Source organism: Rhipicephalus sanguineus, chromosome 3 (assembly GCF_013339695.2).
Source record: "Rhipicephalus sanguineus isolate Rsan-2018 chromosome 3, BIME_Rsan_1.4, whole genome shotgun sequence".
NCBI classification, from domain to species: domain Eukaryota; kingdom Metazoa; phylum Arthropoda; class Arachnida; order Ixodida; family Ixodidae; genus Rhipicephalus; species Rhipicephalus sanguineus.
This window is the reverse complement of record NC_051178.1, coordinates 23,026,577-23,098,665: the sequence shown is the minus strand read 5'-3', so window position 1 is coordinate 23,098,665 and position 72,089 is coordinate 23,026,577. Positions and strand designations below refer to the sequence as shown.

The 72,089-nt window shown below is 47.2% G+C and overlaps 1 protein-coding gene and 1 long non-coding RNA gene across 2 annotated transcripts in view; both read right to left on the bottom strand.

Annotated features, from left to right (window-relative positions):
- The window catches only part of LOC119386490 (uncharacterized), a 13,957-nt gene extending 11,553 nt beyond the window's left edge, over positions 1-2,404 (bottom strand). Inside the window, exons 1-2 of the long non-coding RNA XR_007415575.1 lie at positions 2,300-2,404; positions 250-319 (exon numbers count right to left, since the gene is read on the bottom strand). This is a non-coding gene — a long non-coding RNA (uncharacterized LOC119386490). The remainder of the gene's footprint in view (positions 1-249; positions 320-2,299) is intronic.
- A 37,670-nt stretch (positions 2,405-40,074) lies between these two features.
- Positions 40,075-67,017, bottom strand: LOC119385321 (serpin A3-7-like). Its single transcript, XM_049414336.1, has 3 exons — positions 66,571-67,017; positions 54,629-54,922; positions 40,075-40,307 (listed from the first exon to the last, which is right to left on the bottom strand). Exons 1-3 carry the CDS (start codon positions 67,015-67,017, stop codon positions 40,155-40,157), a joined length of 894 nt encoding a protein of 297 aa, XP_049270293.1. The 3' UTR covers positions 40,075-40,154.
- Positions 67,018-72,089: the final 5,072 nt, after the last annotated feature.

The following is a 72,089-nucleotide window of genomic DNA, read 5'->3' as shown; positions in this document are numbered from 1 at the left end:
GATACACTTTAGTATTGAGCAGCTTCAGATCTAAATGCATTTTAAATTTGATGTTGATGTGTGGCACATATGTCCTATGTATTATAGAAGATTCCTACTCCACATTAGCACTCCTACATGTTCCTATGTTCGTGCATAGCAGATGAAACTTACTAAACCTCACCACATGTGAGTAGTCACACATAAATCGCAAGTTTGATCTGTGACAACAATAATGTCAAAATTGTTTACAACAGAGCTGTGGCCTACCTGCATTTGTTCATCACTCGGGTTCACATCAGCATTGGCTGCATATGGTCATCACCAGCAGGGGAGGCGGCTGCAACAATTTCTTTGTTAAAGCATTGCCGAGAATTTGGTCTGGTTTGTTCCCAAAGAAATCTGGTAGGACAGGCTTTGAGAGAAAGTTGTGTAATAAGGCTGTTACCAGTCAACTCAGAGGTTATGCCAAGCAGGCATGGTCTCACGCAAACCATACACTGAATAATAAATGGGACTGACAAATACAGGGATATTTTTAACTTCGTTCATCATGGAACTAACACATTATGCACTGATTAGCTTATGTGTTAGACAGAAAATAACATGAGGGAGGTCAATATATTTCACTAATAACCCACATCCTTGTCAGCCACATGCTATAATGGGCATTCGACAATTACTCTTCTAAGAAAATGTGAATAAATGTTATTTGAAATTTTCAAAGCCTCATCGTACATGTGATTATTGCTCAATACACTTTCCCATGGATTCTACTGAATGAATGTCGACAGCATGTGCTTTGCTGCCTTCAACATAATTTATAAGAAATACACTTTGTGCTTGACGAAAATTGCAGAGTTTTTGCAGAATTTCTGTGGTCTACACGTCTTTTTACATCCAACAAAGCTCCGCATGCCAGTGTTGCACAGAATTTCTGTGGTCTACATGTCTTTTTACATCCAACAAAGCTCCGCATGCCAGTGTTTCACTGTGCCATGTCAGTGGATTAACACGGGAAGTTGGGCGAGTTGGTGCGTTATCATATTCAGCTGAACGTGTAGCCCGGCATAGGTGAGGGAAGAATTGGATGACACGGCGCTTCATTCCTGGTCTATGCCACGTTCCCCGTGAAACGATACAAGCCATGTGAGTGCCATATTATCTACCTTAGATGCAGGGTGGCTTGTTTGTACCCTTAGCAACATACACAATGTGCAACCACATTTATAGCATACTTTATGCAATTTAGCATACTTTAGCAAAAAAAATTTATGGTGCCGTAACAGAGCCTGAGCTCTAGTTCGTGGGTACGATTACAGCGCTGTTTAAGTGGTGCTTTATGATACTTGCCAGCGTCATGGAAAACTGCAGTCCACCTATCGCTCCACCAGTAGAGCGCGAATAGCGTATGAGTGGTTTTACGTAAACGCACTAGCACATAAACACAGTGGTGAGTGCTTACCACAAGCTATACAGCTGCAGAAGTTAGGAAACAAGTAATACCAATCCAATAAAGGCAGAAGTTGAGGGCAAGATGGGAGCTTGAAGAGGTGAAAAATTCGTGAACACGAGGTGCCAGCAACACCCCGTGCTCACGAATTTTGCACGTAATACCACTGTCACAGGTAACTGCGATGCACGAACGCACATACAGTGCCGAAAGAAATAGCAAATTCAGATGGGAGTACGCCTTGCCAAATTAGGTCAACACGCATAAAAATGGGTCAAACTGACTAAACTAAATACAGTGTCATGCTGCAAAAATTGCATTTTTAGCAAATCTACCTTAGCTATTGCTTAAAAGACGACAAACAATGTCCAAGAGTGCTAACCTAAACGGTTTTGACGGTCACGTTACTTAAGGACGCACAAAATGCACGCCTAAAGAAAATATCCCTACTTACACTTTATTTCTCCCACTGTACTGATTCACGGCTCATGGCTCAACACGGTGGCTGGAGATCATTCCTTTAGAGCTCGTTCAAAAGAAAAAAATAAATCAAGCTTTGATTTCATTGCTTTACCCCAGGTAAGTTGACAATTGTAAACTGCACGCATAAAACACATGACCATGGTGTGTCTGAGAAAAATGTCTCCTTTCAGCAAATTTAAACATAGCGCAGTGCGTGCGTATGAGCTAATTACCAAAACTTTATATAACTACTGATTACGCTCTTGGACAAACGTCGTGCGCAAGCACCATGCACACAACAACGATATGTGGTACCAACAAGTTATGCGATTTCCTTCAGCGACAACGCATATTACAATAAGAACGACTGACAACGTGCGAAGCGTAACATTCAAAATCACTTACCTCTGGCAAGAAAGCACGCTGGCAGCGTACACTGCAGGATGACCGCCGGTTTTCAAGCGATGCGCAGAGCAAGGAACGGCCAAGCTACCCGCGTCCGGCTGTCCGAAGTGCTCGAACGTCAAGGCATTTTCTAGGCCCACAGAGCGTGCCGTCGAGTAAAGATTGTGGTGCTGCTACTCACTGATGTGTGGAAACGTTTGAAGAGGGCACGGTGTAAAGAGGGTCTCCAAAGCTTTGAATCACGTCCCTCGATCGCACCGAACAAAGGAGTCGCATAGAACGGAGTCGCACGGCCGGCATCTGGTGACTATTTGCACGGTGCCGCGGATCATACTCAGTGAAGAACTTGCGCTTACGTCAGTAACGGCAACACACAACACACAATGCGAAGTAACGCAGTAAAGGTCGACCGCATGAACAAAACTCGACACTACGACGCACACACGAAATGCAGGACGCCGCCATGTCTGGGAAGAAAAAAAAAAAAAAAGCGACAGGGCGATGTTGGCGACACTAGCGCCACCACCACCTCAGTTTCAGTTTCGGTATCGACATATGAACAGAAAAATCGTGTGTGCGTTGCTACAAATAGCTCAAACACGAGTGCTAACGCTGCAAGAAGGAAATGCGCTATCTTATATATTTGTCTCATCAATCTGTCATTGAAATTTACAGCAAGTTATGCAGATGTAGCGGAATAGTTAGCGAAGTTGTTCAGGGGAGGTCGGTCTTTGACTGCGATGTGAAAATGCACATCATGCATTCACGAACATTTTGTCATGTAATTACATCCGCAGCTTAATGAATGTTTACCTTCAGCCTTAACTTCATTTATTAATACAAAAGCGAGTCTGCTCTGAACCATGTGGTTCATTGCTTCTCGCAGTAGTACGGAAAGGCGAGCTAGTTGGTACGAATTCATAGTGCAAAAGCGCAACAAACACAGGGACACAGGCAAGAGAGACGATACAGGCGCTAACTTTCAACTGACGTTTATTTTTTCGGAAACGCTCATATATATATATAATACAAACAAACAATTGGTCATGCGCAGTGACTTCGTCCGACAGCAAAAAAAAAAAAATTCTCACTTTCCCAGTCACAGCCCTGAGACCAGCAAATCTATTTCTTTATCCGACAGGCATAAAATTAAGATGGGTTGCTTATGCACTTATCTTTGAACCGTGCAATGAAAAACGCTTCGGCTACCTCTCTAGCTATTTGATCGCCGTTCTGAAATAATATGGTTGTGTCATCAAAACACGGGATACATTTGCACTCTGCGCAGTGAAGGGACAGGTGGCTACTTGGCCTGCATTTCAACGAAGAATGGTGTTCACGAAGGCGAACGTTTACGCAACGTCTAGATTGCCCGACATACGTGCGACCACATGACATTGGTAATCGATTACCAATGTATTTTTGTGCCGTTTCTTAATGCACGAAATCACACCGTTCGTGCGACATTCATTAGGAAATTATGACACAGCTGCCAGAATTAAGTTACGAAGAATTGTGTGCGCTGTAAATGCATGGGTAAAACAGCATATGTCTGCCGCTTCGCGTTGTGCCTTGGGCGCTCTCACTGTTTCACCAGTGCCGTCACGTGCCCGTCGCGCGAAGGGCACACGTTACTCCAACATAACTTTTTGATGACATCGGATCCGTGGGAAATCCTAATATTGGAATAATGTGAACGCACTGAGCGAAATTGTTGCCTTATTTCGAACTGTTTGCTTAGACTTCATAGTCGTCAATCGCGAGCTGCTAGTGGTTATACTTGCAGCTCCCACTCGCAGGGGCGTAGCCAAGGGGGGGGGGGTTCAACCCCCCCCCCCGAAATTTTTCAGTTTTGCTTGCGTATATATACACGCACACATACAAACACACGCACGAAGGTGCATAAAGTATGGTTGAACCCCCCCCCCGAAAAAAATTTCTGGCTACGCCCCTGCCCACTCGTAATCACAAGCGTTTCTTTCCTTACGCGTAAAGGCGGCCTTTCGTAAGGAGAACTTCAGGTAAAGTGAAAGGAAAGGTAAAGCGACCTTTCAAAGACCCACCTTAGGACATTTTAAGGGCACCTAACGAAAGACAGCCCTTATCCGTATGAGTAACTGTTATGGGAGCGAAGCACGTTTTTACGCTTGAAATCATCCATTCATCCGCGTATAACTTAATCCTACAACAAAAGGTTAAATCAAGTGTGCATTTAAGCTACTGAAAGCAAATACCGCTAGTGTTAGACGGGCATTTAGCTAATTTAGCGCGTTGCTAGCGTTGCTGACTCGCTGACTCTTGTTGGCTAAACTTTCTTTTCGGCTAAACACTAGCCGTCACAATAACGTGTTTGCTAAATTTCCCGTCGTTTCATTTGTGTACGTTCAATGCACGTGTTTGTGCTGGTGGTTGCACGGTACGTTTGCATTCGTAAGCTCTAACAAAGTGAAGGGCGTTGTGTGCGGTCCCCTCGTTGAGCCCGGGCTCCCGCCTGTTTCCCTCCATTCGGCGTGCGTCCTCAAGGGAAAGGGGGACGTCTCAAGGCTGAATTCCCGTAATGTCCCCGTGTTGTTGTTTGTGGTTATGTGGAGGAAGAGACGTGTTGCGTGGCCGTGTTCTGGCCGTCATCGCGGCCGTCAGTGACAGCGGCAGAGAAACGGACGGTCTGTGCGAACCGAAGTGAATGCGCGTGAACGGTGTGCCTGTGTGGTGAATATTACCTCCTTCTGAATGTGTTCTAATTCAGCTTCATTCTAATAAATGGGTAAGGTTTTCTCATTTCCTTACTTGTGTTTATTTACTTCGGTCGGTGTTAGCACTTTTGCCGTTAGATTTACGCACCGAGGACTACCAGCGGACTAGTTGGGATTATTCCAAAGAAATCGAAAGGCTGACCGCACGGAAGGTGCGTTTACGACAGGTGAGCTCCGTTTTCGCATCTTGCTACTTTCGAGGAGCGAAGACAGCAGCATTTTGCCGATACTGAGGCTCCTGATGTTTGTTCAAATTGTGGCTCAATCGTGCCAGCTTCATCGCCTTTCCACGCGTGATAGTATCCTCGATGAAATACGACACGTGTGATTGCTCGCACATTGCTTCGAAGCTTTTTTTTTCTTTTTATTCTTGCGGATGTCGTGCTTTGTACGCAAATACACACATATCGCCATGCTGGATAGCATAAGCCCTAGGTACTTCGAAAGCTACCTTACGGAGGCTTCCTTTTCGTAAAGTTGTCTAAAGGGGGCTGCTGAGGATAAAGTGTGTTCTTGAAACACGGTAAGGAGCCGAGCAAGTAATAAAGATGTACTCGTGCAAGTGCACCGCCGAGTTAAAAATACGAACCAATACGCTAGCGGTCGATCGAGTTGCTTGTAACCGTCGCGTACAACAATCTTTGACAACGGACATCGTGTCTATGCGAAATTAGGCCAAGCATGTAGGCGACGCAAAATGTAATTTTAGAAGTGTTGCACTTTGTCGCTTATGCTTTCTCCAATTAGTTAGGGCTTTCATCAGTTAATTGTCATGTGCAGCGCTTGCCTCTCGCTCGTTGGTTCAGAAGTGAACTCTTCTCACTTCCATTTTCAATGCAAGGAAACAGGGGCGTAGCCAGAAATTTTTTTCGGGGGAGGGGGGGGGGTTCAACCATACTTTATATATGTTCGTGCGTGCGTTTGTATGTGTGCGTGTATGTATACACATGCAAAATTGAAAAATTTCGCCGGGGGGGGGGTTGAATACCCCCCCCCCTTGGCTACGCCCCTGCAAGAAAACACCTATAGATGCGCGTTGACAGTTGATGCACAATGCCCTAGAGTACAAAGTTGTATCACAACAATTCGGCGGTTTTCTCGGATGAGTACTTCTATGCATCATAAATGCAGCTGATCACGAAGCATCCATAATCAGCAACGTACGTGTCCATCGACACAGGCTCCTCATGTTTCTATTATCACATCTATTGCACCCAGCATCTACCCGGCACATCTCCACGTATGCCACCACCCACTCACTTTGCCCACCGGGTCTCCCACCAAACACGAAGCATCCCTGCATCCACCCAGCACACCCACCAATTGTTCCACCACCCACCAATTTTGTGTCTCCACCACCCACCCATTATGCCCACCGATTGTCCACCAAACCACCAACTTTCCCAGCACGCCCACCAAGGGTCCCACGAAGTCCACCATTACTCCCACCATGTACACCATGTTGTCCATCATACCCACCAGAATTTCCACCATTTCCATCATAAATTTTATGATGGGCAATGCTGGGATTTTCAATAGGGTATTGCAAAAACCAGCGCCGTTCCAGTATCCCCAGCGTCATAGCAGTACGTTTTTTTGGTACTGGATCGCACTAGGAACACTGGTATACGCTCGGATTCACTAGGACTCCAGTGAACGCACTGGGAAAGAGCTGGGTCTTACTGGTAGGGGCACGAGCTTTGCCACTGTGACGCTGGCGCTCACTGGGAAGCGCTGGAGACGCTGGCATTTTCACTGGCGTGCGCTGGCACATACTGGAGCCTGTAGTGTTTCTGCCAGTGCCACGCGCTGCTTTCAGTATTTTGCGCCGCGAAATGCTTCCGTATCGTTGAATATCGAATGTTTCATTCGATGGTACCGATAGATGCTATCCTAACAGGTCCTAAACATGTGTCAGAAATTATAGCTTGGCAGAGATAGACGATGAGATGCGCACAATGTCCATCATATATGTACGTGCATAGGCGTGCGCAGGGATCCCCATTAGGGGGGGTGGGGGTGGGGCAAAGGTTCGTCGCAGCGCCCCCCCCACTCTACTAAGTCAATGTATGGGGCAGATTTCGCGCCCCCCCCCACTCTTGGTGATTAGGGGGGGCGGTCCCCCCACCCCTGTGCGGACGCCTATGTGTACGTGATATGTGAAGTCACGGTCACTTTTATTGTTTCCTTGTCGAATGTGGAGAAAAATATGTTAATAACCCAAAGCAGCGAACACTTATCATTTTGCTTTCTAGCACGCTTTTTTTTTTATTCATGCAGTGCGAATAACGCCGTTAATTTTTGCGAAGCACGTATAGCAGCAATGAATACACACTTTGTGCATGCCCCGCAAATATATCAGTTTTACATCCGTGATGCGCTGCGGTAATGACTCCATATTGTAATGTTTATTAGTCTGGAGGCGTCGGTCTGAACACGCAGAGTAAATTGCTACATCGCCGTGCACCTGGCAAGAAGTAAATGAGCTCTGGCTTCGCGACCCTTCCCTACGGAGGCCAGAAAACAGCCATCGTTCGACATCGCCACACCGGAAAGCCGTCTCGGGCAATTCTTGCACTTCCACTTACCTCAGCTATACGTTAGGTAACAGTTGAAAAATTGGGGGACACTTAAGATTCGCCTTTAAAAGTTCAACGCGATTGTGATATCCTGCCCCTAGTGCGCACTTCGAACACTACGAGTGTATAACAGATTGCGCGCACTAAGGTGTCTGCCTTATGTAATGGGTAGCATGCTTTAAACCAGGAGCAATTATGCGCGAGAAATTTTTCAAAGTTGCGATGCACCAACTACGTGGTCTTAAGGGAATACGGGCAGTATTGTGTGTGCCTTTTGTAATGGGTGGCTGTCTTTAAACCATCAAGTCGTTATGATATTGACATGGTGTGACGCCCGATGGCAATGTACGCTTGTACCACGCGATATTACTGCGATATTACATCTCGTGCTGTGGCACCTGTATACAGGACGCGTATGTTTGTGAAGCGTCAAAGTTACTTTCAGTGCATTTGCAAACAGAGGCGTGGCTGTGTGGTAGAACACTTGCTTGCCACGCGGACGGCCTGGATTCCATTCTCACTAAGACCCAACATTTTTATTATTTTATTTGCAGCTTTTCCGATTTTTCGGTCACGGAAAAGATGATTTTTCGCTCACAACCAACGGCGCCGACGCCGACGGCGGAATTTCTGCGATACGAGCTCTTTAACGCTATCGCGTTAAAAGGTTCCGAGGCCGAAATGCGGAAACTTCAACCATCGCAACTCATCTCCGCTGAGATATATGTCCTACCCAGTGCGACTCCCAGCGAGCGTTAGGCCTAGCGTATCGGCCGAGTCCGTCTACATGCCACCGGCGCTTCTTGGTTTAAAAACACGCAGTTCCAACGTGTACTAATGGCTGTAAAATACAGTCTGGACATCCGTTAACCCAAATTAACCATTTTTTCTTGTGTAAGGTCCGCACAAGGAGCGATGACCATCGATGCGACGCGCTTTCAGCAACGGACGCAGGCTCACCGAAAACAGCCGGCCGCACTCGCCGGTACTTCTCTTACTCATACGTCAGAACACATACCTGTCAGCTGGTACGCGTTAGTGAACTAACACACCTGCATATTTTTTCAACGAATTGTATTTGGTTTTGCTGTTTCATAGTTGTAGGTATCGATAGAATTGCAAATCTGTATACAGGCATGCCCGCCCCGCGGTAATATTGTCGCTCGCGCGAGAAAATTAGTATGAATTCATCTACGCGCGTGTTTATCGAACGAGTCATAATAAAGCTTCTGTATACGTCGATCATTAGCAAGGGCGAGAAACGGATAAATCGGCAGTAACAGCCGTCAACTGTACCCTGCTAGTCGAGCCATTTTATATTTTTCGGAGTTAAGGCGATAATTCTTAAAGAAATTTAGCGCTTCTCCCGTTTTGGGCACTTAATTCGTTGCCAGCAACCCTGTGTTTGTGTTTTAATAAAGAAGCAAGCTTAATTTGGAAAGGAAGATCGCGTCTTCCATGAGTATGGGACATCAAAATATTAAACGAAACGCTGTTACTCTATTGACTTGCCCTTTTACAGCGAAGTCCACACGTTTCAGCGTGGCGCCCTGTTAGAGTACTCGGCTGAGGATCGAGAGGTCTCGAGTTCGAGTCCCCGTGGTGGTGCAGTTTTTTTTTTCATACGGCTTTCTTTTATTGCACTGATGCTTTCTCTATCACTTTCTTTACTGATATATTTATGTAGGGCAGGTAGGCACCGCAGTTTTAACGCTGTAGAGCGGTTTTGTGCTCGAGTACCCAGCGCCTCCCAGTAAAAACGGCGCTCCAGCGGCCCAGTATCCAGCAGGACACTGGGCCCATAATCCGGCATGGCACTGGACGCTGGTACCCAGTGGGTGGGTGGGTGAGTGGGCGGGCGGGCGGGCGGGCAGACGGACGGACGGACGAACGGACGGATGGATGGATGGATGAATACGGTCAGTGTGCCTTTGGATCGCGAAGAGATGCTTCGCATTGAATTCAGGCCGCTGAAATAGTAAATGTAGAAACATGTGCTGGCGTATCGTCAATCACCCCCGTTGATTGACATCTATATTACTTAAATAAGTGTAACTTCCCGGCCTCAAATCACGCAGAACGTAACTGTTGCATGATTAGATGACAGTATCTGTGTTTGCAATTTCACTTCGAAAAGCGTTGGTAAGTACGGTCTCGGTGATTAAAAATTCAATCAAATTTCAGCGCTGGCTGTGTGCACTTGTAGCCTTGAAGTGTATGCATAGCCTCATGCCACGTTTGTCGTCTCTCTTCATCGTGCTCTCCTTTCGTCCAGTTCAGGCAGCGCATTTGATGTGCCAAGCAATGCCAACTTCGCGAGGCGTCGAACTTGTTTAGGCAATATTGCAATAGCATATTGGTCTCGGTAGCTTCCTACACTCCTGACATTCAGGGAAAAGAGAGGACGTTAGTCCATTTACTAGGGTAAAACCTGTTTCAGTGTGCTCTACGCAAACATGCTTAGGTGGTTCACGTAGATCCGTTTTAGCAGCGGTATGGCTCAAACTTTAGTTAACTGCCACATAGTTGGCATTTTCGAAAACTTGGGTGTTTTTCATTCCATAGTATAAGTCCTCTACAATGGAATCTCGTTGATACGTTTTTCACGGGAAACGGAAAATAAAACGTACTATGCAAAAATTGTATTGACCAAAAAGGTTAAAGGAAAGAGGGCAATATGCATACTCCTTCAGCAACTCAGTTTTATTGAGCAATTGAAGTAGCTGGTCAATCTGCGCTGTACTTCTTTTTGCGCTGAAAAGATCGCCTGGCAGCGATGTTTTCGCCGCATAACCGACGCTACTGCGGCCTCAGCGGCTCTGCAACGTGCAGATCGTGGCTTGTTGGAACGCAGTTTAGGCAAGTATACTAAAGAATAACCTTAGGATTTCTATATTAATGAGAATGGGCATTTCTATATATGTCAGTCAAGATCCACTTTCGTGGTCGTATTATCCAATTTTGGGCAAAAACGTGATTGTACCAAACGCATGAAAATGCATTATTTCCAATGGACGTTTTCATTATTTCAAATGAAAAAGTATTAGGCCGTAAAATGTATTATGCAGAATCCTATCATGAATATTCCACTGTATATTGTTGACCGGAAACCTGTAAATAAATCAGCCTTGTTTCATTGGGATTGCTGGAAATAACAGAAAAAAATTTGCGGCGATAAAATTTCAATACTCTTTGTAGAGCCTGTAACGGCGTCTTCATCCAAGAGACAAGAGTGCAATGAAAACGAACTGTTTTCTTAGACAGAAATTGCTTACATTTATAACACGTGTGTACGTAAAATGAGAGCTATACGTTCTTTTTATACACACTGATACAAAAAAGTTTACAGGGTTCGCGTGCCCAGTTGGTCCGCATATTGGTGCTTGCGAAAAGCTTTGCACGGCGTATCGATGAAGGCATGACACTCTTCTGTCAGAAAGCAGCAACAAAACCCTCTTCATGACCTGCGTCGGTATGCCGTCGGCGGTTCCAGTGTGCCCTGGCACGGTATGCGAGCAGGCGATTGTGTTCTGCAGAAAACAGCCAAGGAAACCAGAGTGTTGCTGGACGGAGCAGTTCTGTTCAACTTCAGACGCTAGAAGCTTTCAACTCAACGGGAACAAAACTTAATTACCCCTTCCTTACACGAACGCATGTCAAAAAAGAAGAAATTCACAAGGACGACGAAAAGGACATATTACCAACACTTGTCTTAGTACTCGAGAAAGATACACATTTCTGGTCCGATAGAAACAAATTAATAAAAATTCGAGATGCTTATTCCGTGTACAATGCATGCAACTTGTAATTAAGTTGAATGTAACACAGCATGACGCACCGCATGTGTCAAATAATATATAAGTGAATTGACAGACATACACCCAATGCGGCAGGGATGCTTGCACCTGCATTTCGCATACCTAACAGACATTCCGAGCTGGGGTGCTCGTACCGCTTGCACAACATTTTCGCCGCCGCCTGCTGTATAGATTTCATGAGTGCACTGTATGTCTCTCGATTTATGTTCACAGCTGAACAATTAACTTCTTAGCTAAATACGTTTTTTCTGGAGAACAGACAAATGTCATTGACTAATTTATATTTTATGCGTTTGAACAATTTTAAGATGACTAATTTTGCGGGTTTTCCCTATACCAAGCGCAACAGTGGAATAGTGCTGTATAACAGTATTTCTGCTTGGCGTCAAACTACGAATTTAAATGCGAAAATTCGTGTAGGCCACGTTGGGTACGCCGCAATGGTGCGTGAAACGTACAACGCCTACTGCTACGGGTGCATGGGCGCAGTATATCATTAATGAGGTTAACAACTACATAACTCACATTGAACCGCTTTTGAAACGACATAAAGTCAAGCTACAGTCTAAGAAAAAAGAAATTGTGTTAGCTGTTGCGGTGAGTCCTGCCTTTCCACATTCTATATAACTATTTTTAAACACACAAGTTAACTTCCTTTTGAAGACGATTCACTCTCACTTGAGAGCCGTATGACGCGCGTCTCTCAAACGAGAATTAACTTGTAGGTTAAAGATAACGAAAAAAGGGGAACTTAGGGGCTCGTTTTCTTTGTTGGTCACAACATTAATGACAACCAACAGGTAATGAAGCCGAGGAAAGTATAAGCGACGTTATTTGTACTAATTATGATATAAAAGTGTGGAAATTAAACTGGACGGAAAAACAACTTGACGCCGGCAGGGGCCGAACCTGCAACCTTCCAATAACGCGTCCCATGCGCTGCCATCTCGTAAAAAGGTCACGTGATAATAACAATAATAATAATAATAATAATAATAATAATAATAATAATAATAATAATAATAATAATAATAATAATAATAATAATAATAATAATAATAGTAATAAAAAGACGCCAGGCCTGCGCTGAAACCGCAGCACAGTCACAGCGAAAGCTGGAAGAGCGGCGTTTCTAGAGCCCGATGTAAGCTCTCTTGGGGCTACAACACAAGTACACTAGAAAGGTACCCACTACGCCATAAATCACAATTTTTGTGAAGTTGGGAAGCACCTACTAAGCCATTATTTGTCATTCGGCGGAGAACCGAGGCACCCGCTACACGTCTGTAGGCATTATGTGCACTTTGTTGACGCGACGACTGATGACGATGAAGAATTATGGCTCATCCCTTTGTAATGGGTTGGAAGCTTTAAACGGCCCACCAGTTATGTAATTTGCATTGGGTGACGCCCGGTCGCTATTTCCCTCTCCCGTCATACTGTATAACATACGTTGACGTGGGAGAGAGACGGGGGGGGGGGGGGCGAAGAACTTTACTGAGACCCCGAGGAAATGGATCATGCGCTTATGGGCTTCCTTGGCAACCAATACAAGTGCACTTGCGAGGAACCCACTACGCTATAAATCATTGTAATTTTACTGAGACCCCGAAGAAATGGATCATGCGCTTATGGGCTCCCTTGGCAACCAATACAAGTGCACTTGCGAGGAACCCACTACGCTCTAAATCATTGTAATTTTACTGAGACCCCGAGGAAATGGATCATGCGCTTATGGGCTTCCTTGGCAACCAATACAAGTGCACTTGCGAGGAACCCACTACGCTATAAATTATTGTAATTTTACTGAGACCCCGAAGAAATGGATCATGCGCTTATGGGCTCCCTTGGTAACCAATACAAGTGCACTTGCGAGGAACCCACTACGCTCTAAATCATTGTAATTTTACTGAGACCCCGAAGAAATGGATCATGCGCTTATGGGCTCCCTTGGCAACCAATACAAGTGCACTTGCGAGGAACCCACTACGCTCTAAATCATTGTAATTTTACTGAGACCCCGAGGAAATGGATCATGCGCTTATGGGCTTCCTTGGCAACCAATACAAGTGCACTTGCGAGGAACCTACTACGCTATAAATCATTGTAATTTTACTGAGACCCCGAGGAAATGGATCATGCGCTTATGGGCTCCCTTGGCAACCAATACAAGTGCACTTGCGAGGAACCCACTACGCTCTAAATCATTGTAATTTTACTGAGACCCCGAGGAAATGGATCATGCGCTTATGGGCTTCCTTGGCAACCAATACAAGTGCACTTGCGAGGAACCCACTACGCTATAAATTATTGTAATTTTTGAGAAGTAGGGCAGCAGGCACTGTGCCATTTTTCGTCATTCTACGGAGAGCCGCGGTACCTGCTAAACGCATGTAAGGCATTATGCGCACTTTGTCGATGCTGTGCCTGATGACGACGAAGAATTATGGCAGAGCCCTGTAATGGGTTGGAAGCAAGGAGGTTTAAACCTCCTTGGTTGGAAGCATTCAACAACCTACTCGTTGCGCAATTCGCATTGTGTGACGCCTGGTTACAGAATTCGCGTTGTGCGACGCTTGGTGCTTATTTTACTCTTCTACCACGCTATATTGCATATGCTAATGTGGTTCCTTCCCGACATGAAGCCTGTATAGGACCTTTTTGCAAAGCAGTTTCAAGCACCGGCATGGCTCAGAGGTTGAATACTGGGCTCCCACGCAGAGGGCCCAGGTTCGAACCACGTTCCATCCTGGAATTTTTTTCTTATCTCGTTTTTTTTTCTTATTTCGAGCGATACTGGTTACGGACACCGGCGGCGGCGGCGGCGGCGGACGACTACGGCGCCAAAAACGGCCGGTGAAATATCTGGGGTTCGCTGTAATATCTGGGGTTCAACGTCCCAAAACGCGTGCTACGTGATGCCAGCAGGCAAAAGAAGAGTGTTCCAAACTCGACGTCATGGCAACGAGCGGCGCTGACTAACACTCGCAGGTTTAAATGCATAGATGTACCCGATTAAAAGTACGGGAGGCTGACAACCACCGTAGCTCAGTTGGTATAGAGCATCGGACGCATTCTTCGAAGGTTGCCGGTTCGGTCCCTGCCGGCGGCAACTTGTCTTTTCGTCCACTTTAATTAGCTCACATTTATATCTTAATCACTACAAATAACAAACCCTACACTTTCTTTGGCTTGTCTGTCTGTTGGTTTTCATCAAGCTTTAAAGAGAGTTATGTATGTGAAAAGTCAAAAGTCACCAAAAGAATAACAGGTAATCATTGTCTTTTTTCCCCTTAGAGTGTACTTGACAGAGATTCATCCTACAAAGAAAAGTGTACGAACACGGACACAGGAGACCGTGAAAACGCTGACTATCAAATGATGTGGCGCGCTGCGATGAAAAAGAAAATAGACACGCAAGCTTATACGCGCATGCACAGGTATCGTACTGTCCTGTCAGTCAGGCATACGCGTGGGTCTGCGAAAGATAGCTGTTCAGTCACATTATTTCTTCCCTATGCAAGAAAATGGTAAGCTCCCTCACGCATATGCTTCCACTACTATTAATATGCCAGGCCTCAACTATTAGACGCGTTTCTTCGTTTTTTTTGCACATACAAAACTCTGCATCAATAAAATTTTAGCGTGCATTTACACTGTCGTTAATGCAAAGAAATGTAGAGAGCCTGCGCTTAACAACCTTCTATGCTTCATTATTTTCTGAATAACACAACGGCCCGCCTGCCATGCATAAAAGCGGCCGCCGCTGTACGACATTCTGTAAGTTTGTCAGTGGACTTTATGAAATATTTGTCCGCCTTCTGCCTTTTAGCTGCTTGTTCTTTTTCTACATGAGGGCCCAAATCCTACCCAGCTTATTAGCAGCCGTACAAACAACGTTAACAGCGTATCTACTTCCCTCTTTCTTTAGCTTGACAGACAACGAATGGATGTATGGAATACCCACAACTTACTTCTTTATATTTCTTTCTGCAGGCATGTTCAGACTTCAGGACATGATCGCCTTTTATTTAAAGCTTTCAGCGGCAAACGTGAGGATAACCTAACCCTAACAAACGCGCAACCTGCGCGTTAAAGCTGGCGCTCCATTTGTACACCTGCGGTTTAGTCAGAGAGGGCTTAAAGGGACGGACAACTGCTCAGAGCACGAATTGAGATAAATCCACTAACGACATTATTGTCTATCCCATTGGGTAAAGTGAGGACTGTTTTATTTTTTCCCTAAAGTCGCGCAGAATGACTTTTCGCGCCCCACGCGGCACGAAAGCGATAATGCATAAGAGGCCGATCACGTGGCCTTTACTGGTGTACGCGCCTAGTAGTGTCTATATTATTATTGAAATGCAATACACTTTTTCCTTATAATCTTTATTACTTCAATATGTGCAGAGAAGCCTTCGCTTATAGTGAGTAGGACAGTGGCGCCGCGTTGGCTTGACGTATAATCCGACGCTGATGAGCGGCAGAACAAAGGTTGTTAGCTAAGGGTCTAGTTGCACGTGCCGAAGAGATGGATAAGTACTAGGAGCGCCTCACTCGCGAGTCGGTAAAGTTACTTCACGTGAGGACGAGCGTTCGAAAAACTTAGTCTGCCTGCTTTTTGTATTAAAAGAGTCACAGTTTCGCCACAAGGCCGAAGCAATGAATGCGATAGCAAGAAACTAATGCTATATGAAGTGAGGCTCGCCAATGGATACTCTCAGTTTGAACAGCGCTCCTGTTGCAAAGGCGGCCGAAGCAGCGAAGGAAACTAGTGTGCTTCAAGTGTCGAGCTGTGACACTTGATAGTTCGCGCTCATCTTCTGTTTGTTCGTTTAGCGGCGGCCCTTGAGCTCGAGTGGCTTCCGTAAGCTCCGTAACATGAGCGCGGACATCACGGTGAAAGCGTGAAACATCCCTCTTCCCCTCAGCACAAGAAAACCGCGCGAGCAGACAGCGGAAGGGCAAGGTTCTTCCTGCGCAAGTATAAGAAGCGAGCGAGCTCGCCGACGGCTTTTAAATGCGCCTGTCGCGCTCCTAACGCCATCTCGCTGGTAATGAAGAAACGCTTATAAGCGCAGCCGTCTCTGAGTCCGTCCAGCGGTAAAGGGTGCGTATATAACCAAGGAGGTTTAAATAAAGCTTGCTGGAGTGGAGGCCGCCTATACTTACCAATGGGCCGCAGTGAAGCCGCGCCGCGCGCGCGGCGGCCATCTTGCCATAGGCAAGAAACGGGAGCCAAAGCGCGCCCGCCGCGCCTCTCCGCCGTAGTTTTCAAGGGTTATGGCAAGGATTAAGGGAGAAGTTCTCAAGAATAAGAAGCCATATGGCAGATAAGAATGCAGTCAGTTTTAATCTGTTTCTTTTGGCGTTTTCCTTAAGCATGCACACCGAAGAAGGGTCTGTATTACTGGTTTTTAAATATAACCATCCTCGTAAGAGCACACCTCACTTCTCGGCACTTATTTTGCTGTTTATTTAATTATTCATGTGGCGAAGTCTTGTTCATATGTGGAGTTCGGCCACTTTATTTGAGCGGAATATAAATGTTGGTGTCCATAGCACCCCACTCAAGGATATGCTCATCGAGAAGGATATGTTCATCAATGCTTGAAAGCCATTTCTTTGACAAGCTCAAAACCTCCAAAACCAAAGCTTTGGCATTGCATGGACGTCCTTCAGATATGGGCACTCAGCCTGCAGTCGACAATATTTCAATAGATATATAGCTTTTCGATACTATTTCGTGGCTCGGCTCTCTCTTATCCTGTCAATGAATCAATTAAAAACGCCCAAGTGGCATCCTAAGTCTCAAGTTTAAGCCAACGAGCATATATATACACATGCAATCTGTCATCATATGCATTCCAGTCCCAAAGTCCACATATCTAACAACTTAGTCACCCGCAATCTCAACATGTTTCCTCATTTGCCATCAACAATCGAAGTACAGTACAGAGTTTTTGTGCGGCATTGGGCTAGCTTTTTCGAGACAGTGACTCATCTGTGAAGCCAGCATTTCCTGTGATGGAATTCTGTATACCGTTCTCGTATAGTGCGCTCTGTTGAGAGATTAAACTTCGAGCGTACATACTAATAAGCTGATAGAGAATAGAAGTGCAGCTTTAACGCAAACGCCCGCAGCTTGGATGGATACGTGCCTTTCTGGTCTTTTCGCGCCCTGTGGAGGGGTTGCTGTATGTATGGGGGAATGCAGCAGTGAACATCCTCCTGCCCTACTCAGACATGAGCTTTTGATCCTTGATCTTTATTATCGCTTGAGGATCGAGCCTCGATCTTTTTGGTCAGTCTGCAATTTTTCTGCTGCAGAATTTTCATCTTGAGCTGTTTTATCTCCCCTTGGGAAACATGAAGCATTTCTTCGTAATGCTGCCGTATAAGTGATGCAACTGTCACATCTTCTACAACTTTTTTCAGTTTGAACACATATAACGGCCGGAGTACCCCGGGGCCTCGGTTAGGTCGCTTTATTTGCAGCTGGAACGAGCATTGCGCAGTTGAGACCTACTGGTTTTACTCGCTGCACTGCACAAAACAAATACAAATGACAAAAGAAACGGCATGAATGTAAGAAAACAGGTCCATGTGTATTGCCCAAATGACGTTACTTAACCTCGTAGTTGCGAGCTACCCGCAACCGATAACGAAATCTATGGAGTCGCCTATTTATATAATTTCAACGAATGGCAAACGGTGCGTCCTTTTCAATTTCGCGCTCTGCACCAGTGGTATCAACAAGCACAAGAATGTGTATCCCTGGGTTTTGTGAGTGTTTTACAAATGCGTCAAGCACAATCGGACAGCTCCCGGGTCGCAGCCTAGTCCGGTCGAATCAATTCGGCGAGACGTGCCTCTAACATATGTGATCGCCGTCTTTTGGCTTCCAGACTTCCTGTCAAACAGCCTGCCCCGACGTGCGTCGAACATTTGGGTCCTTAGGAAACCGGTTAGGGAAATAGAATGACCGTCAGACGTGAAATTAGAGACAGATTGCGAGCTGTCAGCATGTGTTCCGGCATACAGAGAAGTTTTCATCAAGATCGAAATGTTCTGCTTACTGAAACTTCATCCCAGAGTACCTTTTCGCTCGATTTATATAGCCGTACGCAACGCACGATGTACCCAACAACGTCCGGACGCCACCACGCCAGAAAACATCTGGAACAACTATGCGGCCGCTGCAGCATGCGTTGCGGAAGGCGCGGCTTCTGCCTATGGCAAGATGGCGGCGCGCGGCTTCAGCTGAGGGGCACCTCCTCCACTCCAGCAAATTTTATTTTAACCTCCTTGTATATAACGCTCGCCGTTACCTACGTGGAGAATCTGCGTTTCGTGGCGTAGTGGCTAGCGCCACTCGCTGCGGAGGAAGACGTCCCTGGTTCGATTCCGCGCTTCGAAAGCATTTTTCTGAAATATTTTTCTTTGAGGCTTTTATATATATATACATACTTATACATATACGGTGCATGACGGCGGCGAGGGCGACGGCAAAATCCAGCCGAGACTGTCCATATAATTGCTATCGCAATAAAACTGTTGAAACTCTCAAAATGAAGCTGATTAACTACAGTTGCACTTACTCCTGTCAAAGCAGAACGCTGACTGCAATGGAAGCTCTGTTAGGAGGGCCATCGGCATCGCTATCGCTTCTCAGCGTTGCTGGAGGAGGGATTCTAACTTCTTTAGAGGCTTCTCACATCGAAAAATTACATGCCTCATAATGCAGTCGTCCGCCGAGATGCTGTCAGGACAAAGGTCCGGCTGCATTTCAAGCTTCGTCGCACGCCCTGGACTATCTCTGTCATAACAATGTCGTATTCACGGTTACAATAGCCGAACTATGAAATTGTGAAGCTTCTGCTCGTCTTCCGATGAATCTCTGTCGCGGAGTGGAAGGTCATTAGTGGGAAAGCTGGTGGTTGCTCATCAGGTCGACAATAAAAACGCATTCACGCATTCATTTGAAGGCAACAGTCTCAACGCCGTCGCTGCCGTTCTCTGCGAAGTTGGAGCCATCAACACTTACTGAAAGCAACACGGGTGAACTGTAACCACTGACGTCGCACTTCTTGTTCAGAAGCTTATGCTTTCCACAAGAAGCTATAATTTCCGTTGGAACGTCGTCGACGAGAGAGGAGCTGCTCCGCATAGGGTGACCACTCGCCATGCGGTTCGCGGGACTGTCCCGCGTCTCGCAAGAGATAACAAAGTCTTCAAAAACAGGGTTGCCAAGCTTGACTACTTTGCGCCAATTTGGGTATTTTTGGCTATATTCTTGTTCCCTCGATTTCAACCATACTATCAACATCTTGTGATGTCAAAGCCACTGGCTTTCGAGTATGCTGTGTCAAACATGGCGACGAAGGCGTGTTTCCAGCACCCGTAATTGAATTTGGCGCTTCCGCTACGCAAGAAAAAATTCCTTTGGGTACGTGTCTGCAACTCCAGAAATAAGTGTTCCATGAGGCCACATATTGCAGACCACCTATTGGCATACGAGATTTTAAACTGTAATTGGAAGTGAACAGGACAATCGGAAGCGCTCCGCATCAAGGAAGCTCTGCACTCATAGACATTAGAAATCGGATATCCGACCAACTGTGTGTAATTTCTTAGCATTAGGCACGGATCGCATTTCGGAAATATTAGCTCCTCAGGCATAGTCATCAAGCGAGAAACGATTGCGAAAGTGACTACAATTAATGCTTCAGTCTCTGCAACTGTGATTTTGAGCGCACTCATGCAGTACACATTTTTTTTGTCGTCACTAGGCTTAGACTTCTAGCCCTTTTGAAAGAACGCCCCGCAATACGTGGAAAGAGATGCGATTTCGGCAAGAACAGGCGAAACGTTTCAGCCTGCACGACATGATTGCTAAAGTCAATAATTTATCCCTTATTCACAGCAATTGCGATATCGAAGCTTTCTTGCCGTATTTATTTACATTTCCACCAAAAGTACATTGCATTTTGTCATTGACGTAAAAATGTCGCAGCTATTTTCACACATGTGCGGCTACGTTTGGATACTTTTGCTGCCCTTGGCTCAAGTTCCTTCTAGCTAGTGTTTCTAATTTCTTGGCCTTTTCGACCTAGCAACCGTAATCTAAGGTGTCCCGTATTTCTCACTTGATTAGTACTGTTCGGCAGTGCGATAAATTCAGCAACGTCTGGCCACCATTTTATAGGGTGTGCTAGCTGTAAACACTCTGCGCCTTCCAACAAGTGACCTAGCTTCTGGCGCCAGCAACGCCCACCGTCTACAGGGCTGCGGTTGGTGGCTACATTGCGCTAAATTGGCTACTTTACGGCCCCGTCTGCCTATGAAAACTTCACGTTGGTTGCATGGCTACTTTATGGCTACTTGGAACTTCTATTCTGGCGTATTTAGCAGACATTTTCGTGGTACTTACAGATAAAAACTCACAGGGTCCCTTAAGCATTCGCCTAAAATGACTGCCTTTTTCTTCTTCCTTTTCTCGACGGTCGATATACTGATCTTCCCCCGCCCCCTACCGAAAGCTTTTTCAACTAACGTGGTTTTTCATTGCCTCCAGGATCGAAAACATTGCAAGTTTTCTGGACCTAGCTTGGCTTTGCACTGCCTCCTTGATTGGTCCACTTTTACGCGACAATGTCATGTTATGACGTCATCATGACTTCATGACTATGTCACACATTTTCGGCGAACTGTGATGTCATGATGACGACGTATGGTGACGTTACCGCGTGACGATGATTTTTTTTCTTCAGTCGCGTTGACGCCGATGCAGCGGGGCCGACGCCGATGGTCACCGTTCGTCTTCGATGAACCACCTGACGCTCTCGCCTTAATAAACATTCTCTCCAAGCTTTTCTCTCGTATCAGCCGATGTGTACGCTTGTCCTCCTCCTGCCAAGAGGTTGGTGTGCATTGAGGCGCACCGACGCAACGGGCGTCGAGCCTGAAAATATACAGTGGCGATGTTGCGTGCATGTTGGCAAAGGTTGGGCTAGCTCGGGGTTCACGCTGCTTTTTACATGCGAAGTATCTTAAGGTCGAGCTCAATCCGGCGGTGGTGGTGGTGGTGGTGTGCGGCGTGACCACCCTCACTGCGCATGCGCATACCCTCTCCACATACCTCCTCTCCACTTCCCCTTCCCCTCTACCCCTTTCCCCTTTCCACTCACCCTCTCCCTTTCCCCTCTCCACTTTCCCTTCCCACTTTCCCTCTCCACTTCCCCTCTCCCATCCCCCTTTCCACTCTTCCTCTGAAACGCGGGCTAGACATGCCGAAATTCTCTCCTGCACAACGCCGCGATGAGAATTAACGGCCAGGCTAGATGGAAGACACGACGCGCGTAGCGTCCCTCTTCGCGTTCCACGACACGAGGTCGGTAGCATGCCCAACGAACGCCAACGGAACGCGATCGTGCAAGTGCTCCGGCTTCGCATCGCCTCATGGTCCCCTTTAGCGGGAGATGGCGTAATTTTTTGGCCATGCTGACGCTACGCGCCAGTTTCTAACGTTGATGGCCAGCGCATGCTGTCGTGTGAACGTGATAAAAACAGAGAGCCATAGTAATGTTAAGCTCCACTGTTCATCTTCAAGCAGATTTCACTATACTTGAAGCTGAACCGGTGTTATAGTAACGCAACTAATCAGTTTTGTTCTGCGCAAGGGAAGATGGCTGGAACGGTTAATGTCCCTCCTGACTTGTTAGCTGCAATGTTCCCAAATTACCTTGTCTATCGGAAGAACTCTATTCTACATGGACTATACGCGGGCGCTCAGAACTGACAAAAGCCTAGTCATTTATTTGCAACTTGCCTGTGGCTTCAAGGCCTCAAGCAAGAGGGAAGAAAATAGAGCTCTTATTTCTGCGTTTTTACTTACTCAAAACAATATTTATTGTTCAATCGTTATATTAGGCTACAAATTGGGCGATAAATATAAATGGCACGGCTCCTTTTCAAATTAACCCAATGGTCACCGTGACGGTCCCGCCGTTACCCCGGATGTGCACGGCGGGCCCCGGACCGGTAAACACGGTCGCGCCGCCACGTTTTACCAGTGATTGGCTGTTGTGAACCACTGGAAAAAGAATTGGTAACAAATGGAAACTAAGCCATCGCTTTTTTGTTGTTGTCTATTTGTTGAGTTGCCGAATTTTTATGCTGTAATAACTTTGCTTCCTATTGAAGCATGTTACAATGACGTATAAAATAGTGTTGTTTGCACAGTAATGGATTGGAACGTGAACTTTCATCAGTTACTCTACTTCCCTGTTTCGGACTTCCCTGTTTTGGAGAAAAGTTTCTCTCCTCACCTCTGAAAATTAAAAAAAATAATTTTCTGTCAAAACCTCTCACCACCTTCCCACCCCTGAGTGAGTGGGAAGGTGGTGAGTGCCCATGAGTGTGAGCAGGCGTGAGTATGAGAGTGAGTGAGTGCCTATAAATGTGAGTAGGCGTTAGTATGAACAAGGTGGCTACTTAGGCTGATTGGTACTTCATTCTAAAAGGAAAAATGCGTTGTTCTTTTTGCGCAAAACGTTTGAGAAAAGAAGTCAGATAGTACAAAGCGCACTGTCCTGTATGACAGGACAGTGCGCTCCGATAGATAGGAGTGCGTTCTGTCCTATCTGACTTCTTTTCTCAAACGTTTTGCGCACAAAGAACGTATTTTTTCTTTTAGAGTGAGTATGAACGTGAGTGAGTGCCTTTGAGTGTGAGTAGGCGTGAGTATGAACGTGAGTGAGTGCCTGTGAGTGTCAGTAGGCGTGGGTATGAACGTAAGTGTTTCTGAGTGTGAGTAGGCGTGAGTATGAACGCGAGCGAGTGCCTTTGAGTGTGAGTAGGCGTGAGTATGAACGTGAGTGAGTGCCTGTGAGTGTCAGTAGGCGTGGGTATGAATGTGAGTGTTTCTGAGTGTGAGTAGGCGTGAGTATGAACGCGAGCGAGTGCCTATGAGTATGCGCAGGCGTGAGTACGAACGTGAGTGAGTGCCTATGAGTTTGAGTAGGCGTGAGTATGAACGTGAGTGAGTGCCTATGAGTGTAAGTAAGGTGAGTATGAGCATGAGTGAGTGCCAAGGCGGGAAAAATTGGGGTGAGTGAGTATGAGTGAGTATTCATTTAAAGTGCCGACCTATAGAATTACACCAGGCGTGAAAACAGATGAATTCCGCAACCAGTAGTTGGCTTAAAGGCGCATCAATTACAAAGCACACTGGCATAATTAAATATGTTTCTCAACAACAGCATCAACAGCGTGTCCAGCGGTGCAGGTGCGTGTGTTGCCTTACAGACTCGTAGCGGGGACCAGGCCAACTCGCAAAGGGAATTATGTCTTAGTGGGCACATCACAACTGTACTTGCAGTAGGCGTTTTAGTACAGTTTGAAGGGGCCGATTTACACGCCTACAGACGTTCCTTTCTTTGCGGCACGGTTGGTTGAGGTGTCCACCGAAAAGCGAAGCTAGGCTAGCGATTGATAAGGTGATGTGAACAGGGTCCGATTACGCTATCGCGTTCTACTCTTGAAGCTCAGGCGTCGTCCAAGTTTTTGTCCAGGCATTCCATTTGCTGGGAGTCCAAGTATGTTATTCGCTCTTGCCCGACGTCTCGCAGCCTCTGTCTCCTGTGGAGAATTTTAACATTAGAGGGGTACTGACGCGAAAATTTTAAAATGTCGCTTTCCTTGTGTGGAATGAAGGCTAAGCCCTCAAGAGGGTAAAAAATGTACTAGTAAACGTAGGTGCTATATGTCCTTCATCCCTACACAGAGTAGCATGCCAGCGGTATACTAACGCCAGCAAAACTCTCTGTATTTCTAATAATGAGCATTCTCTCTCTCTAAGTGATAGTTTCGGTTCCTACTGTACCCTGACGTCACGACGCGGTATGAGCTTCTCGTAATGTGCTCGCGCAAGATAACGTGACGTTTCCACGTCGGCTCCGCTCCGCGGCTCTGTTCATGACGCGCCAGCGGAAATTTTATGTTTCTGTGGAAACAGGCAGACAGAAGTCGGTGCTGGGAGTCCACAGATTATTCATTGAAGAAGCTATCTTTTACACGCAAACAGCAACAGGCGCAGCCATCGCATACTTGGCGTGTCGTCGTCGTCTTCTCGTCGGATTCTTGTGTCACGTACTCGCGCGCTCCAGGGCCCCTTTTCAAGCGAGGAAGTCGCGAGTACGTTACAGGTAGCCAGAAGCAGACTGTTGAGCTGCGAAATATACGCGGAGAGTATGGCAGTCTGGAGTGTTTGTAAGAACAGAAGTTTTTGAAGCGTCTGTACCGACGTACGCAGGTTTCAGCCGGTCGAAGGAAATGGTATCTTCCCGGCCACTGGTGAGCAGGAGGAAGTATTTAGGTGTGCGGTTCAGGACCGTAAACGCGCCATCATACGTGGGCTGTAAGGCAGGCCGCACGGCACCCTGTCGCACAAAAGCGTGCGTGCAGTTTTGTAGGTCAGGACTGACGTACACACTACGGGATGTTCGTCGTTGTCGGGGAAGAACTGCGGTACGCATAGCGTTGCCTAGATGGTATGCGTAGTCGGCAACGTCGGCAGGCACCGTGGGTGCCTCGCTGGAGAATTGACCAAGAACTCGAAGAGTGGTGCCAAATGTCAGCTAGGCGGCGCTTATGGAGGAGTCGCTGCGAAGAGCCGTGCGGTTGCCAAGCATAACGAAAGGAAGGCGTTCGGTCTAATATGAGGGAAAAGTGGAAGCCATGAGTGACGCCTTCAGTTGGGAATGAAAATGTTCGATGATCCCATAGGCGGTGGTGTGGTACGAGGTAATCATGATGTGGTTGACAACGAGAAGCCGAGACAGACTGGCGAACAATGTTGAGTCGAATCGGTGACCACGGTCAGTCGTAATGGTGCAAGGGACACCGTAACGGCTAATCCACAGAGCGATAAGTGCTCGAGCTGTCGACTCCGCAGTTATGTTTTGAAGAGACATCGCCTCAGGCCATCTGGTGAACCTGTCAATGCAGTTTAACAGGTAACGATAGTTCCCGCATGGAGGAAGGGGACCGACAGTATCGACATGTAGGTGGATGAAGCGATCGTCCGCGGAAGGGAACATACCAAGAGAGGTCACAGTGTGGCGATTCACTTTGGACCGTTGGCACCTGAGGCACGCGCGTGATCGGCGACGAATGTCTACGCTAGTACTCGGCCACACATACCGAGAAGTGACCAGTCACTGTGTGGTGGGAATGCCAGGGTGAGCCAAAGAATGCAGGGCATAAAAGACTGCTCGACGGGTGCGAGAAGCACGTAGGGACGAGGACGTCCTGTCGGCGTATCACAAACGAGGGGCACGTCACAGTCAGGCACCACAACATCTGCAAGACCGAGCGATGTGCCGCGCTTGTTAGCAGCTGCAGCTTCTCCCCATTTCGCTGGGTGGCAGCCGTGTCCGTGAAGTCGATGCTCGTTCGGCCATGTCCTGTTGGATGGATAGCGGCGCGAGAAGCGCATCGGCAACAGCGTTGGCTTTGCCACTGACGTGGCGAATGTCGCTGGTGTATTAAGAGATGAAGGTGATCTGTCTAATTTCGCGGGGTGCTTATACTGGTGGACGCTAAGGCGGACATCACTGGTTTATAATCCGTAGGTGGCTGAAAGGCGCGTCCCTCAAGGAAATATCGAAAGTTCTTTACAGCCAAGTAAATGGCGAGCAGCTCTCGCCCGAAGGTGCTGTAGCGGCGCTCGGGAGGGGCAAGCTCCTCGGAAAGAAGGCGATATGGGCTGCCAAGCGCCAGCAACGGACAGCGGAAAGACTGCGCCGACAGCGGAGTCAGATGTGTCTACCATGACAGATGGTCGGGCGTGGCATTTAAGGTGGGCGAAGAGCGTAGCGCCGGCACTCGCTTCTTTAAGGTCTCTCAACACGCGCTCAGCCGTATTGTTCCAGGGTACGGGAGTACTCGGTGTCTTGGGGCCCGTGAGAAAGTCGTTCAGAGGCTGCAATATATCGGCGCAGCGAGGAATGAAGCGACGGTAAAAGTTGCCAAGGCCAAGAAATTCACGCAGCTGCCCGGTTGTAGATGGTTAAGGAAGCTCACGAATGGCGGTTACGCGAGTCGGTAGTGGACGAATGCCCTCATGGAACAACTTCAGAGCGCCAAAAACAAGGACAGACGAAAAAGAATGAACACAAGTGCTAACTTGAAACTGAATTTATTACAAAAAAGAGTGGAAACGGAAAGCCACATTAGATGGCACACATGCGTGCACACTTGCGCGGACTGCTCACAAAAGCCGAAGAAAAACACCACAGTAACTTTGGTATGACGCCAGATTTCTGCAATAGATTACAGTCACTTTCTAGCAGACTAAGTGAATGCTGGCTGACACACGCGTCGCCTTTCTCTTCTATTAGAAAGGCTTCGACAATCGCCCGTAATAATTTATTCTCCTGTCTGGAGATGAAAGGAGTGTCAGAGAAACCAGGTTCACATCCGATCACGGCAATGCAACGCAAGGTGCGAATAGGTCATGCCTGTAAGGAAGCTGTGGTGCTCTCTAAGCCTTACATTCAGGCACGGCCCGACTGTCCAATATAGCACCGCCCACACGCGAAAGGGATGTTGTACACAGCCCCCTGTTTACAGGACACAAACTGCATGTCATGTTTTGCCTTGCATCGAGTGCTTTTTGCACGCTGCTTAGTGCCAAGGCGCTTCTGCAAAGGAGGACATATAGCACTTTGTTCTTTGCCGAAAAAAAACGACGTCAACGTCATGTCGAGTGGCCACTTTTTGCAGGCGGTGCGAAAATCTGTGAAAATACGGAATAATCCCAGAGGGTCGTTTTTCAGCGACTCATTCACCTGCTTGCTTTAACCTTCCACTTTGGCCAACCTTAGAGCCTTCTGGGCAGTGGAGGCAATCACTGAATTTGGATATCCCGAGCTTCGCAGCTTGTGTACCTGGTTCCGACGGATTTCCGCACCGCCTGAAAAAAGTGGCCGCTCGACACGACGTTGACGTCGTTTTTTCGGCAAAGAATAAACTATGTTCTATGTCAGTGAACTTTGCTGTACCATTAGGAAATAGCCGGAGTTTCCCGAGTTTGAGCCTTAGGGCTGATGAAACTTAAATATTAAGGAAAGACGTGGGCCTTATAAATGTATTTTTATTAGTTGGGTGATCGGTATAAATTTATCACATTTATTCAGTTTTAATGCACATCGCAATCATTGAGTAGATTTTTAATAGCTTCATTGGAACAAAATGTGCCATTTCTACAACGATTTTAAGCATAATTCTTTCGGAGATTTCTCTCAGCTTCTGCTTGTGAAACCCAAAAACAAAGTACGTGGCAAGGTTGTCGGAAAGCTGGTCTGGCCGGTGAAGCGATTTATTTTCCTATAATGTTATAATTATTGATAATCATAAATTGCAGGAAGCAAGAAGTTTTCACTGATATTTATTTTCACTCATGACTAGCTAGACCAGCGCTCTGGCAGTCTGTTCGCCGGATAGGCTGACATCTTCTGTCACACAAAGCCGTTTGTGTGTGAGAACATGAGGGAGAACAGAATATTGCTACTTCCGTGTTGCTGCACCGCTTAGCTCCTCTGCGCAGCCACGCTGCGCCGTGTTCGCTCTAAGACTGGAAGACCCTGCGCAGCCGTCGATTTTTTGACTCAAGGGCATAGCTCAAATCGAACAGTATGAGGGGACACTACAAAGGATCCTTCTGCCAAACAATTTAAGACTCCGTCAAACTCACCATATCTTGTCCGGGGGTTGGTCAGGGCACGTGAACCCTCTGTATACTAGCGAGCAGCACGAGGATATCCCCTTTGCGGACGCACAGCACGAAGGGCTTGTTCACCAGAAACTCGACTACGTCGGGAGCGGGAGCCGACGATGATCCCTCTGGATCTGGCAGCAGCGGTACTGTTGGTGTGACGCCCTCGTGAACGCCCACCTGCACCTTGTGCAGCACCCACGTCAGGCTCACCGGCGTTGTCGTCGTCACCGTCCTGCGCAATATACCATAACTTGACGAGCAGTCGCAAAACGCAGTAACATGCTGTATGAAATGACACACCTGCAACCTCCGGAATCATGTCGCGACATCTGAATGAAAGGCAGTAAAGAAATACAAAGATACTTACCATACGCTACCAGCCACTCGCTAAGAGAATACAGAAGAGAGAACGTGTAAGCAGAAGTGAACAACGTTGGGCCAGTTGGTGTTGCATAACGATAGGGGGAAAACAGCGCTTATACGACGATGACAAGGAAGGAACGACGCGCGATGGGCTAACAATTTTATTGCAGCAAGGCACTATATGAGAAAGCAATGTCTGCCATCACATGCGCAGTGCACATCGTCGGGTCAACGTGAGTAAAAGAAAAGATGTAAAATAGAAGTTAAAAAACAAACAAAGTTCTTCACAGCTGTGAATATTGTAAGCAAAAAGATAAAAGCGACATATACACGTGACCGTAAGGTGTGCTATCAAAGAAACCAACTTCTTTCCTACTAAAGCAGTGGTTCTCAGCCATGGATGTTTTGGGGACCCCTTGTGGACTGATGGAAGTGGTGAGGGACCCCTTGCCGTGAAAGGAACCCCTTGCCGTGTTTGGTCAGAAATTAACATAACATGCAACGTGAAATCAGCGCTTTTTATTTGTCCCTCGAATAGAATGATGAAACTAAGCGCCACGCTAATTCGATCTCAACAGCTTGTAAATACGTTGTGAGGTTCGCAGCCACATTCAACCTGTTACTTGCTATGTTTGCTCTTCAAACATGCAAGCCTAGAGAAAGTATGCTCGCGTACATATGTCGTAGCAACCTGCAACACAAGCTTTACAGCCATCTGATGGAGAAGGGGAAACATAAGTCAGCTCCGGAGCATTGCAAACTCGTTATGCGGTGAAGCATATCAAAAATCAGAAGGGGCCGCTGTTACGTGGCAAAGTGTGCCTCCAAAAAACACGTTTTTTTTCGAGAGTGAGATTCGCGGACTACCAAAAATGGCTTCGCGGACCCCCATTTGAGAACCACTGTACGAAGGGATAATGATGCTGTGCTAACACACAATTCACCCTTCCTGAATTTCGCCCGAGCTTTCTCCACCAGCCGCGTGAAATCTTGGCAATAGCTAGCTGGCACCTTGCAAGAACAGAAGTGCGGTGAACAGCAGCATTTTTCACAATGTTTGTGATTGCGCGAAGCATATTCGATGAGAATCCGTCTACGTCAACGAGTACGTGAAGACCGCATCAAGGTGGCAGTGACGGAGATCCTGTGGTGCCGATAGCAATATCTCTGTTCGGGAGGCTCGAAGTGAGCTTACGAATAGCTTCCTTCTGTTTTCTAGATCGGCCGACAGCCTGTTCGTTGCAATCATACATTACTAAATCTATACCAGGACAAAACCTTATGACATGCAGCACAAACAACAAACAGTACAAACAGCAAAAGCGTTCTGCAATGTCGACCCGGTGGGGGACTGGCCACGGCGGGACGACATCGTTGTTAACTGCCATAAAAGCGTTGTAAACACGAAGGGGTTGATTCCACCCGTAAAATTCTACTGATTCTAAAACAGATGACTCCAAGAAAGCAGACGACAGGCATGGCTTACTGAAGTGCGCTGAACAAGGTAAACAAAGTTTGCTGCGTGCGCTATCAGTGCGTGGTCGGAGTTCACGCGTGCGGAGAAAATGAGTATCTGAGCGAAGCATTGAACATACCAGAGTTCATACCTGCTTCACAACTGCACTGATCAATCGAGTTACTGGGTGATACACGTCCGCGTCTTGGTTGTGTCGGCATTGAAGCAGAAATTACTACAGTGAGTTCAACTTCCGTCTCTTCACCAATAATAAAAATTTACGAAGCTATATATTATATTGTGGCGTGGAGCCAACTAAAACATTTCGAATTATTGACGAAGCCACTGATGCCAATCGCAAATCATTGATAACGAAGTTGCAGCGATGTATGAGGACCTACGGAGGCTTGTGTGCGACTTCAAGAAGCGTTTACAACTGATTTATGCAACAGGAGGCCATATACCAGATCTAGTTTACAGGGAATGACCTTGTAGTTGGTGGTAAATGAATGGCATACTCGGTCCTATTCATACACACCTATGTTTTCCCTTCGTCCGATAGACCAGATTTTTCTTAGCCGCGTAGCGCGAGTGTCAGCCGCGCCGCTACTCTCGACACCAGGCGCCGCCTCATGGTGCAGACGACGGCGGAGGTGATAGCCGTGCTTGCGTCGCGTGTTCGCTTGTGTCAGCGCTTTCAGAGCTGTTAGAAAGTAGCGGTCTCAGCTGCTTGCTTGCCGCATACTCGGAACGGCAGTGCAATGTATAAAAATTCGTCCCGGTGGCACTGCGCCGTCGTTGGGTGCCCGAACCACAAGCGAAAAAGGAAGCGGCTGATGAAACAGACCTGCGACGTTCACGGGAACACGAGCGGCTTGTGTTGATGCAGCGTGTATTGTAGACGTTTTCAAGGCCCTTGCTTTCAATAAATAATAAGTGAGCTGGTGCTTTTGCTGAGGAGGCCATATTTTCTACCTATTAGAACGGCTGCTCTGCAAGTGCAGACGAGTCTTGAAATAAGACAGGCAGTATCCACACATATCACCACCTATTTTCTCAAACTGCGAAGTCAACTAACAAATGCTTCTCAATTTTGCCTGAACACTCACAGGCGCCACCGCAGCTGCAGACTGGAGGCAAGCTTCAGTCATTAACATGCACGGAAATTATCTCGTTATCTAGTGGTTTTCATTACGGTTGTACCAAACAAATAAACGAGCCCTTCAAATTCCCTACTTGAAATATTGTGTGTTACGTTGCTGCCGCTATTCTATATCATAGAGGACGTATAGCGAACGCCGTGTACACATATGTCCTATTTGCGTTGTGCGGTGTTAGGAACTGGGGATTGCGTGTCGTTGAAAGCCGAGAGGCTGGCGAGCCGATGTAACCGAAGATCGGACTAACGCTTATGGTGAGGACAAGGAGGCCGAACGTTTACGAAACAGTAACTACGTTTACAGCAGGTATAGCAGGTTATAGCAGGTACAGAGCCTGCCAGCACGACCAAGTCGGCTAGGGCGACTCTCTAACAACGGACCGGCACGGCCTTAAATCAGGTAGCAGTCCAATTTGACGTGTCCTCTCCAGGCAGGCGCTGGCCGGTCTGCCGCATTGCTGGGCAGTCTGCCCATTTGCAGGTGTTGGCCTTTTGCTTGGTCGCAGGTTTTGGCCTGCTTCCACTATCTGTCAGGTGCTCTGGCACAACAGCGATGATACAGTTTGCGTATTTACGCAGTGCCGATGGTAATGCGTAGTTGCCAACAGAGACGACACTGATTTTTAACAGATATATTTCGTGGGAAAGGGCAGATTCCTGTTTCTTGGGACAAATGTAGTGAATCTGGCACCCTATCCTGAATTTTCTCGTTTTTTCTCTCATTCTCAGTTGCGCCACGAATAGTCCTTCGCACAGACAGGGATGACGTCGTGTGTTATTACTAGAGAGCGGATTTTAGGCAAATGCCTCTTTTGTTCCTTGCGCTCCTATCGCGCCATTTTGATATGTGAGCATGAATTAGAGGTTAGAAGGGCTTTTATAGGGTTTTATAGTGCCTATAAACGCCTATTTTTGGCGTTCGTGCCTAAATGCTTCCAAGTGCCTATAAATGCCTATTTTCAAAATTGGCGCTTATATGAACGCTATTTAGCCTCAAGCGTTTCGCTTCCCGGGTGCTGTTTGAGACCGCTATTGATATTACCGTGTAACATTGACTGTTTGGAGCCATGGGGTTCAACCTATTCCTCTAGTTCAACCAACTCCCGGAAACAACCGCTAGCAGCAGTGAAGTGGGACACACTGGCGAGCATTCACCGCCGCGCTGACATGGCGCGAGCGGTTGGCGAATGCGAAACCGCGGAGAGCCTTCAGCGGAAAGGAGAGTGACGAGCAAAAAAGAAAGAAAAATGCGATGTGCATGGATCTTTTGTTTTGTTTGTAATTTGCTTTTTAAGGTGTTTAATGAAGTAGCGTGATACATAAATTTTTGTCCGGGGGGGGGGGGGGTTCAACCATAAGTTATGTGCGTTTGTGCATTCGTTTAATTGTATATGTGCGGGTATATACACACACGCAAACTGAAAAGTTTTCGGGGGGGGGGGGGGCTGTATCGAACGCCCCTCGCCCACCGCCTGGGTACGCCAGTGGTTCACTGGCAAGGAAGAAATTGGCACTACGCGATTGGACCCGGTCAATAGGAGAAATCCTTCCCTTGTGGTCTTTTAGTGATCTAGCCGTCTGCTCTTGCTGTGCCCTTCACACACATCCCGAAAAGACACACATGAATGTGTTAATTCGACAGTGGACACATGAATCACCATGCAGAAAACGGGAGAGACCGTGTTCTGCGGACCGTGCGGGACAACGCGCCTTTGTGCCATCTTAACCAATAAGAGTTTTGCTTGCCTGTCGTAGGTATAGGTCGCACATGTCTTCGTTTCAAATTATTTGCATTTATGTGAAAGTTTATTGTGCCAATATTTACGATATTGGAGGCCTAAAACGCTGTTTTGCCTGCCTATTATTGGCGCCCAAAACGAGTTCTTTAATGCCTAAAAATCCGGCCTCTAATTATTACCTGCTCAAAGTCTCCTACAAGGCTGAGTAGACGCTGCCGCTACGCCCCACTGCAGCAGCGAAAGGAGTCCTAGTCACGCGGATCTTTTAACACTAAAGTGTTTAATACCGGGGTCCACCAATACTTCAGCCACGTATTTCCGTCACGGAAATGACGTCGAAGAAATTTACACGATCAGATGGCAAAGAAAAAAGCTCCGTCACCGGGCATCGAACCCACGACCGCTCGGTCCGCAAGAACAGATGCCGGGCACGCTATCCACTGCGCCACGGTCACAGACTCTAGAGGCTTTACTAACGCGTCTTTTATATCTACCACTCTCCCGGTCAGCGGGGTGGTGTTGCCCTCTGGGAGCGGTAAAGTAAAGCAATTCGTCATTACTGTGGCCTCTGCGATTCGCACCTGCAACGCGTTACACCTCCGTCCCATTCGGGGTGTTTTCAATAGAAGTTTAATTTTGTCAATGCTTTGACACACCGCGAGGTGGCGATCTTAGCCCTAGCGTCGTAAAAGCGTCGGTATCGCTCACAGAATCGCGCTAATTCAAACCAAAAATAGCTGCGCGAAGCGCGCCTGCCTCACCTGACTATAACACGACGTTCCCCGCCCACGCGCTCACCCCGAGACCAATCGCGACCAGGCTACCGGGGCGGCACGACGCGCTTTGCGTTTCCCTCTGGTCCGGCCGTCGTGTTCAATCACATTTTCACATGCCGCGGGATGGCGACCAACTTCTGCGCCCAATATGCGACGCTCTTCTGGCTATCACACCCCGTTCTCTGATTACGCTTTCACCGTTAACCACTACAGCTGCCACAAGGGTTTGTTTAATCATTTAACATGGACGTTATTGGTCGAGATGGAGATGTACCACCAATCATCAAAGTGGGTGCATCCACGTTAAACGGTGCTATGGCTGCCAGATATCAATATACATTGCGCAGACTCTCTTATATCAATGTACAGTAAACATTCAGTTACTATGTAAGGGCACGCTTTACTTTCGTGTTATTCCGATTCCTATGACGGAGGGATCAACCAGCTTTTTAGGACGCCTCGCGAGCCACGAAACCCGCAAAAAACACATGCAGAACGCGTGCAGCGTGCGAGCAATGAAGCGAGTTTTCAAGGCAGTGTGAAGGGGTGAGCTGAGAGGTGAACAGTCGCGTTATGGGTTTTCTCTCCAGATTCAGCGGCAGGATGGATGGATGGATGCTATGAGCGTCCCCTTTATAACGGGGCGGTGACATGTCTGCCACCAGGCTCGAAGAAAAAAAAAATTCCTTGTTTCATGTTGGCCTAATACCTTATCTACATTGATTAAATCTATGTTATTATACCAAAAAAATATAAATTCACGGTCCATCTCTCTGCCTCTTAAGGCAGAATGACCTTATTTTTCCCCCATTATTTATTTTTGTTCTTTATCTCTACTTTTCTGCCACCAATACTCTAACCGTGTCTTACTTATTTCTATCGCGGACGTGTGCAGCTTTCCATTGTTGTCCCTAAAACCCAAGGCTTCATGTAGACTCGTGCCCACACGTATACCTGGGCGAATATCGCCACATTCAATCAGTACATGTTCCATCGTTTCCTTAGTTCCCCCGCAGCATGTACATTGTTCTTCTTCGTTACTGAATCTCGCTTTATAACTACGCGTTCTAAGGCAGCTTGACCTTGCTTCAAACAGTAAAGCGCTTCCCCTTGAATTATCATAAAACCTTTCCCTCCTTATTTCGTTTTTAACGCGATAGCGTTAAAGAGCTCGTATCGCAGAAAATCCGCCGTCGGTGTCGGCACCGTTGGTTGTGAGCGAAAAATCGTCATCTTGTCCGTGACCGAAAAATCGAAAAAGCTGCAAATAAAATAAATAATAAAAATGTAGGGTCCGAGTGAGGATCGAACCCAGGCCGTCTGCGTGGCAAGCAGGTGTTCTACCACACAGCCACGCCTCTGCTTAGAGCTGCACTGAAAGTAACTTTAATGCTTCACAAAAAAATCACAGCATATCCACGTGGTGAATGATGATGAGTGGGGCGAAGCGAACTCGCGCTGCAGCACGGCGATGGCATTGGCGCGAGCGTGGTCCTTCTTGATGGAAGATATTGTAGCGCGCGTTCTGCTTTGCAGTAGAAGAAGAAGACGACGACGTTGACGAGTGAGACTCTCGTGCGTGTTCGCCTGTGTGGCATTCTTTCTTCTTTACTGCGCGCGTTCTGGTATGCAGTAGAAGAAGAAGACGACGTTGACGAGTGACACTCTCGTGCGTGTTAGCCTGTGTGGCGTTCTTTTTTCTTTACTACGTCTCGTGCAGCTTGTCGAGCACCTTCGGCCTCGCGGGCTACCCATTACAAAAGGCACACACATTACTGCGCGTATTCCCTTAAGAACACGTAGTGGGTGCATCGCAACTTCGAAAAAGTTTCTCGCGCATAATTGCTCCTGGTTTCAAGCATGCTACCCATTACATAATGCACACACCTTAGTGCGCGCATTCTGTTAAACACTCGTAGTGTTCGAAGTACGCACTAGGGGCAGGATATCGCTACGCGTTCAACTCTTAAAGGCGAAGCATAAGCGTCCCCCAATTTTTTCCCTTTCGGTAGTTACTCAGAGCCGGCTTCTTTTCCATCGCTGCCATCCAATAAGTCCTCTCCGCCTCTCTGACCTTCCGCTTAATGCTCCTTGTTGCCATATCGCCCGCACTGCTAGCCGTATATTTACTGGTGAGCCTCCTAGTTCTTTTTCTCCACTGCGTGTCAACGCTTTTTCTATACAAGTACCTGAAAACCTTCTCTGCCCATCTACTGTTCTTCATTTTCCTCAGCCTCTCTTCGAATCTCATTTTGCTCTGAGCTTCCCTCAATTCAAAGCCTGTCCATCCCATATCACCCTTTACAGCCTCATTTGTCGTCTTCCCGTGAGCGCTCAACGCGAGGCGACCCACCGTCCTTTGATTTACATCCATTCCTGATTGTACCTCTGACTTCATGCACACTACTGAGTTCCCAAATGTAAGCCCCGGGACCATCACACCCTTCCACAGCCCTCGAAGCACCTCGTACCTATTGTGTCCCCATAAAGCTCTGTGCTTCATAATTGCAGCATTCCTCTTTCCCTTTGCTACCGATGCTTTCTCTTGTACCTCCATATATCTATCCCCCTCATTTACCCATACTCCGGGTACTTGTACTCGCTTACCCTCGGTATTTTTTGGCCCTGTATAAAGACCACATGGTTTTCGTGATCATTGAATACCATCAATCCACATCTTGTTGCACTAAATCCTAGTCCTAGAGCCTCACATTCCCTTCCGCATATATCTGCCAGTCGCTGTATATCATCTTGACTGTCCGCAAATAAGACAATATCATCAGCATAAAATAGACCTGGAAGCTTCTGCTCAACCATCGTGCCGACCTGCTTGTGTGACAAATTAAATCCAATGTTGCTACCTTCTAGCGCTTTTTCCATCCTCACCATGTACAGCATGAATAACAGCGGGGACAAAGGACATCCCTGTCTCAGCCCCTTGCTAATTTCAACGCTGTCCTTGCTACTTATTCCTTCCCATTCTATACAAACTGTATTTTCTCGGTATATTTCCCTCAAAAGCTGTATACAGTCGTCACCTATACCCACTTTCAGTATATCCCACAAAATTTCCTGATTAACGTTGTCATACGCCCCGGTAATATCTAGATAAGCTACGTATAAGGGCCTGTTTTCTATTTTCGATATTTCTATACACTGGGTAAGAACAAACAGATTATCGTCTAACCGCCTGTCAATTCGAAATCCATTCTGAAGTTCTCCCAAAATATCATTTTGTTCTACCCACGCTTCTATTTTTAATTTTACTGCCTGCATCGCCAACCTGTATAGCACCGATGTAATGGTTAGCGGTCTATACGAGCGAATGTTATCCTTTTCTCCCTTGCCTTTATAGATTAAGTTCATTCTACTTTTTCGCCAACTGTCTGGTATTTCCCTCTCCTGTAAGCACTTTTCTACGGCTTTCAGCAGTGCTTCTTTAGTTTTATGTCCGAGTTCGTTAATGAGGCTGACGGGAACCCCATCTAAGCCCGGAGTAGTGCGCTTAGGAATTTTTCCTTCGGCCTTCTTCCAATTGAAATTCTCTAGTACTACATCTTCGTCGGTTGCACTCCTTTGCGTACTTTTACTCACTGGGGGAATCCCCGGGGCGACCTTTTTAAACGAATCAGCTGTTATCTTTCGGATGTAACCTAGCGCTTCATACCCTTCCAATTGATTTCCTCCTTCATCTACCATATGTTGTTGCATTGTGACAGACTTCCGACCCAGCGCTTTTAGGTGGCTCCAAAATATCCTAGGCGCGGCCTTCTTCTTTTCGCGAATCTCTGTCATCCAACGTTCACTTTCACCTTTAATTTTTGCCTCGACTAATTTCTGCACAATGTATTTTTGCTCTAAATATATTTCCCATATTTGGTTGACTTCGTCCTGTGGCCGCTTCTCCTTTTTTGCTTGTCTGTGCTCCCGTGATGCCTCACGTCACTTCTCGATCGCCTCCCGGATTTCTTTGTTCCACCAACTTTTTGGCTTTCTCTTTCCTTTCCAACAAATAGTTTTCTTCTCTTTTTCCCCCCCTCACGGCGTGGGTCTCCCCTATACATCACTAACGCAAAAGGTGACTTCAGGTTGCGACATGTCACCGGCTCTATCGACAGACAATTCGTCGTCGAAGTGACCCGGCTAGCAAACGCGCCTCTACATATTGTCTTGGACCGGGCTATCATCTTCATTCGATGCCGCAACCACAAGAATCGCCTCACGCTTGCCGCTTTCAACGTACAGTCTCTGCACGTGCACGACCTCGAAAAAGACGATCTGCTAAAAAAACGAGCGTGTTAGCACTTTCTGAAACCTGGAGCAATGCCCACTGTGTCGTCCACAGCAGGCGGCTTCATTGCGGGTTTCGGAGGCGTGGGCATATATAGGAACACGGCAATGCGCAGCCGCCAGACACAGAACTTACATGGAAAAGCAGCGGAATCGGCGAGGTCTGGGTTGCGCCCATCAGTTACAATAACAAAGACATTCCGCACGCCGCCATTTACCTGAGAGCTCTCAAGAACCCTTTCCACATATGCACACGGGTTCGTGAAACATGTGTGCGTTCTCCATCATAACTGCCAAGTATCAGCACTGCATATCGGCTTACCACGTGTGGTGTTATTGATACCGACGTTGTTGTTGGCATCGTTACGCAGCTGTAGAGAACTGGTTATATAACACATGCGCGACTCAACATATGTGTGTACGTATACCATTTGCACATATCTTTAGCGTCATTTCGTAAGTTTCGCTCAATGTAAAAAATTCGCCAAAGACACCTTCCCGGCGCGCATGCTTCGCATGACGTCGATTCCCATGGTACGTGAGACCTGCCAATTTTTTAGCCATGTTTTATGGAGCTCAACGTCGTACGGAAACTCATGGTACCGGATTAATGGTCATTGTATTTCTTGCGTTATGGCACGCGGCGCCATGGTACAGTTGCGTGGCATAGCGCCACATGCAAACCGACAAGGACCTCAACACTTTTGTACTACCGCGTGTGCGGACAAAAGGCGTAGAAACGTGACGCGAAATATCTCCAACTAACACAGCGAGCTCGTTCCGCACAGATTAGCGGCGCCTTCCAGAAGAGAAGGCTGTCTTCCAGCAGTTGCGCCACCTCAACAAGAGCGGCGGCAACTGTAAGCTTTCCCTTTACAGGCCCGCCCACACACCGCGGTGCGCCATCTGCGTGTCCCGCGCAGGCCTGGCGTATTTTAACACAATAGGGCGTTTTAGAATAGCGTACGCAAAGCTTTGCGTTGGCTTTTCGCGCAACTGCGCATGCGTCATACGCTAACCGCTTGCGGGCTCCCGTTAAGTGACGGAAATAGCGGGCCGCAAACGCCAACGCTAACTTAGCGTACGCTATTCTAAAACTGCCTACTAGCGTTACAGAGCTCGTTCCGCAGAAATTCCGGTGTCGGTGTCGGCGGCGTTTGCGTCGTTGGTGGTGAGCGGAAAATCAGCGTTGTCCGTGAGCGAAAATCCCAGACAGATACAAATAAAGAAATAATAAAAAAATCTTCGGTTCGAGTGGCACCGGGGATTCGAACATGCGACCTCTCGTCCGTGGCGGGAGGCGTTTAGCCGCTCGGCCATCACACACACGTCCTCTAGCATTCGCATTTTTTTGGTACGAGTTAGTTTTTTTTTTCGACGTATGCTGGTTGTCAAACAAATTGCAATTTGTCATCGATTTCGGTGAATTTGCACTGCAGCCTAGGTTGCGTTCAGTCCAAGCCCTTGCTGTGGATGGGTCCGATAACAGTTCGCTGGTGTTGGCGGTACGACTGCCGGGGACGACGAAGAACCCCCCCCCCCTCACTCACTGCGAAGGCTTTCGGTAATGCTTAAATAGAATAAGGACTACCGAGATGAGAACGGAACGAACGAAAAGCCGTGAACCAACGGCACGCGCACATGTTGAGACACTTATTCAAAATGGCGGCAGTATCAGTTTTCACGAGGCATGGTGCCGAGAGTTTATGCACTTACACGCGTAGTTCTTTTTTTCTTAAATGCACGTTATGCACGGATTATGCAGTGAAAGAATATTTAATGTCGACAACGTTTATTATTGTGTAGACTGCGGCGGTTTTATGTTTGCAGTTTTTTCCATAAGATTACTTAGGACGAAATTACTCCATTCCGCCGCTAATGGAGATCGCCAACCCCGCTTTGGATTAGGCGGCTTTTAAGTTTCTTGGCGCAAGGGAGAACTCGAGAAACGGACCGCATCTCCCTAGACGCAGTTCGTGGGTGGCAGAGGTATTAGAGTTCTTTGCAGCAACACAGTGTACGTCCTGCGGCTTTAGTTGCACGAATTTCTCGCCACTAGCCTATTTCCATAAGCTGCAACAGCAACACGAAAAGTTGAACATATTCTTTCTTTTGTTTTGTCAGTCTTCTTGCCCACACCTACCTGAAGTTGGCTTCATCCGTAAAGGCTTCGTGGATACCAAGCTTTTGCAGGACGTCTGTGAGCTCGGCCTCGAAAGTGGCCGAAAAGCGCGGCATCTCGACCCTGACTTTCTGGCGCTCCTTCACTGCCTCGAACACACGATTCAAGACCTGCGCGTGATGCAACACCTGAATATTGTAGGGATGTAAAGTGAGCGTTTTCGCGAAAACCTTCTCAGTGTTCCTTTCGCTGTAGCCACAACAGCGGCGAAATTCGTCACTTCCAAAACGCAAAACAACGAAGCGACGGTTTTATCATGGAAACCTACACAGGATCAACAATCATGCACTTAGTTGTATATTCATTCGGACTCTGCGCTTAACACATACCAGTTTTAATTAAATGATGAACCAACTCGCCCAGCTAAAAGTTTTATTCTGTTCTTTTATTTCGATAGCAATGAGATGCACACTCTCGGCGATTTTTATCCGTCCCCGACCTCTTCCGTATACATATAGGTATGCACATATGAAACGCACAAGTAAAATCGTCTTGAAACAAATTTTGTGAAGCGCGCGATCCCGTAATCAGACCGGCGACCGTTCTACACTGCAAACGGGTTTGAGCCTTTTAGGGAGTTTCGGGCTCGACGCATAACGTGCATCCAAAAGGTACTACGCAAAACCCCCTTCAAGAAGAGGTTCAAAAGGAGGTTTTATTTAGATCCTTTAAGGGAGTGATTGGACGGAACTAAGGAGGTAAATTTGTGTTTTTATTGAAGTCATTTTGAGGGCTTGAACGGAGCGCATTGGAAGTTTTTCTGGTTCTTTTGAGAGCTTTTAAAGCCTCCTTTTGGAGGGAATGTTGGTGTTTTTATGTAAGCCATTTTGGGGGCTTGAACAGAGCGCATTGAGAGTTTTTCTGCTTCTTTTGAGAGCTGTTAAAGCCTCCTTTTATACGAGGCCCTAGAGCGGTCGCGAAATGAAAAAAAAAATTATATTTTAGGCAGTATATTGTTTACCGGCCAATTTCCGCTACTATTCATCACTAGGACATAGTAGAAAATGGACATCAAAGTATTTATGCACAAACATGACATTTGCATACAAGTACGCACGACACAGAATTCGAACTCGCGACCACACGCACTCAAAGCAAGCACTATAACCATTACACCACAGCGCCACCACTTGCAAGCTTGCTTTTTTTCGTGGGCTTATATATGTACCAATGCATGTACAAAGCGGCTGGTAACCCGTCGGCACAACTTCGAACTTCTGTTCTTGTACCATCGGCGTGTGTTTGCTCTTGCGGAAGGTCAATACATAGCTTGTGGGGCGTCATGCAGGCCGAGCCGATCGACGTAAACACCCTCGGCTGCGAATTTTCCGGTTCGCCGTGTCGTGCCGCTAGAAAAATTATAAACGTGTGCCCTCTTCGCTCGCGCTAAATTCGTGAATACCAGCGTGACAAAGGTATCTTCAGATGAGCAAACGTATGTGCATTCCATGAGCGTATGCTGTGGAGCAATTTTCGTTATTTCTGCAGCCGCGAACTGCGCGCGCCCAGATGCGGCAGCGTGTTATGAGCGGTTCGAAGACCGCCTGCGTTCTCATATGAAAGTTACACACGCAGATGCCCGACTTAGAAGAACATTGTAACGCGCCTACATTAAGTGCATTTAATGCGCGCGTACTGCCGCGAGCTGCACGCAGGGGCAGCAGCGCGCTCTGAGCAGCTGAACAAAAATCTAGCTGTTTCCGCAATTAGCGCTTATTCGCAATGCACCCTTTAGCGCGGACCGCCTGCGTTCGCATATGAAAATTACACACGCAGAAAATTCCAGAGTTACAAGGACTATGTAACGCGCCTACATAAAGTGCGTTGAATGCGCCCGTACAGCCGCGAGCAGCGCCTTCTGAGCAGCTGAACGCTTATCTATTTCCGCAATTAGCGCTTATTCGCAATGCACGCTTTAGCACGACATTCAGTGATTCTCTAGAACGCATATTCAGTATTTATTTGCTTTCATACTCGGATACTACCTACATTTCTTACTAATTAGCTTTTATTGGTAAGCATCACGCCACCACGTTAAAGCGAATGCATAACGCGTGCCCCAAGGTCAAGGACAACCTCCCCAGTTTACCAGTGACAGGTCTCCCACAAAACAAAAAAGTTAATGTACTTGCACTTCTCTCTTGTGAACGTCCATGCGTACTTGGCCCTCCCCTCAGACAGATGATGCAGTACCCATTAAAAAAAGCATTACCCTCTTCCTCAATAGAACAGCTGTTCTTGAGAAAATATGGTTCTGTTGAATTACTTCACCACAGCAGCAGAGAGGTTGGCTTGTTTGCAATTCAGAATTTCACAAGCGTAACACAGAAACACGAGGAGTGTAGTAAATATGCAGAAAACTGGAAAAACTATCATATGTGTACTCCCTCGTCCACCTGCACACTACGTTAAACATTATTTATACAACAGCAACCTTCAATTATGCTACTATTGATAAAAGATCACCCAATCTACGTTAGAACACAGTGATGACTTTCTGTCTTTCTGTTGCCTATCTTCTACAATGTGTCATAATCTGTGAATCATCTGTTCAATGTGTTTGGTAATAAAACACAAGCAGTTACATTGAGCAGGTAGTGTTTCAGCAATTTGTTTTGCAAGCACAAATTCATTTCTTCAGTTTGCATGCACGACAAGTAGTCATACTTCAATTGATACAAGAACCAGTGGTTGTAACATTTTATTGGAATCAAAACAGCAGCAGTTCTCGTGTCAATGTAAGGATATAGGTATATTTTCCATCGTCGTGCACAGAACCTACTCCCAAAACTGAACACGTGGAACAACATATACAGTACAGCCTAAGCACTATACATAATTCACAGCAGTAAAGCAATACGAAAGTAGGGTGTAAAATCTCATCATGATGCGCACTAACGTGTGCACTTCACCGTGCCAGTATGTAAGAATAATCCAAAAAAAATAAGCTACCCAAAGAACTTGGTGTCAGCCTACACACGAAGGCAACTAATTAGTACAATAAGGCTAGAATCTCTTTTGGGAAATATGAAACCATGTAGACTGGCAGTTGTACAGTTTTTTATTGCATGAGTTTGCCCTATGGCATCAAAACATGTCGCACATGATTTTGGAGTTGAGTTTCCTACAAAAAAGCCCAAAATAGACCTGTGGTGTTGACTGTAGGTCCACTTACCAAGGGGCATAAAAGCATTCAGCAATGCCCACAAAATTACAAGGTTGCCTTCATATGTTGCTGTACATATTTACTCACAGATACCTGGAAGCCATCGTAAATTTCTGGAAGTGTGCTTGGGAACTTGTCGGCATAATCACCCAGGCAGCACACAACGTTGGGCCGATATTGGTGTCACGGCGGCTGTGCGCGGCCCCACCTCGGGCCAGCATTGCCAGCCTGGCGCCGATATCGGGAGAGCCGTTGACTTTTGCCGGCAAAATTGGGCCGATTTTGCCGCCTTTCAGCCGATGTTGGTCTTTCACCGGCAACATTGGGCCGTGTTATCCGGCCTTCTGCCGTCTTCCCGCCGATATCGGCTTAGCCGGTTTCTTTCACTGGCAACATTGGGCCGAGTTTGCCGGCGTTTTGTTGTTCTTTCGCCGATATCGGCTTAGCCGATGGCTTTCACCGGCAACATTGGGCCGAGTTAGCCGCCGTTCTGCCGTACTTTCGCCGACATCGGCCGGGCCGATGGTTTTCACCGGCAACATTGGGCCGAGCATGCCGTCATTCTGCCGTGCTTCAGCTGACATCGGCGGAGCCGATGGTTTATCAACGATGTTGGAACTTTCTTGTCTCCCTTCAGACAGTTACACATGCCCTGTTGAGAACGTCCTCCTGCGTCGCGGCGCTCCAAAAGTCCTCGTCACCGACAGAGGTACGGCTTTTACCGCAGAGCGAACGCAAACCATCTTGAAATAGAGCCACACAAGTCACCGACGGACATCACCCGCAGGCGAATGACCTCACTGAGCGGCTAAATGAAACCCTCGCCGACATGCTGGCAATGTACTGTACGTCGAACACATGACATGGGACGCCATAATATCTTCCGCACATAACCTGCAGTTAACACGGCAGTGTAAGAAACGGCGCACTATGCAGCCGTTCAAACTAGTTCACGGAAGCCCCTCAACGACGCTGGACGCCGTGTTGCCGGCCGTCAGTGACGAGAATAACCTGGACGTTGCGCTCTACCTTTAGCCCGCCGAAGAAGCCCGGCAGCTCGCCCGCCTAGGATACAATCGTAATGCAATAGAGCATTAGGCGCTTGAATATTTGTAGCTTAAGCTGTAGAATACCGCCACATGAATTGCTGTACTAGCGCAAATAACAAAGTTCAAATATTGTACCGTGCTAATGCCGCACGTACGACTCGGGGCGTGAAGTATCGCCGACTGAATAGCTTGCATTGTCTTATTCGTTTCTGCTATGACAATGACTAACAACGATCACTAGCACAGTCACTTGTCTACCAAAAAAAGGTGGTCTTTAGAAGAATAACTGACTGAAATTAGATGGCCACTTCGTTGACCCGTTGTTCAACGCTATCAAAAATGTTGAAACGTTATAACACATACCATTAACTTCATGGGCCAAATTGGATTTACTTCTGTTTCGTAAATGTTTTTGCCACTGGTCGGCCGACTTCACTAATGTATCCAGCATCAAAATTGACCCAAACATTCCCGCACGAATGCTTTTAGCGGAAGAAGTTCTATGTGAATACTAATTCTGTGCATAAATCGAGCCTGTCATCATATTTATAGCGCTATATCCTTTCAGCCGCTGAATGTGTGGCGCGAGCGCTCATATACTACACAGACAGTTTCCGATCTCTGTGTTTACACATAATGGAGGCGAAAATGTTCGAGGCCCGTGTACTTAGATTTAGGTGCACGTTAAAGAACCCCAGGTGGTCGAAATTTCCGGAGCCCTCCACCACGGCGTCTCTCATAATCATATCGTGGTTTTGGGACGTTAAACCCCAGATATTATTATTATGTGTTTACACATATTTACTCACGCGCGTGTTTGGGTCAAGCGTAACAAGCGCATTTGCTTTAGTGATGTCACATAATTTTACTTTATGAAAATAGTAAAAAGCTCAGCAAGGCGTGTTGCTGAGCTAGTTGGTTCATTACTTGAGAAAAATAGGTATGGTGCAAAAAAGACAGGGCGAAGTGAAGACACGTTTTGTCGTTTGAATGTTTACAAATCAACTAGCCCGCTGACCATCTTTAACGAACTGACAAACACGTGTTTGCCACGTGTTTATCAGTTCGCATTTGCACTTCGTTGCCGTCCATTTTGCGACATACATATCTTTTTCAAGTAAAAATCTCGCTCAACGATTGCTTCCCACGTGCTTTCAGAAACAGTCGCATAAAATTATTATTATGGCACGTGAAATACGATGAAAAATGCGGCTCCAACGTGGTGTACGCAAAGTTTTCATGCAGCGACATGTGGCAACAAGTGATGCATTGAAAATTCGACGAACGCCTTTCTCAAACGGCATGCCCATAGACATGCTGGGGGGATCGCACACCATTGTGGTAGGCTGAGGCGTGCTTTCAAGAAGGGAGAATTCGCATTTTTTTTCCGTCTTCTTCAACCTCTAGCCCCCTCCCCCCGTCCCTCCCTTCCCCTCGTTCAGCGTCATTGTCGCGAAACTCGCTTGACCAGGCAGGGTAGGGTAGCCGTCCAGACGGAGGGACAATCGTAGCTGCGGGAGCAGGTTTTTTTCACTCCGACCAGCAGAATTCTTCAAGAAGTGCGGTGTGTGGACATGTGTGGTGGAAAGTCAAAATCGTGCACGAGACGAATACGCGGCAGGATTCCGGCATAGTTTTCGGCAGAGATCACCGCAGCGAGAAACCAGTGGCCCCCTGCTTCCATGTTGAACTCGCTCACCTCATATTAGGCCGCGTGTTCACTGCTGTTACGTGTCATCAGATTTTTGTTTTCTTATCGCGTATTCTCTATTGACCATCGTGTTTTGTGTATTCTGATATGGTGCGCTTGCATTTTTTATTCGCTCGTGTTTTTAGCGATCCAACGGGCACACGTGAGTGGTTTTTATGCACGATTCCTTTCTGTTACAATCTTACCTTTAGATTAGGAATGCGTGCGTGTCTATCGTGTTTAGATGTGGAGTTCATGGGATCTTGTGGTACCGCTCGCAATGTTTCTCGCGTCGCGTGCAGCAGTTTATCCATCTTTCTGGCCCTTAAGATATCACTGAAAAAATTGCAATTCCCGCTTAAAGGATAACGCTAATTTAATTGCCAGTCATGTGTTGCGAATGCCTACCGTTCCTTGGTGAACTTAATAAACGTGGGGGGGGGGGGGGGAGTGCTCCTCTGCTCGTAATTAGCTCACGCGTATACACAATCTTCTAGTCTAGTTGCCATTCTTAATCTCGCTTTTTCGGCAAGCCGCCTAACATTATCTTTCTTTTCTTCGGGTCCGTCTTTAATCCTACTTTAATGCTGCCTTCGTTTACATCTCCAGAATTTTTTTCGTGATTCGGCACCTTCGTTACTGAAAAGCGCGATATCGTCCGCGAAACGCAAGTAGCTAAGATATTCTTCGTTAATCCTTATTCCTATTTTTGCCCGTTCTAGCTCTTTCAATATTTATAGTGAATGTGCCGCGCATAACGTTGAAGAGATTGTAACTCTTCGCATAGGCGTGCGCACAATGGGGCAGGGGGGCGGCCGGCCCCCGTAGTCACTTAAGAAGAGGTGGGCGCAAGGTCTGCCAAACACATTGACTTAATAGGGAGGGGGGGCGCCGCGATGAACCTTCGCCCCCCCACCCCCTCTGAAGGGGAACCCTGCTCACGCCTATGATTTTGCGCCTGATCCCATTCTCGATTAGGATTGTCCTGCTTTTTTGAGGAATACGGTGGCTGTGGGGTTGTTTTAGATGTTGGCTACGGTAGATATTCCTTGATGGCTTAATTATTCCGGAACTGCTGGCGTGTGTTCATATCTGTGAATAAATTTGTGTTTATCACCTTGCAAATGTGTCGCTCCTTAATTTCTCAGACGCATGCGTAGTTGGTGCGGCAGGCCTTTCATCAATTTAGTTTTGTTTGAGACAATATTGACTTTCGTTCTCGGCCTTGCACGGTTCGACAGAATTGTACACTAAGACATCAGTGGAGCAGTCGTTCTAATTAGGAAGCATTTTTCGAATATGGGACCAATGGCAGTCGATGAATGTCGTTTGGCCGCGAATAGTCTATTTTAGCGCTGCTGACTTACAGTACAGTAACCACAGTAATACCGAACTGCCGTGGTCGGCACGCAACCATTTTACATTACAACACATGTATCAGCGTGCCTGATCAGGTTACTTTACGCATCGAGCAACTACCGCCGGTGTCTCCATATAAACTAGCTACGTGCCGACCACGACGGTACAGTACTACCGTACTTAACGCACGGTAAGCCACCACTGCTAAAACATAATAACGGGTGTAAACGGTCACGCCGGCGGCTACCCGACATCGGCGGGGCCGACACCGCGCCAGCATCGGCTAGCATACATAGGCCCAATGACGGCTTGCCATCATCGGCTGAATAACGGCAGGCCCGTCTCGGGCCGACGCTGGCTAGCCCACGTCGGCCCGAAGCCGGCAAGCCCGCATCGGCCCAAAGGCGGCTAGCCGACGTCGGGCCGATGCGGGTGAAAGTAGCGCGAGTGTGATTTGCCGACGTGGGGCCAATATTGCTGCCGTCATTTGCCGACGTTGGGCCGAGATCGGTCCAATGGCGGCGTGCTGCCTGGGGCACATGACTGCAATGTACCAATACTTCTAATATGCATAACAAGTACAGCCATGCTTCAATGCTTTTCTGCCAGCTAGTGCCATTTGTAACTCAAAAGTTCATCCTTAATTCCTCACTTGATGGCTTACGCATAATTACCACATTGAAAATAATCCAAGCACCATGGCTGCAACGTCAACTTGCAATTAGGCAATCACAGGCACTAAATAAAAGATTCCTGTAAATAGTGACTGGTCGCTTTGCACATTGGATCCTAGGACTTGATATGCCATGAGGATGAATAAAAATTGACCACACATATATGGAGACTGTGAAACAGTCAGGAGTTCAGTTCATAGGTAAGGAAAACATGAAAACGAAATCAGAACACATAGCAACAAAGGGGATGGAACGACACACTACTAACAACTGAAGTTGAACATGTGCGGCTTTTTTAGTCATGTGTGTTTATATCTTTCTGTGGTTTTGATTACACTTCAGTTACTAGTAGCGCATTGTCCTGTCTGCCCCCTTCATTCCTCTGTGGATGTGTGATTGTTTAGTTTTGTAATTTTTTCGTACTGTGTGTTTACATCTTTCGGTGGTTTCGATTAAACTTCAGTTGCTAGTAGCGCGTCATCCTGTCCCCTTCATTTCTCTGTGCTGTGATTTTTTTGCACCCTCTTTAACTATGAATATACACCAACTCGCCCAACTGCCCCTGTTAAGACTTATGTTTGCTGAATAACACTGGGCCCACTCAGCGTCTTTTTAAACAATGCGAAATTTTCAAATGCACACGATATCAGAAAGGTTGCACGCAGTATTGCGCATAACACTCTGCATCAATACCAGTGTTGGCCTAAATGTGGTAAGATGTACGAGCTGTTCGACATAGTGTAGAGTGAGGCACATCAGGGTGTTCCCACAATCATGGGTGTCGGCAGGGGTTTGCACAAAGGGCACCTGCCGCCATCAAGACACACCAGCACTTGACCCCACCCAAGCTACACCAATGTTCTCCTGCTCACCAGGCCGACACGTTACGCCGCCTTGCACCCCCAAGACAAAATCCTGCCGACACTCATGCCCACAATACACTTGACTAGAACACAGACTGGTGGGCAAGCAACACTTGCTGCTTTGCCAGATGTGTATTCCTGAAAATTACACAAAAAAGAAGTCCACTAAGATTTCTGTATACATAAAAATGAATGTCTTACCAAAGATTCGCACTTGACTATCCTTATTGCAGACATTTTGTCAAACCACGAAATCAATACAAAACTGAGATGCTGCTAAGTATTTCCTTGTGAGCGTTTCACTTCGTGTGCACAGGGCAAAAAACAAACGGATGTAAAAAAAAAATGCGAAACACCACCAGAAGTGTACTCTTGCCATGTTTACCATTATGTGGGTAGTTTTTGATGTCCGTAAAGTTATCATTATAAGTACACTTTAAAAGGGTTGTGAATGTTAGCAAGGTCTTGATTAACCGCACCTACTCTGTTTAGGAGTGAAGATTGGGCAACTTGGCACTGAACCATGTCAAAAATAAACAGCGCACTTCTAGTGAGGATAAACTAAGGCCTGGGCACAATAACAGCGCTTTCACCTTGTCAAATTGTGTCAACAGTCATGATACTATGTATTGACCTTGAAAACTATGGCAACATAATGCAAAACAGCAAATTAACGAGAGGGAATAAACAAGATGATTCAACAATCTGGTTCAATAGACACAACAGCTGACATATCAATTCGATTAAATTAGCCTTGCACATCTCCTAATGGATAAGAATATGCACATGTAACCTTGGCAAATTCCACTGTTGATACGTGACCAATGAAGTTGCATTCCTTCCACGCCGTTGAATGGCAGTTCCTTCTTTTCTGTTTTCACTGTTTTCTGATTTTCATTGTTTTCACTAGCGTAAATGTTCACCCTTTTTGATTTTGTCACTTTGCAGATGGCGTAGGTGTTTTGCCTTTGAATGTGCACGTTTCTTCTGCTTTGTCTTTCCTGTTTCTTTTTGTATGCGTATATGTTTTGCCTTTGAACGTGCACACGTTTCTGCTGCTCTGTCTCTCTTTTTGCTCTACTGGGCCTTGTGCACTTCTCAAGCTACCATTGTCGCTTTTCACTTGAGGCCCATTTCCTGTATTTTGCTGGAATAAACATTTATCCATTCATTCAATACCATACAACGCACGTGCTTCACAATACACACTGCACTTAGCAGATGTCTGTCACATGATATGGCCGTCATTGTATAGCTTTAACATGATTTATTCGTTCTAGCTAAATGAATCCAAGCTAATGATGTTAATGTACCTTGATATGCTATTTCACTGTTCCTTGATGCATATGTGTGAAGGTACAGTGCTTATGTACCTCAACATGCTATTTCGGAAGACGGGCAGAGTGCGCAATGCAAAATTGTTGCCGAAAAGTCTTTTCACTTCCTGACCATCTGTGCTTCGGTGGGTTCTCACAGTTGCATGGCGGGAGAAAGATGTCCAGGGTAGTTGACTTCATCCAAGGTAGATGCTGCAAAATGAGAGCGCACGGTCTTGTCACATGTCAATGTGCGCAAATTGACACGATGACGAAGGATTAAAACAAACAAATGAAGTTGGAGAAAAGAATAAATCGAAAACAAAGTTGTCCTTTATGCACATTCCATCATGTGACAATGTGATAACCGTGGCCTTTTGCTCTAATGTATATTCCCTGAAAGCATCATGCCTCATTCATGCTTTATCGCAGGCAAGAAAATTATATCGTGCAAACAACTTTATCAGGGCGCACTCCTGGGTCGATTGACTGGTCGTATGAAGCATGAGTGATATTCACAGAAGTTCCAAAACATGCATCACACATCATTGCTATCTGAGTTTAACGACTTAAATGCGAAGCATTTGTTAAACACTTCTACGACTTTGAACGAATCTATCTACCTATCTATCTAGCCGCCTACGATTCATAGCTCGTGTGGTTGTTTCGTTAATGGGATGTATGCCAAAATTCGTGTGGCATGGCACGACTGCATGAAGAACGTGAATGATGGGTCTTAACTTGAAAATCATGAGATGCATTTCATTAATGACATGATTTACACGTCACTCCCTTGGTTCTCTAGCGACTGTTTCGTTAACTCGATATTTACCAAAATAGGTATGGCGTCACAATAGTGTATGACGCACATAGACGACAGTTTCTAGCGTGCGAATCATGATATGCTTGTCATGTATGGCGTTATTTTGACAACATGGTCTCGGGAGCGCTAGTGGCCGTTTCGCCGGCTTCATACACACCAGAATTGGTATTGTGCAGTGTGGCTGTACGTCCAACATAAATGACAGCTGGCAACATGAAAATAATGGCATGCATGTCATGTACACACGCCACGCTCATTGTGCGCTCGCGGCCGGTTCGCTAGCTTGACATACACCTAAATTGATACAGCGTGACGTGATTGTGCGACAAACATAAATGACATATAGTAACATGAAAATAACGACATGTATGTCATTTACGGCATGGAGCCTGGTGCACTCGCGTCCGGTTCTCTAACTTGATATCATACCAAGATTGGTATAGCGTGACGTGACTGTATGACGTACATAAATGACAGCTGGTAACATGGAAACAATGAAAGACATGCGTGTAATGTACGGCATGGGTTACATGCCACGCTCATGGTGCGCTGGCGGGCATTTCGCAAGCTTGACATGCCGATTTTCTTTTCTTTCTTTTTTTTTGCTCTTCATTGCACTTTTCAAGCGACGCAATGTGCAGAAGGTCATCTACAGGTACATAAGCAACGATAAGGGCTCGCAAAGAGAGAGAACATCAGTATTACTTACCATTTTTGTTCCTGACTGTGCCGAGCACGCAGGGTGCCCATCATCTGCTTGGTAATGCACAGCGGCACGCTCGCTTGAGTCGACAGGCCGTCGCGATTATCGCACTCGCAGCGCAGCATGTCGCACTGTCGTCAAACCACGCATATCACATCCAGCGGCGAGAACACAGTGAGGTTGCGGGCACAAAACGCGCACACACGACCGACACAGCTGATCACTTGAGAAGTGGCGTTCACAAGGCCTAGCCGGCCTAGCTACGACGATCGCGCCGCCGCGGGAACGACTCCCTCCTCACGTTTCTTTCTTTTTTCTGTTTTTTTTTTCATCGCGCGCGCATGCGGCGCGAAGCTTTGTCCCATTTCACTTCGGTAGCGCCTCGTCTGGCTTGCTTTTGACCTGGCGGGGGCGGGCCGCAGTAGGCTGCAGCCGCCAAGGCCAAAGGGCTTCCTCGCTTCCTCTCCAGCCGTTCGGAGGGTCTCCTATATCTCTTTCTCTGGGCTATCTGTGCAAGGGATTTTGAGTGCGCTGAAGCATGCCGCCTCTATCTTTTACTTCTTTCCCCCGCTCAGCTGCATACATGCCCGCCAGCACTGAAGGCATTATAGAAAGCCTCGGAAAATAAAAGAGAAAACATGCCAGAGGAAATGAGATGGGAGTTTTTCGTTCCTCTAACTCCATTCGACGAATGGCGTCAGATAGTGAATTTACCTCCTTTCTTCCACATAATTTCTTAACGAAATAAAATTGAGGACGCAGAACTTTATTACACCCACCTCATTACACCCTAAGGTAGTACTGTCCAGATGAAGGTAGTATTAAGGAGGATTGTAGCCCTTAAAACGCCCAATTCGGCTAGTTTGCGTTTGCAGTGTATCCGTGGCACGACGCGTTATACAGTTCCGCCGGAAACGGATGTGTCCTTCCGCATACAAATGACGAATATCATTTACATCTGACAGTGCGCGCATCTCTGGGTTGCTTCAGCGTCGCAGAGGCTTGTTTACAAACCCGCGAGAAGGCGCGAAAGGGCCTAAGGGCGTCACTTCGCGTTCGGCGCGCGTGCCATTTCGACACAATTTAGCAGACGGCTCATACATTTCTATGTGCTGTGCTCTCAGCGCTTACTGCGCGTTGACACACAAAACAGCACGAAAGCCGCTTCGCTCGCTGGAGCGGCCTTGTAGCGTTTTGTAGAGCACTCCACATTGGACTTATCTGCTAGCCTTACTACGCGTAGCATTCAAATTTACTGCTATCGCATTAATTTGTTCACACCTGCGGCGAAAGGGAGACCTCAGTTTTTCAACCTTGGCCTTTAAAGGTACACTAAAGAGACAAACGATTTCTCTCATAATAGTAAATAACGCTTTCACAGTTCTAAGATCACTACGCTTGTCTCGAAAAGACGCTTGTTAAGTCAGAAAACGCGCGAAAAGAAAATGCGGGTGGCGCCACCATCTTGAATTTTCCGTACCAAACACCGTAGCATCATAGATTTTGACGGCGTCTACTAGGTCCTACGTAGTTCCTAATCAGTAAAAATGAAATGCATTGTACTGTAAGGGGGACTTACATTTCACGTACCAAGTATCAGAAAATTTCGTTGCGCCAATGTCGCTAAAATACGAAAAATACATTTGAAATCTGTTACGTCACACGCGGAGATTTCGGCGCGAAATTTCAATAAGAAATTTTGACCTTGATTTTTCCTGTGTTAATAAATCTATGATGGTGAAAGTAACGATAAAAGAGTTCTCAGAGTACAATTAATCAATCTAAGTCGATTCACTGTTTCACTTTAGTGTCCCTGTATAATAAATTATTGGGATTAGGCTAGAAACTGCAGTATGGTTATGAAGCGCAGCATAGTTTTACAGTGGGGCTTATTTTCGCCACGTGGGGTTATCTCAAGTGCACCTAGATGTTCCTTCACAGGCCCCATTGTCCTCGTTCTTAGCCATGAAGAGGAAAAAGTGTTTGATATATTAGCAGCGAGATCGAGCGGAGTCCCGCCTGACGACTACTGGCTGAACCCCGTTGGTGTGGATGACTCTTTGCGAAGTCTCCTAGACACGGCAGATTCGCACACTTCATGCTTGTCATCAAACGGCAGTTTGTTTCATTGCGGTAGCGCGGTTTTAAATGCTTGCATGTAGGACTATCACGATGTACAGAAGTATTTGGGTTCGTTAGGCTGTATATGCACCATAATAAGACCAATGAGTACCTCACCTGACTAAACTTATTAACTGTCTTACATAGTACGGAGAATTGAAGAAGAAAAAAAATACAAATATGTATTCGTGCAAGTAGTATAGCACAGTGCACAAAGTGCTGTTTAAATTCACTGCGCAGCTGGAACACGAGCACTTTTTTGTTTTGGTAGCCGAGTGAGCAAGAAGGAAATAATTGATTCAGTCACGGAAAATTAGTGCTAGCGCAGTAGGCAGAATACAAGTGGAACACACATAAATAAATCCGAAATCCGAAGACTGTCGCCAAAGTTCAGTGCCCTATATATCTATCAGTTGGCAGGTCGTACTTCTCTCGCACGTTATAGGAACGTGCAGCGGGCTTCGTGCAATAACGCGGCAGCGTGTATATGACAAGTAGGTTGCAGTAAACGCGTTTCAGTCTCCGACAATTTGCTCAAATCGCTCACATTGATGCGCCGCTGCGTAGTAAACTTGGATAAGTGCCGCCGACCGCACACCCACACTAACGCGGCGACGGTGCTGCCACGCGTAGCCCGATATGTCGGCAAATAGCTGAGCGCACGCACCTCGGGCGTAAGGTTAACGCAGAGGTCGTCGAACTTTCCCGTAGGCAGAATGATGGTGGCCGAGTAGGCGTCGCTCGAGAATGGCAGCTCGACAGCGCGCACGCCCAGGTCCTCGATGCAGGCGTAGCCAAGCGTGGCCGTCTGTCCCATCGTGGGCACAGCCGGCCAGCTGCTGAATGGACGCCGCATTGTCGGGATCTTGGGGAATGGAAACTTCCAGAGCGTGTCCAGCGTGGCTGAACTTAGAAGAACTATGCGGCTATCACCGTCCAGGGGGCAGTCCGGCGGGATCACCTGTGCCACACCCAAGGAAAACGCTGTCGTCTGCTGTAGCACTTAATGACCATACTGCACAAGAATCACACTACACTAAGCATAGATATATGCACATTACTGTAATATGCCAGAACAATAACTAGGATTAATATGAGATAGCATAAGATTGCCTGATGTTTCATTTAAGCCCACATTAGCGTCGGAAGGTATTGCATAGGACAAGACATTATAATGTTTTCGACATTCGGAGAACTGCGCATTAAAGCAGCACAAGGTCACGCAAACACAGAAGCAGGCTATCACCAGCATTCCTGCGCAGTATGATCTTACATGTCATCTTAGATAATCTTTAAGTACCCTGTATCTGTATCGCGATACGTCTTTCGAGATATGTATCGGTATCTGTATTTCGTATAGAATAAAGAATGCATCGTGTATCTCAAAGGTGCCCTGCACCACGTTTTCAAGTAACGAGGGAATGGCTTCCCTAAAGGCGTTTATTGCCTCGCGAATCGACTGCCGCAAATTTTTTAACACGAAAGTGTTTTATGCCAGGGTCCACCACTGCTCCACTGACGTATTTCCGTCACGGATATGACGTTGTAAAATATAAAGACTAACAGTGGGCAAAGAAAAAACCAGAAGAAAAAATTGGCCGCGTATCGGCGTGCTTCGCTGCAAATGTCGTCTAAAGACGATAGAAGAGGCGCTGCGTGAGATATAGACGCCATCTGGCAATACGTCGGGAAACATGAGTGCTGTGTTGCGGGCTGGTAGTCCAGGCGCAGCAGCAGGCGAAGACCGGCGGTGACCAACGCGACCGGCGGGGACGCCAGCCAGCCCGAACACGCGGTTTGGCGCGAAGCGCTGAAGCAGAAGAAACGTCTGCACTCAACGAGCACTCTCCACACACTCTTTTATTTACACGTCGCCTGGGTAAAACAGGAATGCAAGAGCGGCGCCCCATGGCATTCGTACAGTGCAGTACAGAACCGCAACCGAAACACAACAATGAGCTCGTGCAGAGGGCACGGAGGAAGGCAAGTGTCAGCGCAGTCGCATTTTCAGCGCAGCTTAAGAAACTAGGGTCTTTAGAATTACGTATCTATGCATTTTCTATTAAAGGAACACACCACCTAATACTTACCTAGTGATGTTTTAGAATTACGTATGTATGCATTTTCTAATAAAGGCACACACCACCTAATACTTACCTAGTGATGTTGCGCCTCAGATATGCGTAATGTTTGCTTTTTGATCGACAATGTACACAAGTATGAACCTAGTCAGCCGTTCAAGATGACTGGCTCTTGAGCAAGTGGTTCATCTTTGACCGAGTGGCTGAACCTGGTGATGTGCCGACAAACAGAAAGACAGAGCAAAATTTCTCCGTTTAAGTATCCCAAGAAAGACTATCGTCTTTAAAAGTTCCGTCACCGGGAATCGAACCTACGACCCCTCGCTCCGCAGCGCGAAACGATTCGGTCACGGACGACACGTTCTTCGCAAGGCTAACGGCGAGCTATTTATATACACCATTTGCCGGTGGCGGTACTCAGAGATCGGTGTTACAGCGTGTTTTCGTTATCACTAGCGAGATGGCACGAAGGGCTCGAACAGCGCGCTTTAAAGGTCGTCACCGTTGCGATGAGTGCCCGCGTCTACAGGGCGTGGTCGCTCGCGTGTGCGTTATCTCGGGATCGCGGTGGTTTGCACGTCTCGCGTTGAGAGCACGAAGGTCGCTTGGCTCACTGCAGCGGCCGCTTTTGCGAAAGGAGCGCGGTGCTCACGCAGAATTAAATTACAAATGTGACAGTTAGTTCGCTCTCATCCTGGTGTGTTCGTTCCGTGCGTCCTTTCTGCTTGAGCAGCGCGTTGCAAGTTTCGAGCTGCTTGCCGTTCTTCACGTGACATTAAAATTTGTTGCTGTATCATTCATTCCTTCGCCCTTTGGGCGAAAGAATGTGCAACAAACGCTCAACTCCATCTGTGAAGACACGTTCCATTTTCGTGTTATACCGATTCCTATGACAGAGGGATCAGCCATGTTTTTTTAAAATCCGTTAAGGATGAGCGGAGTTTCAGAGATTTGTCGCACGCTGTAATTGCTTTCTCTCTTCTCTCGTCCCGACGAGCGCGCTGGAAGGTTAGCAGGGAGGGATGGCACGGGGTAAAGAAGTTACGTCACGCGCGAGTCATGACCTTGACCACTTTTTCCTTTTTTTTCTTTGAACGTGCGGCTAACCTTCAGTGAGATCCCGAGCGCGGGCACGTGACAGCCTCCCTCGACGGGCGCAGTAATGATGCCGCCCACGATGCTCAAATCAGCCAATGACCGTGAATTGGGGTATATGGCGCGTTCATATGAGTATATGGCATCATTTGTAGAGAGAAGAGGGAGCGATTTTCAGCTTATTTTGAGGATACATTGTAAACTCCAGGCCGCGTGCTGCGGTATAATGTTTGGCTCGCGTGTTCTCAGGAGCCTCGATCACCGATCGGCAGCGTTTTCTGACAATGCCGAAAAATCGTTGAACGGGGTCGCTTTAAGATACAAGATACATAGATCAGCACACTACCGTGTGAAACAAACTGGCTGAACTCCACCTCTTAAGCTGATACTGCGGCGCTAAGCCGCCTCAATAAAAAATTAAGGCAGCTTCGCGCTAGTATGACTTTAGATTGTATAGCGCAACTAATCGACGAGACACAATAAAGCTATACACACACAACAGATGTATAGAAGACTCCTTTGTGCAATCTCCTTAATTGTTTGTCTTGTAGCGTTCTGTTGTGCGTGTATATCATTCTTGTGGCCCGTCGATTAGTTGCGCTATACAATCTACAGTCACGGTTTATCAACACGCCCAGTATTGAACCTTGGCATGCGAAGCATGCCAAACCTGAAGGTGCAGTGGATCTGCGCGGCATGCCTTGTTTCATTTATATTTGTCTTTTTCTTCCTTCCTCTCTTTGGCTATGTTTCAAATGCGAAGCGTTTCTTAGCGAATACAAGGAACCTTGAACGTTTTTATCTACGTATCTATCTCTCTAGCCACTTACGTCTGGGTTCTCTCGCGATCGCCTCCTTAACTTGGTGTTGACCAAAATTGGCATGGCATCGCATGAAGATTTGGCGAATATGACTGTCTGGTCATGCCATGAATAACGTGATAATCCTGTCGTGTACGTCGTCAAAACCTTACCTATAGACACGTGTGGCACATACCCGAATACCACGAGCCGCGGTATACGGTTATGCGCCACAAGTGATTGACATATTATATCTACGCAGGAACGGCAAGAAAAGACATTGCTAATTTAGATGCGAGAGCGGTAAGAAAAACCGACATCGGCAACTTGACGCGACGAATACAAAGAATAAAAATTAGGCAGATCCCACGCCTTGTGGGAATCGGTGTTATGCGAAGCAGTCAGCGAGTAGTTGTCTAATGCTGCATCTTTGGCTTTGAGCTAAGCGTTAGGAGGTGGATCGACGTGTTTTTGTAAGCGTAGTAGTTGGGTGCACATCGTAGCCTTATCATGCACGTCTACTACACTGACGTTTAAAGGGTAACATATAGTTTGACGTAACGTCAGCACTCACTTTAAGGCACACACGTGAGTAATATCGAAACGAAGTGCACTTTAAGGTGCGGCGATGTGAATATCATACGTAATTTTCGTTAGCGTATTTTCCGCTGTCGAACATCGCGTGTATGTTGCTTGGTGAATCATAGAAATAGAAATGTAATGTCTATCAGACTTCTATGAAAGCGCAGCCAACACAGGAACCATAATTGACTTTAACCCGGCATGACGCCTCATCATAGGAGTACATATGTAATGTTTATTGCTTTGTTATGAAATTAGATAGCCAGTACTGCAACCACAACTGACGCTGCACCGATATTACGCCTGCATAGGGTCTTTTTCTAAGCAGCCTCATGACGTGGTGTGGCTGTATGGTAGAATACCTGACTGCCACGCAGAATGCTTGCGTTTTATTCCTGTTGGGATCCTGATATTTATTATTTCCATTCGTCGGGTCAATGCTGCCGATATCAGTTTTTGTTTATACTTTGGGATGTAAATTACCAATATCTGTTCTCGCCGTATATAAAGTGTCAGTCTCCTGTGGTGCATACCCGCTTACCGTATGAGGGTATGTGTCACATCTGTCTGGAGGAAAGGATTTGACGACGTACGCGGCAAGATTTTCACGTTATTCATGTCACGAACAGACAGTCATATACGTCAAACCCTCTTACCCTCCCATTCTAATTTTGGTCTACACCAAGTTAAGGAGGCGATCATGAGAGCACCAAGAAGTAGATAGATAGATAGATAGATAGATAGATAGATAGATAGATAGATAGATAGATAGATAGATAGATAGATAGATAGATAGATAGATAGATAGATAGATAGATAGATAGATAGATAGATAGATAGACAACATATACATATAAGTGTGCGTATAAAATTTATACAAATCTTTAGCGTTATTTTGTGACGTGTCGCTCAGTAAAAAAAGTTACGCCACAGTCACCTACCCGCCGCATGCTTCGCATAACATCGACTCCCACGGTACGTGGGATCTGCCGAATTTTTTTTCTCTCTCTTTCTCGATCTATTTATCTTTCTTCTTGTTCTTTATCTGTGTATCGCGCCAACTGGGTGACGCTGGCCAAGCAACCACCGCCAATTGACTTATCGGTCTACCGCTTCGACGGAGCCGGCGAGTTACGGCCGCTGCTGATTTCGTTGGCTCGAATCACGGCTGAGAGCAGCATGATCGTGGCACGCGAATGCATTAATCACGTTTTTTCTTATTTTTTTTTGCATTTCGCGGGCTTTCTTTGCAGCTTGGGAAAAATGGTACACGTGAGAAACTTTTTATCCCAAATAATGCAATGGGAGTTTCTGAAGACGCTCTCGAATTTTGACACACCCATTTGTTGCCTAAAGTCAATATTTGTCAAATTAGTTTCATTATTGTACCTAACAAACTGATTAATTAAAAAAAATTGTCTGTAGTGCGCAAGGTGGCTGTCAGCAATATGCTTCTGATTTCACTCGCCGGCCTCTAATATTTCATTTTTTTAACCCCTTGGCAGAAGTTAGCTGGACCACCTGGTATATCGTAGTACACGCTCTTCATTTGTCATGGCACAACTTCAAAGCGCCAAAAACAAGGACGGACGAAAAAGAGTAGACACAACGCACTTTCCCAAGGTTCCGACGGACCGACGGCACTGTGCAGTTCTCTGAAGCAGTAAACGTGATTAGCGGCGTACATTCGCCACCGCGAAGCAAGCTAACGTTTTGAGCGTTCGTTAACGTTGCCGGTTCATCCGTAGCAAGAAAACAGCAAGCGGGGCTCGTTCCGATTGCCAAGTCACACCTAGGAGCCTGACTGGGAAATCGCCGGCGCACTTGTTTAGTAGACGCTAAGCCCGCATAAAGTTCATCTTGCTGAAACCCAGCTTGAACGGCGGCATGCAGAAAAACAAGGTTATATAAAAAATCGCCAGGCCTGCGCTGAAACCGCAGCACAGTCACAGCGAAAGCTGGAAGAGCGGCGTTTCTAAAGCACCGTTGTAAGCTCTCTTGGGGCTACTAATACAAGTACACTAGCAAGGTACCCACTACGCCATAAATCACAATTTTTGTGAAGTTCGGAAGCACCTACTAAGCCATTATCCGTCATTCATCGGAGAAGCGAGGCACCAGCTACACGTCTGTAAGTATTATGTGCACTTTGTTGACGCGGCCACTGATGACGATGAAGAATCATGGGTCAACCCTTTGTAATTGGTTGGAAACTTTAAACGGACCACCAGTTATGTAATTTGCATTAGGTGACACGCGGTCGCTATGTCCCTCTCCCGCCATGCTGTAAACATACGTTAACGTGGGAGAGAGAGGTGAGGGGGGGGGGGCGAAGAACTTTACTGAGACCCCGAGGAAATGGATCATACGGTTATGGGCTTCCTTGGCAACTAATACAAGTGCACTTGCGAGGAAACCACTATGCCATAAATCACTGTAATTTTTGAGAAGTAGGAAAGTAGGCATTATGCCATTTTTCGTCATTCTACGGAGAGCCGTGGTACGTGCTAGACGCATGTAAGGCATTATGCGCACTTTGTTGATGCTGTGCCTGATTACAATGAAGAATTATGGCGGAGCCCTTTGTAATGGGTTGGAAGCATTGAACAACCTTCTCGTTGCGCAATTCGCATTGTGTGACGCCTGATTGAATTCGCGTTGTGCTACGCTTGGTGCTTATATTACTCTTCTACCACGCTATATTACATATGCTAATATGGTTCCTTCCCGACATGAAGCCTGTATAGGACCTTTTTGCAAAGCAGTTTCAAGCACCGGCATGGCTCCGACGTTGAATACTGGGCTCCCACGCAGAGGGCCCAGGTTCGAACCTCGTTCCATCCTGGAATGTTTTCTTATTTAGTTTTTTTTTATTTCGAGCGATAGTGGTTACGGACACCGGCGGCGGCGGCGGCGGACAACTACGGCGCCAAAAACGGCCGGTGAAATGATCTCATAACAGCTTTCGCTGTAAAAGAAAAGCGTGATTTGACGCGTGGTAACCGGCGTGTGTCGTATGTGGGTGATCTTGTGTGTATTATGACAGTCCGCAAGAAATGAGCCTCTTGCGAAGGTGTACAGCCGGCAGCACGGTTAACTCGAACGCTCCGCGTGTGGCCTCGACTAGCTTCGACTGATGCCAGCGCCGCCAAGGGTTGGATACGTTATGTTTGCAGCAGCTAACAATAGATCGCTCTACCGCTTCGACGGAGCCGGCGAGTTACGGCCGCTGCTGATTTCGTTTTATGGTAAATTTTTATTTGTCGCTTGCGTGACCGGCAGGTTGAATACACTAACCTGGCAGGTCCGTTTTCGCCACGTTTCGCTTGTGGTTGCGTTCTCCCGCACGCTTCTGAAATTCGTTGTCGTATGCTTATCTCGGCAATGAACCATCGCATGCTACAGCTTACGCGCCTTTCGAGATAGAAATCACAGCTGACGCTCGAACGAAACAATGTATCGGAAAATCAGAGCAAACGCAGGTTCATGTCGTTTGTAGAAGTTGCAAAAAAAATAAATAAATTTCAAGCTTGAAAGGTGCGAGACACGGGTAGCAGCGATATTGTAAAGAATGACAAGCAAGCACATAGCGTTGCAACTGTAGTCGAACTGGTCGTTTATTAGGCTACCCGTTGGAGACCAATGCCGAGCCTGTGTTGCCAGACCACCTGGGTGCCGGCCCCCTACCGGTACATCTTCCCTTCTCTGGAGAAGGGAAGGGCCTCGTAGTCCCGTAGGTAGCCTGGAGGCCTCCGCACTCGAGTAGAACGTCGTAAAGGTGGTGTCGTTGGACTGGGACTTGACGACACTGCAGAGGTAGGATTGGGCTCATCGACAGTTGGCTCCTGGGATGTCGCTGCAGATTGGGGGCACTCTGGTGTTTGTGGCATTGTTGGGCATGGGGTAACCTCCGGAGGCCCTTCATTTGGCGCGAAGTCCTCATCCAGGACAGCCTCTGGCTCGAAGGGCTCGTCCGTCTTTAGAAGATGTTGCCGATTTCTTCTAAACTGTTGGCCCCCTTCCGTGCGAACAGTGTAGGACCTTGGAGCCACTGAGCACTGCACTTGAGCCTTAGGACCCCAACACCCGTCCTGGCGTATCCTCACAATATCTCCTTCATGTAGTATCGGGAGAGGTCGACCCTGTGTTAAGTTCTGAGGGGGCTTGTGTACTGGACTCGCGCTAGGCACTGCAAAGTCCGGCAGCCTTCCACGAAGCCGTCTTCCCATGAGCAGCTCGCTGGGTGTTCGCCCATGCTCTAGCGGGGATGTCCGGTAATTCAGCAGTCCCACCCAGAAATCATCTTCTACACCCTCACTTTTCTTCAACAGTCGTTTCACAACTTGGACTCCCTTTTCCGCCAAGCCGTTGGACCTGGGAAATCGAGGGCTGGATGTAGTGTGGAGAAAATCACACTTGTCTCTGAACGCCCTGAACTCTCGACTGGTAAATTGAGCACCTCCATCTGTACACACTTCGAGCGGTATTCCGTGGCGGGCAAACATCATTGAAAGTTTTGATATTACCGCCTTGCTGGTTGTCTGAGATAAGTACTCTACTTCGGGATAGTTTGAGTAAGCGCAGTAAGCTACCAGATAGCTCCGGCCACCGTACTCGCAAAGGTCTACGCCAATGCGCTGCCATGGTTGCTCTGGGACTTGCCTCAGTACCAGCGGCTCTGCTGGTTGGCGGTACGCAAACTGACGACACTTTTCGCAACGGCTAACCAATGCCGCTATGTCCGCATTCATTCCTCGCCAGAACATCAACAATCTGGCGCGGGACTTGCACTTGTTAACTCCCAAGTGGCCCTCATGCAGGCGCTGCAGCATCTCTTGACGCAGACCTCTGGGTATCACCACTCTACTGCCCCGCAGAAGAATTCCATCTATGCATGTCAACTCAGAGGAAAATGCAGCCAGCTCTCCATTGACAGGTCTCTGCTGTTGTAAAGACTCCATGACATGCCTTAGCTCAGCATCTTCGTATGTTGCTGCAGCAAGGCGGGCTTTCATGTTGTCACTCACAAGGACGGAGAGAACGTGGGCAGCGTGGACGGTAACATCATCTTGGTCGGGGTCAGGGCTGTGAGATGCTGCGCCTTGTATCCTGGATAGGGTGTCGGCCAAGACCAACTGCTTCCCCGGCACGTACTGGAACACGACATCAAATTGCATCAGTCTCAGAAAATATCGCTGCAGACGTGGGGGCATTTCACACAAGTTTTGCTTCGCTATTGAAAGGAGTGGCCTATGGTCCGTCTCGACTAAGACCTTGTAGCCCAATAAGAAGTCCTTAAAGCGTTCACAAGCAAACGTCGCAGCAAGCGTCTCCTTCTCAATCTGGGCATACTTGGCCTCGGAGCTAGACAAGACTCGCGACGCATAAGCCACCGGGCGCCAGTCTTGGTCATGCTGTTGGAACAGTGCCGCGCCTATAGCAAAGCTTGACGCATCGGCCGAGACCTTCGATGGTTTCTCAGGGTCAAAAACCGCTAGAATTGGCGATGATGTGAGCATCTTCAATAAATTCTTCCATTCACCATCATGTTGAGCCTCCCATACAAATGCCGCTTCCTGCTTTATCAGGGACCTCAATGCCTCTGTTTTCTTCGAGAGATTCGGAAGAAATTTCCCAAAATAGTTTACTGCTCCCAGAAACCTTTGTACTTCTTGCTTGCAGGAAGGACGAGGCATGTTGGTAATACAGCTGGTAAGTTCAGGGTCCGGTCTAATGCCAGCTTTGCTTATGCGGTCACCCAGAAATTTCACTTCCTGAGTAGCAAACACACATTTGTCCCCGTTTAAAGTTAGTCCTGCCCTTCTTGCCGCTTCTAGCACCCCCCGAAGACGCTTGTCATGCTCCTCCTTCGTCGCTCCCCAAACAAGAATATCGTCAATGTACACTGCAGTTCCTGGCAGACCCTCCAATATCTCACTCATCGTTTTTTGGAACACTTCGGGGGCAGACGCAATGCCGAATGGCAAGCGTAGGAACCGGTACCGTCCGAATGGGGTGCCGAACGTACACATTTTAGAGGAGCTTTCATCCAGAGGGATCTGGTGGAACCCGCAGTTAGCGTCAAGTTTGCTGAAGAAGGTCGCACCGGCTAATTCTGATTCAATGTCTTCCCGACGCGGGAGTTGGTAGTGTTCACGCTTTAGGTTTCGGTTTATCTGACGGGGGTCCATGCAAAGTCTCAGTCGGCCATCCTTTTTACGAACAATGACAAGCGGGCTTACCCAGTCAGTGGGCTCGGTGATCTTGGCGATAATGCCTGCAGCTTCCATGCGACTCAGTTCCTTTCGTAGCGGTTCCTTGAGAGCATGAGGCACTCGTCGAGGAGGCATAGCAGTAGGGCGTGCCTCGTCGCTCAGCTGTAGATGGTACGGACGCCGGGTACATCCTAAACCTTGAAACAGTGAAGGGAACTCCTCCTGCCAGTCTGACTCGGCCCTGCTGATGTCATACACAGGCGAGACTAATCCGAATTTCTCGCATGACTTCAGGCCAAGCAACGGTTGGCTGCCTCGCTTGACAACAAAGAATGGTACGTCTTCTTGCTTGCCTTGAAGCTGAAGCGAGAGCGTCGCTTGTCCCAGGTGCTGAATGACGTTTCCGTCGTAATTCGTCAACACCGTGCTGCATGGGCGGAGCATGGCTTTTCCAGAACGCAGCTTGCGAAAGTGAGCATACGGTAGTATGTTGGCCTGTGCCCCTGTGTCCACCTTGAGCCGCGTCGGGTGTCCAGCCACGAACGCGTTCACGATCCAGTCTCGCTGCCCCGAGACGCTATCGACGCGCACTGTTAAAATATCAAAGTCTTCTTCCGACTCATATGCTCCTTGCTGTCCATCGCCGGACCTTGGAGTGCTAACTTCATGAACCCTGGCACTTCTGCAGCATGACGCGAAGTGATTTTTCCTCTTGCATAACGCACAAGCCTTGCCCCACGCTGGGCATCTTCTTGGTTCATGGACCCTTCCGCAGTAGCCGCACCGACCGCGAGTTGAGTTTCTCTCCGGCGTTGCCGATGATCCAGTGACACGGTGCACGTTCACTTCGCTACTGGCAGCGTTCTCAAGAGTCCGGTTTTGCAACGCTGCCACCTCCGCCGCTTTGCAAAACTGTATTGTGGCTTCTAACGTGAGATTCTTCTCGCGCAATAGACGCTCACGGAGCTTTTTATCATGAATGCCGCACACAAGCTGATCACGTACTAAAGAATCTCTTAAGTCACCAAAGTTGCAGGTCTTTGACTTGAGTTGCACATCTCGCAAGAACTGCTCAAATGGCTCCCCTTCTTGTTGATGGCGGGAACGAAACACGTAGCGTTCGAAAGTTTCGTTCGTCTTCGGAATGCAATATTCCTCGAAAGCTTGAATGATGGCGTTATAATCTTCACGTTGCGCTTCCGATAGTGTAAAAGTGTTGAATACCTCGATGGCTTCAGGTCCCGCGACGTGCAAGAAGATAGCAGCTTTTTGCGCTGACGAACGCTCTTTGTCCGAGACTGTTGCTTTGAAGAAAAGTTCAATGCGCTGACGGAAGCGTTTCCATTTCTCTGCGGCATTATCAGAGAGCACCAAGCGTTCAGGAGGAGGTAGGCTATCCATGTTTAGCGGACGAGTTAGACTTCTGACACCATGTAAAGAATGACAAGCAAGCACATAGCGTTGCAACTGTAGTCGAACTGGTCGTTTATTAGGCTACCCGTTGGAGACCAATGCCGAGCCTGTGTTGCCAGACCACCTGGGTGCCGGCCCCCTACCGGTACAGATATAACTGTGTTTGTAAATACTAAGAGCCCTTCGCAAATTTGTTCATCCATTTTCTCTCTCAGCGCAGATCAAATAGTCGCTTTGTTCGGCTTTTCAGTAACGTTGGTGCAACATTACAGCTCCGCCCAATTTTGAACGACGCTTACACAGGTTTTCTTTTTTGTCCCTCATATTTAGCAGCTCGAACTTTCTCACTTGCCTTCAAACAATCACGAGTGTCACTCCCTAAGTAATAATGAGTAATAAAGATGACCCAAGTAGAGGTCCTACCTGCTTGATGCCCGTGATGGCCTCGGCCCAGGTGTTGACAAGCCGGCGCTCCTCGGCGCTGCGGCGCGCTAGGTTGGCCGGCGACACAAGCGTACGGTAAACACGCTGGCCGATCTTGCGAAACGAGTCGCTCAGCGGCAGGTTGCTGTTGACGAGGATCCGGTTGGCCATCCTGAAGGCGCTGTCCTCTTCCTCGGGGGCCGGCGAGTTCCCGAACGGCGCGAACACGAGTATGCGCCGCATGGACGTGTGAAACTGTGGCAACTTAACTTTCAGCGCCTCAGCCATCTCGCGCTCGGTTGTGCGCTGGGCGCCCGCCATCAGCAGTGACACTACAATCATGGCGGCGTGCGGCGACACAAGCACGTTATCGTTGGGGCACTGTGTGAATAGGTTGCGAAATATGTGGCAGCCGAGCAGGCTAATTGCTTGAGGAGCGTTGTCCATGCCTTCCGCTTTAGCAACGTCGACCGTTCTGAGCCGTCCTTCCTTCCTCGTGCAGCCACAAGAGACGCACTTGAGCTTCTTCTTTGTCTTCTTCGCGGAGGCCGCAGGGATTAAGCACCTGAATTTATTAGGGTTGTGCAGGCCGTCTGCAGTCAGATTCTTTCTTGCAACTTAGGTGCCGCCTCTCCCTGGAATTAAGCTACGAAAGCATTAAATGGTTTGGAACTAGCATCAACTGAATAGAAGGCCACGGCACTGGGGCAGGACCTCCAACCTTTACATAAGGGTATTCTGACGTTCCAAATGACATGCATGGCAATGATTTCTTGGTTGCAACTGGTTGTTTATCTGCCTATGCCGTAACGGTCCGTATAGTGGTCGCTTTGTTTGGCGCAACTTCCTCCATTGATCGATGACGATTCACAAGAAGCATTTTGCATACTGAAGCATCCATCTGTGCTGCGTATCCCACAGGAGCGTTTAGTGTCAAATTTGACGTTACGTTATATTCATTGGACTTTCAGCCGAATTTCCTGGAACGGTAGAGGTCAGTGCGTATGCAGGTGACATATGCATATTGGCATCCGGGGCTACTAGTCCGCAATTGCGTGCTCGACTAAAACGTGCAGTGATGATCACAGCCAAATATCTACGATGTCAGGGTCTCACACTTCCATTTGACAACTGCGTAGTGCTTTCAATCACACCTAAACACGTCAAGATACCGGATAATTATTAATGGAACAGCGATACCTACTGTAACGCGCCAGAAGTTCCTTTTTGTAATAACCGACAAGAATATGTCGTAGTCAAGGCACATTGTGGCACTGAAATAAAATCTGGAGAGCTTTGTTCTCGTTCTTCGGGCTGTGATAAGAGCAAGGTGAAGCCCGTCAGAGTCTTCACTTGTGCAATTCTCTATGTGTAATATACAGGGTGCCCCAGATATCTCTAGCTATGTTTAAAAATATTCCGACGCACTTGATGACGTCGGGAACAAATGCGTGTTGCTCACTATTTTATGCAGTACGTCACACCGTTGTTTGCGTTCTGCGTAACTGCTAATCATGCAAGATTGATTAACTCACTTCTAGAGCAACGAAGCAGGTGAAAAAAATTCCCCGGAGAAAGTTGTAGATCGGTTTCCAAAATGTCCGATTAGATCAATTCTAGCATTCTATTAGTAAGTATTATTGTTTTCCTGCTGACAAGAGATGGCCGCGAAATACAAAAAATTACCACCCTACGTTCCGCCTGCAACCGACAATAGCATTAGGCCATATGTGTGGGGGCTTAAAATGCCAAAGGACAGATATCTTTCTCTCTCTCTCTCACTCTATTTCATTCTCTCTTTTTCTTTGATTCTGTCAATTTCTCTCTGGCTCTCCGGCTTTTCTTTCTCTTTTTTGTGAGCATTCCTTGCTCTTTCTCTGTCTTTCTTTTGCAGTCATTGTTCTCCGTCTTTCTCTATCTATTTCTCACTTTCTTTCTTTCTGTCTCTTTACTCGCTCTCTCACACATCCGAATCATCGCATCCCACGCCGGACAAATTCGCGCAGGTGTTCTGGGAGCGAATGAGAAGATGAAGAAGAGAACGAAGAGAGCACGTGCGGGCCGAGTTGTTGCGTTCATGAAGAAGATTTTTTTTTTCTTTGTTACCAAAAAAGTTTCTCCGAGCGTAAACAGCTCTTTCGCGCCCGATCTCGCTACTCACTGAACAACGCACTTCGAGAAAATTTTCTACAACGCCTTCCAACGCATGTGCGCAGGATTCTGAGCACGTCTTCATCATCCACACTGGAATCTCTGGCTTAGTTGGCCGACAAATTTATGGATGCCGCTTTTCCATCCGTGGCCACACTTTGTGACCCTACATATCCCTCCCCCAACAACACAGCCAGTGGCGACAGCTTCGTGCGTCTCCTCGCTGCTCACGAGGAGCTCACCCGAAAAGTAGAACGACTTACAGCTGAAGTCGCCAACTTCCGAACAAACCAGCCGTGTCCTTCATCACAAACTCGCCGCCTCAGCTCCAATCGCTCTGGCCGCCGTTCTACTACTCCCGATAGCCTTTGATGGTACCACCGTCGCTACGGGTCGCGCGCAAACAACTGTCGCCAGCCTTGTTCGTATGTGGGAAACGACCAGGCCGAACAGTGACGCCGACCGCTGTTCCTGGCCCCAGGCACACTCGCCTCTTCCACGTCACCGACCGTATCACCAAGGTCCGCTGCCACGTCGATGCTGGCGCTGAAATCTGCGTCCTTCCTTCTACCAGAGTCATTCAATGCTTCTTCTGGTCACGAAACTGCCGCGTCAGTTTCCTTTGGAGCCATCGGCAGTCGCCAGAGGCGCAGCTGTGCTTGAGAGGCGATGCGAACGCTGCAATCGTTGGGGTTGTGTGTGGGACAGCCTCGGTGTTTTAGCTTTCTAAACTTCCGCAACAGTCACCATATCCAGCTTTTGTGGACACATAACAGCCAGCGCGCCTGGCGGCCGAGGCGCGAAACTAGCGCGTTTTCAATGAAACAAGTGCGTTTTTCCCGAAATATTATTCGTAGAGGGTGAATGTTGAAAAACTCAGACCACGGAGCGCTTCAATTTTGTTCTCAGACCAGTTAAAGATTGCACAATGGGAGTCTATGGAAACGGCGAAAATTGTGGCCTGTTTTTTGAGACAAAAACGGTCACTGTCGTAAAACTAAGCAAGTTACATTAAAGGTCAGGAAATCACATGTAGTCATGACACTCAGCTTTCTTTTAAAGCCCTTCTCAACTTGCCGCATTTGGCAGAACATTGTTCCCTAACGCGTTTTTTGAAACGCTGCCCTTCAAATGCTTGTGATAAATTGATAAACCCTTGCTTACCACCACCTACAACGCGTGGACCGTGGCCGAGCGAGCTAATCGCTTAAGTTCACAGCGCGGTATCACCGCGCCGTCATGGGTTCGAATCCTGGCGACGGATCGGCATTTTTCTTCAGCCCGTGACTTAGTTCCACAGCTTCGCACAGGATGTCGCCGCCGAAACAAAGAAGAGCTCTCGGTTTCTGACTGTAATCTTGAGCTGCCGTTTCTTTTTCTCTTTATTTTGACTTTTTTAGTGCATGTTTAAACACTCCACGCGTATCAAATCGTTCACATCTACATTTGTAATTCTTACTTTATTCTTTTATGAACGTCCTAAGGAACAGAACGCCCGATCAAGTTATGGTGAACAAAGCTCTTTCGAACTTTAGTACGCGTACTGTGGTGGAAACCTATTTCTCCGTTCTCACGACTTCGTTATGACCTTCTCAGATACCTACAATTCATCAACGTAAAGCAAACGAAGTCATCATAGAAAAGCGAGGCATATAGTAATGAAATGATAAAGTTAAACAATTTTGCAGTTGCTTTTTACTTTAGGGATAACGCAAGTGTCTGTCCTAATCTTAACGAAAGAAGGGGAATTGTTCGAGGGGTTCTTTTCTTTGTTAGACACAACTAATTAAACCAACAGGTAATTAAGCCAAGCAATGAATAGGAAGCATTATTTGTTGTTTTTTCAGCAGCAACGCAATGATTTCGCCCTTACTTCAAAGAAATCAAAATCGCTATCTCGACAGAGATCAGCGGACGGCTCATATACCCTTCGACATGCTGCTCTCTCAACGCGAAGAGACTGCGCGAAATTTCCTTTCCGACCCGGAGTGGCTGTGTTCTGTTACAGCAACATTTGGTAGAGTTGCGCGACACTTCAGGATCTAGAAGAGTTAGCTGCCAGCCTTACTTCATTTGTTGTTATCGCACTCATTGCATCGTCGTTGCGGTGAAACTGGGATTTTTATTCATCTCTTGTCATATCTATCGTCCTACGTGAACAGAAAAAGACCAGCATGCCTTCTCCTTTAACATCACAAAGCACTGAGCGCTGCATCGGATAGGTCCGTGTGATATGACGTACGTGTCTGCATCAAAGCTTTGGGGAAGTCCAGGGACGGGTGTTGCCAGTTACAAAAAGGAAATCCTGTGATTCAGCAGCTTTTCGCACGCACTCGCAGCCCACCTCAACTACCGTAGTAAGATGCCATTTTAAACACCTATAAATAATAATGTGCACAGTATGTACTAGATGCGCAAGGCTGGAACCGACAGCGGAGCTAGTGTTCGACCTACCTTCTTCTATAGTAATACCAAGCTATTGCTAGAGGTCAAAGGTTTTTGCTACACTCTAAACCAAAATCGAGTATTTTGGGAGTGTTTCTGCCACACAACAACAATCGCCATCCACCTGGCATGCTTTCCTCGCGTTATCACCGCGGTCGCGGCACTTCCCGGTCACTAACGGCGCGCGCGTTATCAGCGTGACATAGCATTCTTGACAGGAAAGGGACGAGAGCTGGGTTTTCAAGAAACGAAACGCGAGCAAGCCAGATGACGATTATTGTTGCGTGGCAGAAATACTCCCCAAATACTCGATTTTGGCTTATAGTGTAGTATAGTACTATACACTAACAGTATAGATGGAGTAAAAAGGGCGTCTTTTTGTCCCACAACAACACTCTAAGAAAAGATCGAGTAAAAAGGGCGTCTTTTTGTCCCACAACAATAATCGTCATTTATTTTGCCTTCCTTTCCTTGCACTATCGCCGCGCGCCCGGCACTTTCTGGTCATGAACGACATGCGCGCTATCAGCGTGACATAGCATTCTTGGCAGGAAAGTGACCAGCGCCGAGTTTTCAAGAAAGGAAACGCAAGCAAGCCAGATGACGATTATTGTTGTGGGACAAAAAGACGCCCTTTTTACTCGATCTTTTCTTAGAGTGAACGATCGTCATTTATTTTGCCTTCCTTTCCTTGCGTTATCGTCGCGCGTCCTGCACTTTCTGGTCACGAACGGCATGTGCGCTATCAGCGTGACATAGCATTCTTGGCAGCCGGTCTGAGAACTGGCTAACCTCCCTGTCTTTCCGTTTTTCTTCTCCTCGTCTTCCTCCATTCTTGGTAGGCAAGTGGCCAGCGCCGAGTTTTCAAGAAAGGAAACGCTAGCAAGCCAGGTGACGATTATTGTTGTGGGACAAAACGGCGC

Coding starts and splice junctions, on each gene's coding strand:
- LOC119385321 (XM_049414336.1), bottom strand. CDS start 67,017: ATGGACAACGCTCCTCAAGCAATTAGCCTGCTCGGCTGCCACATATTT. Junction 54,923..66,570: donor CCATCACGGGCATCAAGCAG/GTAGGACCTCTA, acceptor GGTGTGGCACAG/GTGATCCCGCCGGACTGCCC. Junction 40,308..54,628: donor GCGTTAACCTTACGCCCGAG/GTGCGTGCGCTC, acceptor CATCACGCGCAG/GTCTTGAATCGTGTGTTCGA.